The 69,852-nt window shown below is 45.7% G+C and overlaps 3 protein-coding genes and 1 long non-coding RNA gene across 11 annotated transcripts in view; 3 read left to right on the top strand and 1 right to left on the bottom strand.

Annotated features, from left to right (window-relative positions):
• Positions 1 to 32,924: 32,924 nt before the first annotated feature.
• On the top strand, positions 32,925 to 37,502 carry LOC123180490 (elongator complex protein 2). Its single transcript, XM_044592563.1, has 10 exons — positions 32,925 to 33,188; positions 33,288 to 33,375; positions 33,730 to 33,815; positions 34,003 to 34,156; positions 34,361 to 34,521; positions 34,600 to 35,250; positions 35,365 to 35,680; positions 35,813 to 36,027; positions 36,475 to 36,652; positions 36,757 to 37,502. Exons 1-10 carry the CDS (start codon positions 33,024 to 33,026, stop codon positions 37,251 to 37,253), a joined length of 2,511 nt encoding a protein of 836 aa, XP_044448498.1. The 5' UTR covers positions 32,925 to 33,023; the 3' UTR covers positions 37,254 to 37,502.
• Positions 37,503 to 40,874: 3,372 nt separating this feature from the next.
• LOC123165956 (protein CHUP1, chloroplastic) lies at positions 40,875 to 42,461 on the top strand. Its single transcript, XM_044583722.1, has 2 exons — positions 40,875 to 41,787; positions 41,873 to 42,461. The coding sequence occupies exons 1-2, from the start codon at positions 40,936 to 40,938 to the stop codon at positions 42,326 to 42,328; spliced, it is 1,308 nt and encodes a 435-aa protein (XP_044439657.1). The 5' UTR covers positions 40,875 to 40,935; the 3' UTR covers positions 42,329 to 42,461.
• Positions 42,462 to 57,970: 15,509 nt separating this feature from the next.
• LOC123180488 (uncharacterized) lies at positions 57,971 to 63,160 on the top strand. 8 transcript variants are annotated; one of them, XR_006491079.1, is made up of 5 exons: positions 57,971 to 58,271; positions 58,359 to 58,626; positions 58,959 to 59,006; positions 59,200 to 60,873; positions 62,577 to 63,160. It is a non-coding gene; the product is annotated as an uncharacterized lncRNA (long non-coding RNA). The 8 variants fall into 8 exon arrangements; XR_006491078.1 differs by having other exon boundaries at positions 59,193 to 60,873; XR_006491074.1 differs by having other exon boundaries at positions 58,959 to 60,289; positions 60,409 to 60,873.
• Positions 63,161 to 68,294: 5,134 nt separating this feature from the next.
• LOC123165947 (replication protein A 70 kDa DNA-binding subunit C-like) overlaps positions 68,295 to 69,852 on the bottom strand; it is a 2,987-nt gene continuing 1,429 nt past the window's right edge. Inside the window, exons 3-7 of the mRNA XM_044583713.1 lie at positions 69,109 to 69,765; positions 68,984 to 69,041; positions 68,552 to 68,616; position 68,426; positions 68,295 to 68,359 (exon numbers count right to left, since the gene is read on the bottom strand). Of these exons, the coding sequence (XP_044439648.1) occupies positions 68,295 to 68,359; position 68,426; positions 68,552 to 68,616; positions 68,984 to 69,041; positions 69,109 to 69,765 (846 nt within the window). The remainder of the gene's footprint in view (positions 68,360 to 68,425; positions 68,427 to 68,551; positions 68,617 to 68,983; positions 69,042 to 69,108; positions 69,766 to 69,852) is intronic.

Here is a 69,852-nt window from a genome sequence, read left to right as displayed (position 1 = left end):
GGGTGCGGTGCGGCGGCGAGCAGCGCGCTTGCGGCGGCGGCGGCTGGAGGAAGCGACAGCGGCGGCGATCTGCGAGGGCGGCGGCGGCGAAACGAGAGGAGGCGGGGCCCGGGGCTCCGAATTTATAGGAGGGAGGGGAGGAGGCGGCGTGGAGGAGGGGCAAGGGGGGCGTAAGGCGGCGGTGGTTGCCGTGGAGGTCACGGCGCGGCGGCGTGCTGGCTCGGGAGTCCTTCCCGAGCTTGGGGACGACGAGGAGGTGGGCTGGGCCGCGGCCTGGCCTGGGAGCTGGGCCGGCCCAGTCGGAGGGGAGGGTTTCCGTTTTTTTTAACTTTAGCAGACAAAAGAAATAATAAAACGATATGAAATAAAAACAAACTATAGGCATATAATATATCAAAATTTTCAGAAAAAGATTTCCAACAACGTGGACATTTTTGTAAAGTCAAATAAAATCCACACAAATTTAAATAAATCAAACAGTGCTACTGCCTTAATAAAATCCAATAAAAATCATTTTTAAAATACCAAAATGATTTCAAATTTATTTTTCTCCAATTTTCTGATGTAGGGAATCATGTTACCCTATTTTCCATATATTTTATTTTTGGAGAAAAATAATTTGAATAAAACTCAAATAACTCCAATATTGAAAAATAATTTCAATGGGACTTTGAATTTAATCCTTTGAAACTCCCAACTCATATTTCATATATTTTGAAGAAGTCATTTTATCTTCTCTCGTGAAAATCATTGAGTTGCATAAAGTTTCAGAATTGGAAATATTTTCAAATGAAATTCAAATATTTTCAACACCCCTTGTCATTTAAATAAATGGAAGAAGTCATGTCATCTTCTCTCCAGGGTTTTGTGATGAAAAGAATTTGAATTCATGGAGATCATAAAAGCAAAATGAAAGTTTGGGAAAGTCCTTTTATTCCCTCTCATTTAACCTTCAAAAGATTTCGAATTCGCTCACTTTCAGTCAATCAATCAAACAATCAATCCAATCTATCTGTTTATTATAACATTCCAAAATTTAGAATTTTGGGATGTTACAAACTACCACCCTTAAAATGAATCTCGTCCTCGAGATTCGGAGAGGCTAGCAAGAAATAGGTTAGGGTTTGGGGGTCTTCTCAAAATTCATCGATCATCACAGGGGGTCTGGGGTGCTACCACCCTTAGAAACATTGTTACGGTTCCACCAAAACTCGTATACTCCATCCTTATTCTTGACAGTGTCGGTCTTCTCAAATTCTTGAGATAATTCCTTCTCTGGCTCTTCAGGTAGTGGCATAACCTTTTCCTCAATCCTTCTGTCCTTTCCTCTTGGTAAGGTTATTCCGAGATTGGGTCTTCTTAGCTGACGGGTCTGGCACCAAAACTAAATAACTATCGATATCTCATGGTGGTCAACGATTTATGGTTTCTCCTGCAGGAAATGGGTCTGGTTGATCCTCACCGTATAACCTACGATTGGCATCAACTGCCGTGTACAAGGGAAACATTCTTATACCATTCTAAGGTTCAAGCAAGGTTTAATACCGTCGTCTCTCTACTATAGGTAGGTCACTCAGATTTACCATCCCATATAGCAAAGCGAACAATAAGAGTAAGTCAGTATGGTGATCAATCCATCCCGCACCCAAATCATTACCCTGTATATGGTTTAGCGAATCTCGCATTCTAACACTCGGTCATCCTCGCAAGCATTGCAGAATTTCTCTTGTCGACGAACCAAGTTCGGATAAATCCATGGATTCTGCAAGCCAAACAAACATCTATCGTTCCTTCCCAACCCTCAGGTTTTGCGTAACTCCTATAAGATCATTTGTCGATAAAATCATAACTTCTTCCGGGGTTTTTCCTTCAGCAAGAATGTGCTTGCTTCTTGGCAGGTCCTGGGGCCTGTGGGTTATGGCCCATCTCATCACTTGCAAACCTTGAACTCATCATCGGGCAACTGATCCTTAATCCAGCATCCAACTCCCTGGTTTTCTTAATTCCATCCAATTTTTATTGTCCTTCTTCCTTCTATTCGCACCAAACTAGGACATGATTACTCAGACTCATCATGGAATTCCATTGATCCATATTTCCAACATCATACCTCCTTTATATCCAATAGTAATTCATCTCTTCATCCTCGGGGAATATCCCACATACCGAGATAAAAAAACTTATACTTATGAAGTCCATACTCCACTTCGTGGAACATCATTATCCTTTTTCCAAGGGTCAAGTGTCCTTACAGGGGAATATTGGCCATCTCTGCATGGCACTTTTTCAACTAGGAAACGTGAAACACATCATGAACTCCTGACAGTCCTTCGGGTGACTCCAGCTTGTTGGCCACTTCTCCCATACGCTCCAAAACTCGGTATGGTCCTACAAATCTCGGGGCTAACTTTCCCTTAACTCCAAATAGTTTAACTCCTCGCAGAGGGGACACACGAAGACATGCTCTGTCTCCAATTTCATAGACTACCTCCTTTACATCCAATAATACTCCATACCCTCATATTCTTGGGGTATCCAACATATCGAGATAAAACTCATACTTATTTTGTTCGAAATCCACTTCGTGGAATATCATTACCTTTCTCCAAGGGTCAAGTTTCCTCACAGGGTACTACCACCCTTAAAATGCACAACCTTCCATAGATCACATTTCTCATTTCCTCGAAAATGGTCAAAAAAATTCTTCATAGAACAACTCATAAAATCCAAATCAATACCAATGATGCTAACTTTATTGATTTAAATTATTACAATCTCCTGCATTCCATTACATGCCTCAATCCGACACCTCACTAATAAAAGAAATGTCCACACTACTACTACTATTTTTCTCGTTGCACTCAACTATTTATCACAAGTCTCCGTCTCCTTGGGGCATTCTCTGGCAAAGTGCCCTGCTTCATCACAACGGAAACATATTACTTCTGACATATGTCGAGGTTTCCTTGTGATTATATAGCCTCCTGGGGTCCTCATCTTCCCTTTTGGGCAATCATTGTGGTAGTGTCCGGAATTTTTGCACCTGAAACATGTGATATGACTCAGGTCTCTCTTTGTAGAAATTGGGTTGTTCCTGGGATCCAATCTACTTCTCTTCCTGGACTTTTCCGTTCCAATCAGGGCTTCTATTTCCTGTGGGTCATACTCTACTTCCTCTGTCGGGAATTCCACTAAATCCCCGTTCAGACAATTTTGGGAGATGTGTCCTTCTTCTCCACATGAATAGCATGACTTGGTGCAGGGTTTATTTGGTTCTTCTTTGGGTGTGTCCTCCACCTCTTCCTTCATCACAGATTCCTCTAAAATTTCCATGAGGGCTCTTTTCATTGCTTCTTTCTTCCGCTGGATGGTCCTTTGTACCATGGGGTAGATGTGACACTGAGCAGGGTAGTGGGTAGTCCCTTCACACAAGAAACAAGTGATCTGCCTAGTTGGGCATTCTTCAACTGGGTGACTTCCTTCACAATTTGGGCATTCATCCTTGTGTTCCTTATGGTTGTGTCCTATTTCTCCACAAGGCTTGTATGCACAAGGTTTCTTCATATCCTTTCCATAAGGCTTCAATTTCTGGGACACAAGACGAGATCTTTGTAGAGTCCACTTAAATTCTTTCCAAGTGGTTACTCCTTGACATCCATTGATGGTTTTGTACATCCTCCACCAAGTAGCAGCACCTCTTTCAAAACCTTGAAGAGCATGCCGGGTCATATCCTTTCCGACTATAGGGTTATTCTTCATGTGATCCTCCATGTTCTGAATCCATCGGTCCGTCTCCAATTGACTCATCGGTCCAGAAAATACAAGCTCATCTCCATTCATCCCCTATTGGGTCCATGGGTTTGGGGTGAGATAAGAGAGGTCGAGAGGGATGCACACAATACAAACAAAATTTTTGAAAAGACAGGTTTTTATTTTGTGGCTGTCGAAAAAAAAACAAACAAATGACAGCTCACAAACGTCGCATCTAACATAGGTATAACAGGGGTTTGGTCTTCTAAAGGTCAATAAGTCTTCAACGTCGCCAAACTCTTCAAGTCTTGTTAATGTCTCCGACGGCTTCTTCCAAGCATGCTTGTCCTTCTCAAGTTCTTTTGCCAAATCATCTCTGTTGACGCGAAGTCTCTCGTGACGTCCTGTAATATTTCTGGAGTTGCGCTCCAACTTCTGGGTCTCAACATCCTTGACATGAACCATGATCCTACTGTCCTTCAGTTCCTGACGAGTCTCCGTTATCTCGAGGTTTTGCATTCCCAGCTTGGCTACTTTCAGTTTCTGGGTTCTGAGTTCTTCACGAAACACTTCTTTGTCAAAAACTTCTTGATGTAATACTCCAGATCCTGGTGATACACCGGTCTAAAGTTAAAACTTCATCTTGCTGATAGGTGCTCCATCAGCCTTCTACCATCCAATCCTTCCATGCATATGCATGCTTAACTCGGCACGGTGACAATAGCATAAGCGGACGATAACATCATGGATAGCCGTGTTTATGCCCATGTTACTGCCATGAGCTTTCATTCCATAACTGATATCTCCTGTCTTTGGGTTTTCTTAAAAAAAACTTTAAGTTTCTAGCTCTCCATGTTTCGGTCTTTCTCCGATACACCTTGATCTCGGGCATTGACGGCTTCCATAGTCTGCCAGGTTCCATAAGGGTAACCTTCCTAGGTCATACACATCTGGCAATTCTTCAGAGCCTTCAAATTCTCCCAGTCTTCGGAGTCTTCAACCGTTGTAGTTTCCATTATCATAATGCACGGTAAAATCCTCTTCATTCCGAATGGTCTTAATTGTCCGATATCCTGTACTTCTTGAAGTGGTCTTATCCGTCGAATCTTCGAGTGGTCCAAAAGGGGAAAGGGTATGGTCTCACTTAAAGGGAATATTTGAATAAGCTCAGAAAAGGAGAGAGGTAAAAGATCTTTTTGAAAATGAAAGTTTTAGGGAAAATCCTTCCTATGGGCTTGCCAGTTTCTAGGGTCACGTCCTACAGTCAACATGTGCTTTGATACCATCTTGTAGCGACCCGACCCGAATGGATCAAGTCTCTGTGCTTAAGTGTCATCCCTGGATCGGTATGCTAACACACATAGTACTCGAGGATTTATAACAGAGGTAAATCACATGTATAAAGTAACGTAAATACTATTACCTCAATCCAAATAGCGGAAGTAACAAGGTTGTGGATTCCCATCAACACCAACGGCAAAGTTGAGTGTAGAAATCGTAACCCTAACGTATCACTTACTCGTCGTAAGAATCCTGCAACATGAAACGTTGCAGCCCGAAAACGGGTCAGCACATGGAATATGCTGGCAAATTCACACCATAGAGAAATGATGAACAAAGGCTATCACTACATGCATATATGGCTGTTGGAAAAGCTCTATGGTTATAATGTTTTTGCGAAAAGCCAATTTTTCCCTACTGCAAAGGAATAAATTTTATTTAACTATCATGGTGGTTGTTAAACATTGAGAAGGTACCTCCAACTCAATCCCAATTAAGAACGTGATTAACCCAACAATATTAATTAAGTAACATGATGAGATCAACGGGATAATCCAAGAAATAGATACTCAAGATGTCCATAACCGGGGACACGGCTAATCATGATTAGTTTGTACACTCTACAGAGGTTTGTGCACTTTTCCCCACAAGACTCGATCGCCTCCGCTTGATTCTCGCACTGCATGATGTTTGAGAAATGGATGACCGAGACACAGTCTTTCAGAAGCGTTAACTCTCTACTCTGGGTAGACCGTACCACCTACATCCCCTACATCTGCTAGTCCACCTCTTCAAGAGCTCACACAACTTAATCAACTATGCTAGATCCCATAATAGCATGTGGCTGCACATGGAAGTTTCTAGCATGAAAAATCTTATGATCCCTTTGAGTCTGGGTGGCGGTCCATAGGATGATCACACGGGTACGCCGGGATATCCAAAAATACAGGCAACACTGGGTTCTCCAGGTGCCTCAATCCACCCAGATGTTTAGTTAAGTAGCCACCTTAGGTTGAACCATTAATTAACAATCTCACATCTGTCATGGAAAATTCACTCAAACCCAATCCACGTCTACGAGCATAGCATAGCAATATAAGCAAACGTAGAAGTAACTCCCAAAGGTTTGATAATAAACAGGGCAATAGGTTCCTACCTCATCAACTACTTCCCAATACCCACATGTTATCAATCCTACTCATGCAATGTTTGAGGGTTGAATCTAATGCATAAAAACTGGGTATGAAAGGGATATGATCAAAGTGTGAACTTGCCTGCAATGTTGATGAAGATGATTCGCACTCAAAACTCTTGATAGATCTACTCGTCACACTCCGTCAATCTATCGTAAGCAAGCAATGGTAACCATACATAAGCAATCACTCAAAAAATCAGAAAGAACGAAGAAGACAGTTCGGAAAACTTCAAAACCAAGCAAATAACTCTTGCAACATAAAACAATTTCTAACAGTACCAAAACTATGTGAATTTGGCCTTATCAGAAAGTTTAGGTCAAGAGCTTCGATTAGCAAAAAGAATCAACTTAAACGGAGCTACGAAACTCAAGTTACGATCAAAAGAAGATTCAAATTCAAATCTGATCTAATTCAAATTTTAAAATTTTAAAAACATGTTCAAGTTGTTTTACTGGATAGAGGGGATCATAACGAAGAACTGGGCGTTGGTTTCGTTGGATTTTTGGACAAACTAATAAAAAGTTGTGACCGTTTGAAAAACAGGGGCTAAACGGTAAATAAAAATCATCACAGATAGGTCCCTGGCAAAAAATAAACAGAAAAAGGAAAAGCTAAATAATGAACATTCGTTTATAGGATCTAAACAGTGGACGTTCGCTGTTTAATAAAACCAAAAAAACAGATCTAGTCTAGGTTTTTTTTTAAACGAACTTGAAAGAAAACCGGATCGGACTGGCGGGTTATACCGGTTCAGCCGCGGTTCGGCGCCGGCGGGGAAATTCCGGCGAAGCGGGGCAGTGGCGACGGCGAGCTCCGGCGCGGCGGCGGCAGCGGGCGCGGGGCAAGGCGCGGGCGGCGGCGCAGGCGAGCGGCGGCGGGTGCGGTTCGGCGGCGAGCAGCGCGCTTGCGGCGGCGGCGGCTGGAGGAAGCGGCGGCGGCGGCGAAACAAGAGGAGGCGGGGCCCGGGGCTCCGAATTTATAGGAGGGAGGGGAGGAGGCGGCGTGGAGGGGCAAGGGGGGCGTAAGGCGGCGGTGGTTGCCGTGGAGGTCACGGCGCGGCGGCGTGCTGGCTCGGGAGTCCTTGCCGAGCTTGGGGACGACGAGGAGGTGGGCTGGGCCGCGGCCTGGCCTGGGAGCTGGGCCGGCCTAGTCGGAGGGGAGGGTTTCCGGTTTTTTTAAACGTTTAGCAGACAAAAGAAATAATAAAACGATATGAAATAAAAACAACCTATAGGCATATAATATATCAAAATTTTCAGAAAAAGATTTCCAACAACGTGGACATTTTCGTAAAGTCAAATAAAATCCACACAAATTTAAATAAATCAAACAGTGCTACTGCCTTAATAAAATCCAATAAAAATCATTTTTAAAATACCAAAATGATTTCAAATTTATTTTTCTCCAATTTTCTGATGTAGGGAATCATGTTACCCTATTTTCCATATATTTTATTTTTGGAGAAAAATAATTTGAATAAAACTCAAATAACTCCAATATTGAAAAATAATTTCAATGGGACTTTGAATTTAATCCTTTGAAACTCCCAACTCATATTTCATATATTTTGAAGAAGTCATTTTATCTTCTCTCGTGAAAATCATTGAGTTGCATAAAGTTTCAGAATTGGAAATATTTTCAAATGAAATTCAAATATTTTCAACACCCCTTGTCATTTAAATAAATGGAAGAAGTCATGTCATCTTCTCTCCAGGGTTTTGTGATGAAAATTTGAATTCATGGAGATCATAAAAGCAAAATGAAAGTTTGGGAAAGTCCTTTTATTCCCTCTCATTTAACCTTCAAAAGATTTCGAATTCGCTCACTTTCAGTCAATCAATCAAACAATCAATCCAATCTATCTGTTTATTATAACATTCCAAAATTTAGAATTTTGGGATGTTACAACTATATATAGATCATTTTGAAGATCTGACATACCTGACATAGTTCAGTTCTCATTGTTCTTCTCCTTCTCCTTTCTCAGCCTGATGCGCTAGAGCGGCGAGGCGGTGGAGGCAGTGGGATGTAGTCTTCTACCACAATTGGCGTGGTCATGTCGCCCAGCTGTGGGATCGCCGGCGCCACCACCGCGCGAGGTCATTGTCAGGTACCACCACCATCGCGAGGCCATCTTCAGGCAGGACAGGCACGACCATTGCTAGGTCATCCTCGGCCACCACCATCTCTTGCCCATGGTGCGCCACCACCATCTCTTGCCCTTGGTCAGCCACCACCATCGCTAGGTCATCCTCAGCCTGATGCCCACTCTGCTCCTCTTCTTCCCCACTCTAGTCCGGATCATCCTCCTTGCTGTCTTTGCTGCAGCCCGAATCGCTGCTGCTTTTGCTACAGCCAGATCGTTGTTGCTTTTGCTACAGCCAGAATCGCTGCTGCTTTGGCTGTAGCCAGTGTCGCTGCTACTACTCCCATTGCCTGTCCAAATGCAACAATTAATGACTGTTAACAATGGATGCGAGACAAATCCAAATGTAGAGGAATAAGAAGAGGCAGAATGTATTGGCATCATCGTCCTCAGCGTAGCGCATGCGACACATAGTCGCATTGAACACCTTCACGATGAGCATGGTGGCGTCGTCATCGTACCTGAAGAGAAGGAAGTACCCCAGCCGCATGTCGTAGGCACGGTAGAACTTCTCCCAGCCACGACACAGGTACATGTTGCCCTCCTTGATCACCAACCCCACGTCCCACAGCCTGCGAAACCCGCTGCCGGCCTGTCGCAGCTTCACATTATTTGGTGGAACTTCACCCAGCATGTTCATAAAAGTGTCAGGCAGCCTCTGCAGTTTGGGACAAGGAGTGATGTAGCAAACAGCAGAGTTATCATAATGAGATGGGTGAAGGGGAGATCTCTCCTTTTGTATACCTGCCTCTTGGAGGAAGTCCCAAGTATGATACTGAAGAACTCAAAAGCATCCAACTTGTACTCCGGTGTGGCAGAGCGGAGCCTGCGGTGACGGCCTCCCCCCATCTCTAATAAGCAGCAGAAGAGACCAATTAGTATCTAGCTAGAAGCATATCTATAAACGTAGAGCCAAGTTTCTAGACATGAAAGAAAACTGAGAGAAAAAAAAAAGCAATGCACTTGTGCTCAACAACATCAACAACACTTGTTAATTTGGTAGGTTAGTTGGCAATGGCAATTGGCACCCTTCAAAACTAGGGATTTCTTTAGACGTGAAAGAAAACTGAAAATGTTGAAAAAAGAGCATAGTAATATAAAAATAGGGGGAAAATACACTTCTTCTTTCTCCTCTTTATCTTCTTTTTTTCATCTTTCTTCTTTCTTCTTAACCAAAACTAAACCTAAAGTTCCTTCTGGTGTGATCACATTGGAATACTTGTGGCAACAAATCATAGTTGCACCATATTTTAGGTGGCTCTAGGGTGTAGTGTCGTAAAATCAATTTACTTTGTATGCAAATCAGAATGTATAGTTTGCCTTTCCGCAAAAAAGAAAAGGAAAAGACGAGTATAGTTTGCCTCTTATGACAGATTCCATAAGCAATATGCATGCCTTGTTGTTTTCTCAAATTAAACTAATTCGAGTGTTGCTGATTGATGAATTTGAATATATGCAAAGGAATTTGAGGAAAGCTTTTGCTCTTCTCACTATTAGTTTCATAATCTTTTATACAACCTCTTCAAGGAGTCTGTGGATAACTTTCGTTTACAGTTCACTAGATATGTGTATTACATTTTCTATTGGAAATGCATTTGAATTCATTTATCACAAATACTAATTCTAAAGTTTAACTCTGATGATACGGTTGCCACGTACCTACCAAGACATGCCAATATTTTTTTGTATACAAAAGAACTCGTGCACTAATATTTACTTCACTAAAAGATTTTTCACTTTGAAGGGAAATAGTTTTTGTTCCATCATCTATTAATAATATAACAATAATAATTCATTATATGCCAATCAATTGAGAAATCTGGCTATCTATCCTCTAAACCTAAACTAAAGTAAACCTAAACTAAAGCAAACCTAAAATAAACCTAAACTAAACTTAAATACAGAAACAAAAACAGAAAAAGTACAAGAGGTCTCACCGGGTGGAGGAGGGGGCGCCGGAGGGGTGGGGCGGCCGCGGCGGTGGAGGAGAGGTGCGCCGGGGCGGCCGGGTGGAGGAGGGGGCGCCGGAGCGGCGGGGAGGCCGCGGTGGTGGAGCAGAGGGGCGCCGGGGCCGCCTGGTGGAGGAGGGAGCGCCGGAGCGGCAGGGCGGCCGCGGTGGTGGAGCAGAGGGGCGCCGGGGCCGCCGGGGTGGAGGAGGGGTGCCGCGGCAATGTGGGTGGCGTGGGGCGGCGGCGGCTCGGGCACGGGGCGGCGCGGCGCGACGACGGGGATGGCGCGGGGCGGGGAAGGGGGTCACCAGGGCTGCTGGGGCGGCACGGCGACGGGGGTGGCGCGGGGCGGCGGCGGCACGGGGGCGGGATGGTGCGGGGCGGCGGCGGCTCGGGCACGAGGCGGCGCGGCGCGACGACGGGGATGGCACGGGGCGGGGAAGGGGGTCACCGGGGCTGCTGGGGCGGCGCGGCGATGGGGGTGGCGCGGGGCGGCAGCGGCACGGGGGCGGGATGGTGCGGGGCGGCGGCGGCTCGGGCGCAGGCGGAGAGAGAGGGGGGACAGATGTGGGGCGCGGGTGGGCGTCGATATGGATTTTAGTTAGGGCACGGTTCTTTGCCGTCCGCCAGCAGACGGCAAAGATCCTAGCTAACGGGTGTTAGCTTGGCCACTTTCTTTGCCGTCTGCTAGCGGACGGCAAAGAGAGTGTCCATTAGGTGGTTGTCGGTAGTGGGCCACCCTCATTCTTTGCGGTCCGCTAGCGGACGGCAAAGACTATATGCCGTCCGCTGGAGGACGGCAAATACTTGGCTGACGGCAAATACGGTCTTTGCCATCAGCCAAGTCTTTGCCGTCAGCTTCTATTGAGCTGACGGCAAAGAAGGTCTTTGCCGTCAGCTAGCGGACGACAAAGACATGGCTGACGGCAAAGATCCTGATTCCAGTAGTGTTCATCCTACACCTCTCACGGATTGATAAACCTTAGGTCATCCACTTGAGGGAAAATTGCTACGTCCTACAAAACTCTGCACTTGGAGGCCCAACATGTGTCTACAAGAATAAAGTTGCGTAGTAGACATCAGGGAGCGGTAAGCTGATGCAGTTCCAAGCAAAGCGTGGTAGTTGATTCTACATGCGAAGCAGAGTACATAGCTGCCTCGGAGGCAGCAAAGGAAGGTGTCTGGATGAAGTATGATAGATCTTGGAGTTGTACCCAATGTACTAGACCCAATGACTCTATTATGTGACAACACTGGTGCCATTGCTCTAGCCAAGGAACCAAGATTTCACAAGAGGACCAGATAAAGCGACGCTTCAACTCCATCTACGATGCAGTCAAGGAGGAGGACATAAACATTTGCAAAGTACATATGAATCTGAATGTTGCAGATCTGTTGACTAAACCTCTTCCACGGAAAAAACATGATCAACACCAGAACTCTATGGGTGTTAGATTCATTACCATGTAATACTAGATTATTGACTTTAGTGCAAGTGGGAGACTGTTGGAAATATGCCCTAGAGGCAATAATAAAGTGGTTATTATTATATTTCCTTGTTCATGATAATCGTTTATTATCCGTGCTACAATTGTATTGACCGGAAACTCAAATATATGTGTGGATACATAGACAACAACATGTCCCTAGTGTTGAGTATTATGTTTAGTTAGGAAATACGAGATAGACTAGGATATGTTCCGGCTTGTCTTGTACTCCAAGTTGACCATGTACTCTTATATATATATGCCCATGAGGCTCAAGCAATACTACAACGATTCCACCAATATCCCTCTCTCCTTTCTAACATGGTATCAGTTTTCGGGTTCTAAACCCTAGCCGTCGTTGCCGCTTCCGCACCCGCGCGCCGCCCCCGAGGCGATCAGCCTCCATGACCGCCGCCGGGGGCCGCGCCGCCCGTACATAGGATTCGTCCGTCGGTCGTGTTGACCGGCTGCCCTAGAGAGTCTTTCTCCCGAGCCCTTGCTCTGGTTTTTTTCGCTCTCTCACCGGTCGTTTTGATCGGCGTTTTTCTTTTTGGTTTTACGATCTATGCTTGACCGGTTTGCATCGCCCGCCGCCGCCGTCGACAACCGTGCGCCTCTACTCCGACACCGGCGCGACCGGCCGGCCTCTTCACTGACACGGCGGCCTCATGCGACAGGCGGCCCCTCACGGCCGTCGTCCGCTCGTCGACCTACGCCAGCCGTCACCACCCTGTCCCCGAGTTCAGCGCGCCCCTCCACCGATCGAGCAATGGGATGCCGCTGCGTCGCCCCATCGGGCCGCAGCGCCGCCGCCCTATGGTTCTTCCCGTGGCCACTGATCTGCGCCGCCACTGCGTCGCCCCTTCGGGCCGTAGCATCGCGGCACGTGGTCCCTACCGCCGCCCTGAGGCTGTTCCCGTGGTTGCACCACATCGCGCGCTGCCGCTGCGTTGCCCCTTTGGGCCGTAGTGCCGCGGCCCGCGGTCAACCGCCGCATCGAGGTCGTCCGCTCCAGGCCGCCTCCGAGGCTGCACCGACCCTCACATTGCCGTTGCGTCGCCCCGTCGGGCCGTAGCGAGTGTGGCACACAGTCCCTGCAACCGCCCTGAGGTCTTCCCCGCCGTCGCCCCGACCAGCCCGCCACTGTTGCGTCACCCCTTCGGGTCGTAAGGCTGCGGCACGCGGTCCATCGCCGTCCACGCGCGTTGACTTCCACGTGATATGCGCCACGCCGCCTCCCTTGGTGTGGGAACGTCACCATCCGCGCCGGTCTTCGTCACGCTGTCGGGTTCATTATCGCCTACTTCGAGCACCGCCGCCGCCACCTTAGGCCGCCGCCGCCGCTGCTCTTCTTCCGCGGCTCCACGGCGACTACCTCGACACCAGCGACCCCCGACTCGACACCGACCATGGCGTTCTTCGCACGGCTACTGATAACCCACAAGTATAGGGGATCGCAACAGTTTTCGAGGGTAGAGTATTCAACCCAAATTTATTGATTCGACACAAGGGGAGCCAAAGAATATTCTCAAGTATTAGCAGTTGAGTTGTCAATTCAACCACACCTGGAAGACTTAATATCTGCAGCAAAGTATTTAGTAGCAAAGTAGTATGGAAGTAACGGTAATGGTGGCAAAAGTAACAGTAGCAGTTTTGTAGTAATTGTAACAGTGGCAACGGTAAAGTAACTAAGCAAAGATCATTATGTGAAAAAGCTCGTAGGCATTGGATCAATGATGGATAATTATGTCGGATGCGATTCCTCATGCAATAGTTATAACATAGGGTGACACAGAACTAGCTCTAGTTCATTAATGTAATGTAGGCACGTATTCCGAATATAGTCATATGTGCTTATGGAAAAGAACTTGCATGACATCTTTTGTCCTACCCTCCCGTGGCAGCGGGGTCCTAGTGGAAACTAAGGGATATTAAGGCCTCCTTTTAATAGAGTACCGGACCAAAGCATTAACACTTAGTGAATACATGAACTCCTCAAACTACGGTCATCACCGGGAGTGGTCCCGATTATTGTCACTTCGGGGTTACCGGATCATAACACATAGTAGGTGACTATTGACTTGCAAGATAGGATCAAGAACTCACATATATTCATGAAAACATAATAGGTTCAGATCTGAAATCATGGCACTCGGGCCCTAGTGACAAGCATTAAGCATAGCAAAGTCATAGAAACATCAATCTCAGAACATAATGGATACTAGGGACCAAACCCTAACAAAACTAACTCGATTATATGATAAATCTCATCCAACCCATCACCGTCCAGCAAGCCTACGATGGAATTACTCACGCACGGCGGTGAGCATCATGAAATTGGCGATGGAGGATGGTTGATGATGACGAGGACGACGGATTCCCCTCTTCGGAGCCCCGAACGGACTCCAGATCAGCCCTCCCGGGAGAGATTAGGGCTTGGCGGCGGCTCCATATCGTAAAACGCGATGAATCCTTCTCTCTGGTTTTTTCTCCCTGAACGTGAATATATAGAGTTGGAGTTGACGTCGGTGGAGCCTCAAGGGGCCCACGAGGGAGGGGGCGCGCCCTCCACCCTCGTGGACAGGGTGTGGGCCCCCTGTTGTTGATTCTTTCGCCAGTATTTTTTATTAATTCCAAAAATATTCTTCGTGAAGTTTCAGGTCATTCCGAGAACTTTTATTTCTGCACAAAAATAACACCATGGCAATTCTGCTGAAAACAGCGTCAATCCGGGTTAGTTCCATTCAAATCATGCAAGTTAGAGTCCAAAACAAGGGCAAAAGTGTTTGGAAAAGTAGATACGATGGAGACGTATCAACTCCCCCAAGCTTAACATTTGCTTGTCCTCAAGCAATTCAGTTGACAAACTGAAAGTGATAAAGAAAAACTTTTACAAACTCGGTATGCTCTTGTTGTTGTAAATATGTAAAGCCAGCATTCAAGTTTTCAGCAAAGATTATGAACTAACCATATTCACAATAACAATTAGGTCTCATGTTTACTCATATCAATGGCATAATCAACTAGCGAGTAATAATAATAAATCTCGGATGACAACACTTTCTCAAAACAATCATAATATGATATAACAAGATGGTATCTCGCTAGCCCTTTCTGAGACCGCAAAACATAAATGCAGAGCACCTCTGAAGATCAAGGACTGACTAAACATTATAATTCATGGTAAAAGAGATCCAGTCATACTCAATGTAAACTAATAGTAATGCATGCAAATGACAGCGGTGCTCTCCAACTGGTGCTTTTTGATAAGAGGATGATGACTCAACATAAAAGTAAATAGATAGGCCCTTTGCAGAGGGAAGCAGGGATTTGTAGAGGTGCCAAAGCTCGATTTTGAAATAGAAATAAATAATATTTTGAGCAGCATACTTTCATTGTCAACATAACAACCAAGAGATCTCGATATCTTCCATGCTACACACATTATAGGCGGTTCCCAAATAGAATGGTAATGTTTATACTCCCCCACCACCAACAAGCATCAATCCATGGCTTGCCCGAAACAACTGGTGCCTCCAACTAACAACAGTCCTGGGGGAGTTTTGTTTGCAATTATTTTGATTTGAGCATGGGACTGGGCATCCCGGTTACCGGCCATTTTCTCGTGAATGAGGAGCGGAGTCCACTCCTCGTGAGAATAACCCACCTAGCATGGAAGATACAAACAGCCCTAGTTGATACATGAGCTATTCGAGCATACAAAACAGAATTTCATTTGAAGGTTTAGATGGCACATACAAATTTACTTGGAACGGCAGGTAGATACCGCATATAGGAAGGTATGGTGGACTCATATGGCATAACTTTGGGGTTTATGGAAGTGTATGCACAAGCAGTATTCCCGCTTAGACAAGTGAAGGCTAGAAAGAGACTGGGAAGCGACCAACTAGAGAGCGACAACAGTCATGAACATGCATTAAAATTAATCAACACTTAGTGCAAGCATGAGTAGGATATAATTCACCATGAACATAAATATCGTGGAGGCTATGTTGATTTTGTTTCAACTACATGCGTGAACATGTGCCAAGTCAAGCCACTCAAATCGTTCAAAGGAGGATACCACCCTATCATACCACATCAGAACCACTTTAATAGCATGTTGGCACACAAGGTAAACTGTTGAGTAACGTGATTGTATTAGGAAACATAGGTTAGCCTAGGAAATATTCTGGCTTGCCTTGTACTCCAAGTAGATCATGTACTCCTATATATATGCCCACGAGGCTCAAGCAATACAACGAACAATTCCACCAAATCTTGTTGGGGAACGTAGTAATTTCAAAAAAAAATCCTACGCACACGCAAGATCATGGTGATGCATAGCAACGAGAGGGGAGAGTGTTGTCCATGTAACCTCGTAGACCGTAAGCGGAAGCGTTATGAGAACGCGGTTGGTGTAGTCGTACGTCATCACGACCTGACCGATCCAAGTACCGAACGCACGGCACCTCCGAGTTCAGCACACGTTCAGCTCGGTGACGTCCCACGATCTCCGATCCAGCAGAGCTTCGAGGGAGAGTTTCGTCAGCACGAGGACGTGATGACGGTGATGATGATGCTACCGACGCAGGGCTTCGCCTAAGCACCGCTACGATATGACCGAGGTGGATTGTGGTGGAGGGGGGCACCGCACATGGCTAAAAGATCAACTGATCAACTTGTGTGTCTATGGGGTGTCCCCTGGCCACGTATATAAAGGATGGAGGGAGGAGGAGGCTGGCCCTCATAGGGCGCGCCCAAGTGTGGAGTCCTAGTAGGATTCCACCTCCCACATGGAATAGGAAAAAGGGAAGGGAGAAGGAGAAGGAAGGAAGGGGGCGCCCCCCTCCCTAGTCCAATTCGGACAAGTCCATGGGGAGAGGTGCGGCCACCCTGTGAGGCCTTTATCTCCTTTCCCGTATGGCCCATTAAGGCCCAATATGAATTCCCGTAACTCTCCGGTACTCTGAAAAATACCCGAATCACTCGGAACCTTTCCGATGTCCAAATATAGTCGTCAAATATATTGATCTTTACATCTCGACCATTTCGAGACTCCTCGTCATGTCCCCAATCTCATCCGGGACTCCGAACTACCTTCGGTACATCAAAACACATAAACTCATAATACAAATCGTCACCGAACGTTAAGCGTGCGGACCCTGCGGGTTCGAGAACTATGTAGACTTGACCGAGACACATCTCCGGTCAATAACCAATAGCGGAACCTGGATGCACATATTGGCTCCTACATATTCTACGAAGATCTTTATCGGTCAAACCGCATAACAACATACGTTGTTCCCTTTGTCATCGGCATGTTACTTGCCCGAGATTCGATCGTCGGTATCTGAATACCTAGTTCAATCTCATTACCGGCAAGTCTCTTTACTCGTTCCGTAATGCATCGTCTCGCAACTAACTCATTAGTCACATTGCTTGCAAGGCTTATAGTGATGTGCATTACCGAGAGGGCCCAGAGATACCTCTCCGACAATCGGAGTGACAAATCCTAATCTTGATCTATGCCAACTCAACAAGTACCATCGGAGACACCTGTAGAGCACCTTTATAATCACCTAGTTACGTTGTGACGTTTGGTAGCACACAAAGTGTTCCTCCGGTTTTCAGGAGTTTCATAATCTCATAGTCATAGGAACATGTATAAGTCATGAAGAAAGCAATAGTAATATACTAAACGATCAAATGCTAAGCTAACGAAATGGGTCAAGTCAATCACATCATTCTCTAATGATGTGATCCCATTAATCAAATGACAACTCATGTCTATGGTTAGGAAACTTGACCATCTTTGATCAACGAGCTAGTCAAGTAGAGGCATACTAGTGACACTCTGTTTGTCTATGTATTCACACATGTATTATGTTTCCAGTTAATACAATTCTAGCATGAATAATAAACATTTATCATGAAATAAGGAAATAAATAATAACTTTATTATTGCCTCTAGGGCATATTTCCTTCAGTCTCCCACTTGCACTAGAGTCAATAATCTAGTTCACATCGCCATGTGATTTAACACCAATAGTTCACATCACCATGTGATTAATATCCATAGTTCACATCGTCATGTGACCAACACCCAAAGGGTTTACTAGAGTCAATAATCTAGTTCACATCACCATGTGATTAACACCCAAAGAGTACTAAGGTGTGATCACGTTTTGCTTGTGAGAGAAGTTTAGTCAATGGGTCTACCAAATTCAGATCCGTATGTATTTTGCAAATTTCTATGTCTACAATGCTCTGCACGGAGCTACTTTAGCTAATTGCTCCCACTTTCAATATGTATCCAGATTGAGACTTAGAGTCATCTGGATCAGTGTCAAAACTTGCATCGACGTAACCCTTTACGACGAACCTTTTGTCACCTCCATAATCGAGAAACATATCCTTATTCCACTAAGGATAATTTTGACCACTGTTCAGTGATCTACTCCTAGATCACTATTGTACTCCCTTGCCAAACTCAGTGTAGGGTATACAATAGATCTGGTACACAGCATGGCATACTTTATAGAACCTATGGCTGAGGCATAGGGAATGACTTTTCATTCTCTTTCTATCTTCTGTCGTGGTCGGGCTTTGAGTCTTACTCAATTTCACACCTTGCAACACAGGCAAGAACTCTTTCTTTGACTATTCCATTTTGAACTACTTCAAAAACTTGTAAAGGTATGTACTCATTGAAAAAACTTATCAAGCGTCTTGATCTATCTCAATAGACCTTGATGCTCAATATGTAAGCAGCTTCACCGAGGTCTCTCTTTGAAAAACTCCTTTCAAACAACCCTTTATGCTTTCCAGACAATTCTACATTATTTCCGATCAACAATATGTCATTCACATATACTTATCAGAAATGCTGTAGTGCTCTCACTCACTTTCTTGTAAATACAGGCTTCACCGCAAGTATGTATAAAACTATATGCTTTGATCAACTTATCAAAGCGTATATTCCAACTCCGAGATGCTAGCACCAGTCCATAGATGGATCGCTGGAGCTTGCATATTTTGTTAGCACCTTTAGGATTGACAAAACCTTCTGGTTGCATCATATACAACTCTTCTTTAATAAATCCATTAAGGAATGCAGTTTTGTTTATCCATTTGCCAGATTTCATAAAATGCGGCAATTCCTAACATGATTCGGACAGACTTAAGCATCGCTACGAGTGAGAAAATCTCATCGTAGTCAACACCTTGAACTTTGTCAAAACCATTTCGACAAGTCTAGCTTTGTAGATAGTAACACTACTATCAGCGTCCGTCTTCCTCTTGAAGATCCATTTATTTCCTATGGCTTGCCGATCATCGGGCAAGTCAACCAAAGTCCACACTTTGTTCTCATACATGGATCCCATCTCAGATTTCATGGCCTCAAGCCATTTCGCGGAATCTGGCTCATCACTGCTTCCTCATAGTTCGTAGGTTCATCATGGTCAAGTAACATGACCTCCAGAACAGGATTACCGTACCACTCTGGTGCGGATCTCACTCTGGTTGACCTACTACGTTCGGTAGTAACTTGATCTGAAGTTACATGATCATCATCATTAGCTTCCTCACTAATTGGTGTAGGAGTCACAGGAACAGATTTCTGTGATGAACTACTTTCCAATAAGGGAGCAGGTACAGTTACCTCATCAAGTTCTACTTTCCTCCCACTCACTTCTTTCGAGAGAAACTCCTTCTCTATAAAGGATCCATTCTTAGCAACAAAGATCTTGCCTTCGGATCTGTGATAGAAGGTGTACCCAACAGTCTCCTTTGGGTATCCTATGAAGACACATTTCTCCGATTTGGGTTCGAGCTTATCAGGTTGAAGCTTTTTCACATAAGCATCGCAGCCCCAAACTTTAAGAAACGACAACTTTGGTTTCTTGCCAAACCACAGTTTATAAGGCGTCGTCTCAACGGATTTAGATGGTGCCCTATTTAACGTGAATGCAACTGTCTCTAATACATAACCCCAAAACGATAGTGGTAAATCGGTAAGAGACATCATAGATTGCACCATATCTAATAAAGTACGGTTACGATGTTCGGACACACCATTACGCTGTGGTGTTCCAGATGGCATGAGTTACGAAACTATTCCGCATTGTTTCAAATGAAGACCAAACTCATAACTCAAATATTCTCCTCAACGATCAGATCGTAGAAACTTTATTTTCTTGTTACGATGATTTTCCACTTCACTCTGAAATTATATGAACTTTTCGAATGTTTCAGACTTATGTTTCATCAAGTAGATATACCCATATCTGCTCAAATCATCTGTGAAGGTCAGAAAATAACGATACCCGCCGCGAGCCTCAACACTCATCGGATCGCATACATCAGTATGTATTATTTCCAATAAGTCAGTTGCTCGCTCCATTGTTCCGGAGAACGGAGTCTTAGTCATCTTGCCCATAAGGCATGGTTCACAAGCATCAAGTGATTCATAATCAAGTGATTCCAAAATCCCATCAGCATGGAGATTCTTCATGTGCTTTACACCAATATGACCTAAACGGCAGTGCCACAAATAAGTTGCACTATCATTATTAACTTTGCATCTTTTGGCTTCAATATTATGAATATGTGTATCACTACGATCGAGATCCAACAAACCATTTTCATTGGGTGTATGACCATAGAAGGTTTTATTCATGTAAACAAAACAACAATTATTCTCTAACTTAAATGCATAACCGTATTGCAATAAACATGATCAAATCATATTCATGCTTAACGCAAACACCAAATAACATTTATTTAGGTTCAACACTAATCCCGAAAGTATAGGGAGTGTGCGATGATGATCTTATCAATCTTGGAACCACTTCCAACACACATCGTCACTTCACCCTTAACTAGTCTCTGTTCATTCTGCAACTCCCGTTTCGAGTTACTAATCTTAGCAACTGAACTAGTATCAAACACTGAGGGGTTGCCATAAACACTAGTAAAGCACATATCAATAACATGTATATAAACTATACCTTTGTTCACTTTGTCATCCTTCTTATCCGCCAAATACTTGGGGCAGCTCCGCTTCCAGTGGCCAGTCCCTTTGAAGTAGAAGCACTCAGTCTCAGGCTTAGGTCCAGACTTGGGTTTCTTCTCCCGAGCAGCAACTTTTTTGCCGTTCTTCTTGAAGTACCCCTTCTTCTTCCCTTTACCCTTTTACTTGAAACTGGTGGTCTTGTTGACCATCAACACTTGATGCTCCTTCTTGATTTCTACCTCCGCAGCCTTTAGCATCACGAAGAGCTCGGGAATCGTTTCCGTTATCCCTTGCATATTATAGTTCATCACGAAGTTCTAGTAACTTGGTGATAGTGACTAGAGAACTTTGTCAATCACTATCTTATCTGGAAGATTAACTCCCACTTGATTCAAGTGATTGTAGTACTCAGACATTCTGAGCACATGCTCACTAGCTGAGCAATTCTCCTCCATCTTGTAGGCAAAGTACTTGTCAAAGGTCTCATAGAATAAAATTTAGCATCATGTCCTGACCATATCACATCACAGCATGCCCTGCAAAAAGAAGTTAGACGTCCTCTACTTTGTTGTTGCAAGTTTTACGTGGCTGCTACGGGCTGAGCAAGAACCGTTCTTACCTACGCATCAAAACCACAACGATATTTCGTCAAGTATGTGTTGTTTTAACCTTCACAAGGACCGGGCGTAGCCATACTCGATTCAACTAAAGTTGGAGAAACTGACCCCCGCCAGCCACCTGTGTGCGAAGCACGTCGGTAGAACCAGTCTCGCGTAAGCGTACGCGTAATGTCGGTCCGGGCCGCTTCATCCAACAATACCGCCGAATCAAAGTATGACATGCTGGTAAGCAGTATGACTTTTATCGCCCACAACTCACTTGTGTTCTACTCGTGCATATAACATCTACGCATAAACCTGGCTCGGATGCCACTGTTGGGGAACGTAGTAATTTCAAAACATTTCCTACGCACACGCAAGATCATGGTGATGCATAACAACGAGAGGGGAGAGTGTTGTCCACGTACCCTTGTAGACCGTAAGAGGAAGCGTTATGAGAACGCAGTTGATGTAGTCGTACGTCTTCACGATCCGACCGATCCAAGTACCGAACGCAAGGCACCTCCAAGTTCAGCACACGTTCAGCTCGGTGACGTCCCACGATCTCCGATCCAGTAGAGCTTCAAGGGAGAGTTCCATCAGCACTACAGCGTGATGACGGTGATGATGATGCTACCGACGCAGGGCTTCGCCTAAGCACCGCTATGATATGACCGAGGTGGATTGTTGTGGAGGGGGGCACCGCACACGGCTAAAAGATCAACTGATCAACTTGTGTGTCTATGGGGTGCCCCCTGGCCACGTATATAAAGGATGGAGGGAGGAGGAGGCCGGGCCTCATAGGGCGCGCCCAAGTGTGGAGTCCTACTAGGACTCCCTAGTCCTAGTAGGATTCCACCTCCCACATGGAATAGGAAAAAGGGAAGGGAGAAGGAGAAGGAAGGAAGGGGCGCCCCCCTCCCTAGACCAATTCGGACCAGTCCATGGGGAGGGGTGCGGCCACCCTTTGAGGCCTTTCTCTCCTTTCCCGTATGGCCCATTAAGGCCCAATACGAATTCCCGTAACTCTCCGGTACTCCGAAAAATACCCGAATCACTTGGAACCTTTCCGATGTTCGAATATAGTCGTCTAATATATCGATCTTTACATCTCGACCATTTCGAGACTCCTCGTCATGTCCCCGATCTCATCCGGGACTCCAAACTACCTTCGGTACATAAAAACACATAAACTCATAATACAAATCGTCACCGAACGTTAAGCGTGCGGACCCTACGGGTTCGAGAACTATGTAGACATGACCGAGACACATCTCCGGTCAATAACCAATAGCGGAACCTGGATGCTCATATTCGCTCCTACATATTCTACGAAGATCTTTATCGGTTAAACCGCATAACAACATACATTGTTCCCTTTGTCATCGGTATGTTACTTGCCCGAGATTCGATCGTCGGTATCTCAATACCTAGTTCAATCTCGTTACCGGCAAGTCTCTTTACTCGTTTCATAATGCATTGTCCCGCAACTAACTCACTAGTCACATTGCTTGCAAGGCTTATAGTGATGTGCATTACCGAGAGGGCCCAGAGATACCTCTCCGACAATTGGAGTGACAAATCCTAATCTTGATCTATGCCAACTCAACAAGTACCATCGGAGACACCTGTAGAGCACCTTTATAATCACCCAGTTACGTTGTGACGTTTGGTAGCACACAAAGTGTTCCTCCGGTATTTGGGAGTTGCATAATCTCATAGTCATAGGAACATGTATAAGTCATGAAGAAAGCAATAGCAATATACTAAATGATCAAATGCTAAGCTAACGGAATGGGTCAAGTCAATCACATCATTCTCTAATGATGTGATCCCGTTAATCAAATGACAACTCATGTCTATGGTTAGGAAAGTTAACCATCTTTGATCAACGAGCTAGTCAAGTAGAGGCATACTAGTGACACTCTATTTGTCTATGTATTCACACATGTATTATGTTTCCGGTTAATACAATTTTAGCATGAATAATAAACATTTATCATGAAATAAGGAAATAAATAATAACTTTATTATTGCCTCTAGGGCATATTTCCTTCAAATCTCTCTCTCCCTTCTAACATAAACCATTATAAACTCCTAGAAAATTAAGCATCGCATGAGCAACTATAATCTTTAACTGTCATTGCAAACCTGTTTCATTCATAATAGGCTGAATCAGGAACGATGAACTAATCATATTTACAAAAACAAGATAGGTCGAGTTCATACCAGCTTCTCTCATCTCAATCAGTCCATCATATATCGTCATTACTGCCTTTCACTTGCATGACCGAACGGTGTGGATAATAATAATAGTGCACGTGCATTGGACTAAGCTGGAATCTGCAAGCATTTAATACACAGGAGAAGACAAGGTAATACGGGCTCTTGGTTAAATTAACAATAATGCATATAAGAGCCACTCAACATTTTCATCATGGTCTTCTCCTCTCGACCCCCAAAGAAAGGAAATAAAACTATTTACACGGGAAAGCTCCCAACAAGCAAAAGAAGAACGAGAAATCTTTTTGGGTTTTCTTTTAATTATTACTACTACAGGCATGGAAAGTAAGCTAGCTAAAAGCTACAACTAATTTTTTTGTTTTTCTTAAGGTCTTTCAAACACACAAGAAGAAGCTTAGAAAAGAAAATAAACTAGCATGGATAGTACAATGAAAAAGTATGAGCACCGACAACTGGCATGAGTGTGTGAACATGAATGTAATGTCGGTGAGAAATACATACTCCCCCAAGCTTAGGCTTTTGGCCTAAGTTGGTCTATGCCCATGGATCAAAGTGGTCCTCTCCAGTGTACTGAGGAGGATCCTCGGGGTGCCACTGGTTAGCGAGCTCTTACGGATCCCACTGATAAATAGACTCCTGATATGGATCAGGAGATGGCTCTGGCTCTGGCTCTGGGGATCGTGTTCGCTCCCAATATGGATAGATGTCATCGGGCAGGATGATGTATGTGCCTGAATAAATGTTAAACAAAGAAGGTGCAGGTAGGGTAATAATCTGACAAGTCTTTTCACTGAATACAAGGTTATAAATGAGTCTCTTCTCCTTATCATCGCAAATAAAATCATGTGCTACCATACTTTTATATTCTAAGAAAATAGGGGGCAACAACTTTTCTTCTTTCTCATAGTGTCTAATAGGTATCTCAAAATATTTAGCAAGACGCGAAGCAAAGATACCTCCAAAAATGGGGCCCTTTGTACGGTTTAGACTCAACCGTTTAGCAACCATAGCGCCTAAACTAAAAGTTCTGTCATGGAGTAGAGCATGGCACAAAATGGCGAGGTCAGGAGCACTGAGGCCCCCACTGTTCCCGCGACCAATTAAACATCTACTAGCAAATATTGCATAGTAACGTAGAACAGGAAAATGTATACTAGTAGTTCTTGCATCTGACACTTTTCTCTTTTTCCCTACAGCAATTTCATCAATGAATTCTGCCACATCACTAGGATGTGGTTCCTCGACACTGCCCTCAAAAGGCAACTTGCAAGCCACACGAAAATCATAGAGTGACATCTCCTTAAACTCATCATATAAATAAAAATCTACCGAAGGTGGTGATCTCCTAGCATGGAAATGAAAATTTTGCACAAAAATATTAGTGAGTAGGAGATTCTGTTCGAGCTGGTCGTGGAGGAAGTCGGTGAGGCCTGCATTCTCAGCCAAGTAATAAAAATCATCATAGATTCCGGCGGCTCTCGAGAACTCATCACAAGGCCATTCACACGGCCGAACCTCTGCATTGCGAGGAAGATTATATTTGGGCTTCTTATTCTCTTCACTTTGCTTATCCTTCGAGCTTCGGCTCGAAGAGCCTCTCAACAATCTCTTCAACATTTTCTCCCTCTGAAAAATTTCTGAAATTTTTAGTAACTCAAAATAAAAGTGAACCAAACTCAACAAGATTGATAGCAACTACTCCCACAAGTGCCTAGAGACTATATCAAGCATTAAAACTACTTTGGACCAAATAAATTTGACATGCAAGCTCAAGAACAGGGTCACCTAAGCAGCAAAAATTTGCAATAAATAAATCACTAGAACAAAAACTAATTGGACCATTGGAGGAGTCACATACCGAAGAACAATCCCCCAAAGCAGTTTTGTGAATGGAGCTTTGAGCAAGGAGATCGAAAATCGCAGCAAGATGAGCTAGAACACGGGTTTGAGCTAGGGGAGGATTTTTTTTCTAGAGGAAGAAGAAGTGTGTGGGTGCTGGAATAAGTGGAGGGGCCACGTGGGGCCCACGAGGCAGGGGGCGCGCCCTGGACCCTCGTGGCCAGGTGGTGGCTCCCCCTGGTGTGTTCTCAGTGCCAGATATTCTTTAATATTATACAAAAAATCATATTTCAATTTCGGGACATTTGGAGAACTTTTATTTTCGGGGTATTTTTTATTGCAAGGATAATTCAGAAAACAGACAGAAAATACTATTTTTGTTTTATTTAGTCTAAATAACAGAAATTAAAAGGAGGGTACACAGAGTTGTGCTTTCTAACTTCATCCATCTCATGCTCATCAAAAAGAATCCACTAACAAGGTTGATCAGGTCTTGTTAACAAACTCATTCCGAATCGCATGAAACCGGAGAATTTTCGAATAGCACTAGGTTACCTCAACGGGGATATCCACATCCCCAATAATAAGAATATCATATTTCTTCTTGACAGTAGGAAGAGGAAATTCAAAACCTCCAATAGTAATCATTGGAATTTTTCCAATAGAATTGATACTGTGGACTTGAGGTTGTTTCCTCGGAAAGTGTACCATGTGCTCATTACCATTAACATGAAAAGTGACATTGCCTTTGTTGCAATCAATAACAGCCCCTGCAGTATTCAAAAAGGGTCTACCAAGGATAATCGACATACTATCGTCCTCGGGAATATCAAGAATAACAAAGTCCGTTAAAATAGTAACGTTTGCAACCACAACAGGCACATCCTCACAAATACCGACAGGTATAGCAGTTGATTTATCGGCCATTTGCAAAGATATTTCAGTACGTGTCAACTTATTCAAATCAAGTCTACGATATAAAGAGAGAGGCATAACACTAACACCGGCTCCAAGATCACATAAAGCAGTTTTAACATAGTTTCTTTTAATGGAGCATGGTATAGTTGGTACTCCTGGATCTCCTAGTTTCTTTGGTATTCCACCCTTAAAAGTATAATTAGCAAGCATGGTGGAAATTTCAGCTTCCGGTATCTTTCTTTTATTTGTAACAATATCTTTCATATACTTAGCATAAGGATTCATTTTAAGCATATCAGTCAAACGCATACGCAAAAAGATAGGTCTAATCATTTCAGCAAAGCGCTCAAAATCCTCATCATCCTTTTTCTTGGATGGTTTAGGAGGAAAAGGCATGGGTTTCTGAACCCATGGTTCTCTTTCTTTACCGTGCTTCCTAGCAACAAAGTCTCTCTTATCATAACGTTGATTCTTTGATTGTGGGTTATCAAGATCAACAGCAGGTTCAATCTCTACATCATTGTTATTGCTAGGTTGAGCATCAACATGAACATCATCATTAATATTATCACTAGGTTCATGTTCATTACCAGATTGTGTTTCAGCATCAGAAATAGAAATATCATTGGGATTCTCAGGTGTGTCAACAACAGGTTCACTAGAAGCATGCAAAGTCCTATCATTTTTCTTTTTCTTCCTCTTAGAAGGACTAGGTGCATCAACATTAGTTCTCTGAGAATCTTGCTCAATCTCTTAGGGTGGCCCTCAGGATACAAAGGTTCCTGAGTCATTTTACCCCCTCTAGTCATAACTCTAACAGCATTATCATTTTTCTTATTATTTAATTCATTGAGCAAATCATTCTGAGCTTTAAGCACTTGTTCTACTTGAGTGGTAACCATAGAAGCATGTTTACTAATAAGTTTAAGTTCACCTTTAACACTAGACATATAATCACTCAAGTGTTCAATCATATAAGCATTACGTTTCAATTGTCTACCAACATAAGCATTGAAGTTTTCTTGTTTAACAATAAAATTATCAAACTCATCTAAGCATTGGCTAGCAGACTTATAACGAGGAATATCACCTTCATCAAATCTATAGAGAGAATTTACCTTTACTACCTGTGTCGGGTTATCAAGACCATGTATTTCTTCAATAGGTGGTAAATTCTTAACATCTTCAGCTTTAATACCCTTTTCTTTCATAGATTTCTTTGCCTCTTGCATATCTTCAGGACTGAGAAATAGAATACCCCTTTTCTTCGGAGTTGGCTTAGGAGTTGGTTCAGGAAGTGTCCAATCATTTTCATTACTCAACATATTATTCAATAGCAATTCAGCTTGATCAACAGTTCTTTCCCTGAAAACACAACCAGCACAACTATCCAGGTGGTCTCTGGAAGCATCGGTTAGTCCATTATAAAAGATATCAAGTATTTCATTTTTCTTGAGAGGATGATCAGGCAAAGCATTAAGTAATCGGAGAAGCCTCCCCCAAGCTTGTGGAGACTCTCTTCTTCAATTTGCACAAAATTATATATTTCCCTTAAGGCAGCTTGTTTCTTATGAGCGGGGAAATATTTAGCAGAGAAGTAATAAATCATATCCTGGGGACTACGCACACAACCAGGATCAAGAGAATTAAACCATGTTTTAGCATCACCCTTTAATGAGAACGGAAATAACTTAAGGATATAGTAGTAACGAATTTTTTCCTCATGAGTGAATAGGGTGGCTATATCATTTAATTTAGTAAGATGTGCCACAACAGTTTCAGATTCATAGCCATAAAAAGGATCAGATTCAACCAAAGTAATTATCTCAGGATCGACAGAGAAATCATAATCCTTATCGGAAATACAGATAGGTGAAGTAGCAAAAGCAGGGTCATATTTCATTCTAGCATTCAAAGATTTTTCTTTCAGCTTAGCTAACAGTTTCTTAAGATCATATCTATCTTGCAAGCAAAAAGTCTCTAGCAGTTTCTTCATCCATAACATAACCCTCAGGTACATCAGGCAATTCATATCTAGGGGGAGAATCTTCATCATCACTTTCATCAATATTATCAGTTTCAATAATTTCATTCTCTCTACCCTAGCAAGTTGTTCATCAAGAAATTCACCTAATGGCACAGTATTATCAAGCATAGAAGTAGTTTCATCATAAGTATCATGCAAAGCAGAAGTGGCATCATCAATAACATGCGACATATCAGAATCAATAGCAGGAGTAGGTGTCGCAAGTTTACTCATAACAGAAGGTGAATCAAGTGCAGAGCTAGATGGCAGTTCTTACCTCCCCTCGTAGTTGAGGGATAAATCTTGGTTTTTTCGTCTTTCAAGTTCCTCATAGTGATCAACAGATATAAATCCCAAGTGACTCAAAGAATAGAGCTATGCTCCCCGGCAACGGCGCCAGAAAATAGTCTTGATAACCCACAAGTATAGGGGATCGCAACAGTTTTCGAGGGTAGAGTATTCAACCCAAATTTATTGATTCGACACAAGGGGAGCCAAAGAATATTCTCAAGTATTAGCAGTTGAGTTGTCAATTCAACCACACCTGGAAGACTTAATATCTGCAGCAAAGTATTTAGTAGCAAAGTAGTATGGAAGTAACGGTAACGGTGGCAAAAGTAACAGTAGCAGTTTTGTAGTAATTGTAACAGTGGCAACGGAAAAGTAACTAAGCAAAGATCAATATGTGAAAAGCTCGTAGGCATTGGATCAGTGATGGATAATTATGTCGGATGCGATTCCTCATGCAACAGTTATAACATAGGGTGACACAGAACTAGCTCCAGTTCATCAATGTAATGTAGGCATGTATTCCGAATATAGTCATACGTGCTTATGGAAAAGAACTTGCATGACATCTTTTGTCCTACCCTCCCGTGGCAGCGGGGTCCTATTGGAAACTAAGGGATATTAAGGCCTCCTTTTAATAGAGTACCGGACCAAAGCATTAACACTTAGTGAATACATGAACTCCTCAAACTACGGTCATCATCGGGAGTGGTCCCGATTATTGTCACTTCGGGGTTACCGGATCATAACACATAGTAGGTGACTATTGACTTGCAAAATAGGATCAAGAACTCACATATATTCATGAAAACATAATAGGTTCAGATCTGAAATCATGGCACTCGGGCCCTAATGACAAGCATTAAGCATAGCAAAGTCATACCAACATCAATCTCAGAACATAATGGATACTAGGGATCAAACCCTAACAAAACTAACTCGATTACATGATAAATCTCATCCAACCCATCACCGTCCAGCAAGCCTACGATGGAATTACTCACGCACGGCGGTGAGCATCATGAAATTGGTGATGGAGGAAGGTTGATGATGACGACGGCGACGGATTCCCCTCTCCGGAGCCCCGAACGGACTCCAGATCAGCCCTCCCGAGAGAGATTAGGGCTTGGCGGCGGCTCCATATCGCAAAACGCGATGAATCCTTCTCTCTGGTTTTTTCTCCCCGAACGTGAATATATAGAGTTGAGTTGACGTCGGTGGAGCCTCAGGGGGCCCACGAGGCAGGGGGCGCGCCCTCCACCCTCGTGGACAGGGTGTGGGCCCCTGGTGTTGATTCTTTCGCCAGTATTTTTTATTAATTCCAAAAATATTCTCCGTGAAGTTTCAGGTCATTCCGAGAACTTTTATTTCTGCACAAAAATAACACCATGGCCATTCTGCTGAAAACAGCGTCAGTCCAAGTTAGTTCCATTCAAATCATGCAAGTTAGAGTCCAAAACAAGGGCAAAAGTGTTTGGAAAAGTAGATACGATGGAGACGTATCAGCTACCTCGACTACGGCTACACCACCTATGCTCTCGGCTACCTCGACACCGGCACAAAGGGCTACCGCCTTGCTTGAGCAACCTCATCGATTTCTACTCCAGCCACGACTTCCGCGATGCATCGACCGTTACGACTGTGGGGGGTGTCCGTCGGCTTGCCTTCGGATTCTTCTCCAGTCTCACCGTCTGCGTCGCTACCGTTGTGACTGCAGGGGGATGTTGAGTATTATGTTTAGTTAGGAAATACGAGATAGACTAGGATATGTTCCGGCTTGTCTTGTACTCCAAGTTGACCATGTACTCTTATATATATGCCCACGAGGCTCAAGCAATACTACAACGATTCCACCAATATCCCTCTCTCCTTTCTAACACCTAGTAAGCCTCTATCGGACTAGCTCGTTGGTCAAAGATGACTATGGTTTTCTAGTCATAGACATGAGTTGTAATTCAATAACGGGATCACGCCATTAGGAGAATGATGTGATGGACAAGACCCAAACTATGAATGTAGCATATGACCCTATCAAGTTTATTGCTATCGTTTTATGCATGTCAAGTATCTGTTCCTATGGCCATGAGATCATGCAACTCGCTGATACCGAAGGAGTATCTTGTGTGTATCAAACATCGTAACGTAACTGGGTGACTATAAAGGTGCTCTATAGGTATCTCCGAGGGTGTCTGTTGAGTTGGCATGGATCAAGACTGGGATTTGTCACTCCGTGTGATGGAGAGGTATCTCAGGGCCCACTCGGTAATACAACATCATAGTGAGCTTGCAAGCAATGTGACTAAGGAGTTAGTCATGGGATCTTGTATTACAGAACGAGTAAAGAGACTTGTCGGTAACGAGATTGAACTAGGTATGGAGATACCGACGATCGAATCTCGGGCAAGTAACATATCGATAGACAAGGAGAACTACATACGGGATTAGCTGAATCCTTGACATCAAGGTTCGAGTGATAAAGATCTTCGTAGAATATGTAGGAACCAATATGGGCATCTAGGTCCCGCTAATGGTTATTGACCGTAGTGGTGTCTCGGTCATGTCTGCATAGTTCTCGAACCCGCAGGGTGTACACACTTAACGTTTGGTGACGATATAAGTATAGTTGATTTATTGTGTTAGTGACCGAAGGTTGTTCAGAGTCCCGGATGAGATCCCGGACATGATGAGGAACTCCGGAATAGTCCGGAGGTAAAGATTGATATATAAGACGAAGAGTATCGGAGTCCGGAAGTGTTTCGGGGGTACCGGGTTATCGCCAGGAGAACCGAAAGGGGTTTCTGGGCCCCCCAGCAAGTGTTGGGGGGGCTCATGGGCCAGGGGAGGGGGCACACCAGCCCACAAGGGGTTGGTCGCCTCCCCTCACCTAGCCCACTCGGCCAGGGAGGTGCCCCCCCTAGGGCAGTCGGCCCCCTTTGCTTGGGAGGCAAGGCGCCTGGGGGGCACCCAAACCCTAGGGCGCCTCCCCTTGTGGTCACCGCCTCCTGGGGGGAAACCCTAGGGGCGCCCCTCCTCCTCCCTTACCCCTATATATAAAGGGGTAGAGGGAGGGCAACCACACCCATGTATGCCACGGCGCTGCCCTCCCTCTCCCTCGTAGTCCCTCTCTCTCCCTCTCTCCCCCCTCTCTCTCTCTCTCTCTCCCTGCATAGCTTAGTGAAGCTTTGCTGAGATTGCTCCACCACCACCGCCACCATGCCGTCGTGCTGCCGGGAACTCAAGCTACTACTTCATCCTTGCTCGCTGGATCGAGGAGGTGAAGGCGTCACCAAGCCGTACGTGTGTTGAACGCGGAGGTGTTGTCCGTTCGGCGCTTGGATCGGGAGTTCGCGGGACAGATCGTGATTGGATCGCGAAGACGTGCGACTACATCAACCGCGTTTCTTAACGATTCCGCTTAGCGATCTACAAGGGTATGTAGATCCAATCTCTCTCCTCTTGTAGATGGTCATCTCCTAAATTGATCTTGGTGAGCGTAGGATATTTTTTTGTTTCCCATGCAATGTTCCCCAACATCCGGACCCATCCGCAGATTGATGTGGTGTCCGCTTTTAGGGGTCCATATTAGAGTTGCCCTTTCCTTTGAATTTATCTCCGACGCTACAATCAGTTTGTTTCTCACAATAGCTATATGCAAGTCACCTGAAAATAGTTTTTTGGGTCAATTGATTTTGGAAGGAAGGAAGCAGCCGCCGAAAGGAAGGAGTCGTCAGCTTGCTGGAGAAACACCTGGATCTATCTTAGGGTGTTAGGTGACCGTATTATCCATCTTAGAGTGGCAGATGACCCCATTATCTATCATAGGAGTGTGAGGGTGGTGCACCTGGAAAAAAAATGTTCATGGCTGGGTTAGAGGATGACTGGGATGGCGGCAGCATGACGATGAGCGGCAGTTGGGGGAGGGCGGGGCAGTGAGGCTGCCGCGGGTAGGCCGGTGGTAGATAGGCTGTTCGGAGGTAGAAGATGAACGGTGAAACTGTTTGAAGGTTGAAGAAGCTGATATGGCCATCTATTTTTCATCCAAGATCCAACGGCTCCCAAATTTGTTTTCAGTCACGTGACATCTAGCCTGTCCCTTTGTTTTTCTCAAAATAAAAAAAAATCGCGTTACCAGCGGTTATTTCGACCCGATCGGCCTGTTAAGCCTCAGCGTGGCTGAGCCGGTCGGACCGGGCAGTAGCCAAACCCTGAACCCTAGCTAGACCCTTGCTTTCCCCCAAAACAAAGAGAGAGAAAAGAAGCCAGAGCCTGCTTGCCGTCACCATGCCGCCGGCGGCCGGGGAGCTCGCCGGAGCTCGCGGGGGAGCGGAGGCGGAGAGGGTCTTCATTGGCGCCGGATGCAACCGTGTCGTGAACAACGTCTCGTGGGGCGCCTGTGGTCTCGTCGCCTTCGGCGCCCAGAACGCCGTCGCCCTTTTCTCCCCTTTGGTCCGTCGATCTGGCCCCTCTCGCCCTTCTGTTTTTAGGTATCCTGCTGTTTTCTTTGTTTGATCTGATTGGTCTTGGCTCCTGTCTGTGCTGGAATAGAGAGGGGAGATCGTCACGACGCTGCCGGGGCACAAGGCGGCGGTGAACTGCACGCTGTGGCTGCCAACCAAGAAGGATGTACTCCAAGGTCTGCTACCTCCTTTTTACAGCTATTTGCTTCTGTCTCTCTTAATAGTTAATTCTCTCTCTGTTGCATCTGAACTGAAATGATTACCGAAAAAGGCTTTCACCCTGCTTTATATATAAAGCAATGAACTGAAATGATTAACTAGAGCAACCAGTCTGAAACAATACCATGTCTTGTTGCTGATGCACTGAGCTGCATTTTGAGGTAAAAAATTAGAGTGTCAACCTGAAATTGTCTCAATGAATAATTGGTGGGACTTGAGAGGAGATAGATCAAGCAAAAGGTGTTCTGGACTGATCCTGTAATGAGTACTGAACCGTTGGCTGGTGGTTTGTTTCATTTGCCCCTTTGCAGTTCAAAGCAGGGAGACACATTATCTATTGTCTGGAAGCTCTGATGGTGCTATTATGGCATGGAAGATTGGTTCTGGAATAGGCAAGGTGAATTTCTTCTGTTTCACCATATATGTGTTTGTTGTCGTTTGGATTCTGTTTGAAGCCTTTGCTGCAATTTCGTGGCATTAGATTTCTTCTTCTTCTCATTTGCTTGCTCGGAATATGTTTATCTGTTTATCTTGATCAAGCTGACCCAAGTTGATTGATTTTGCTGTTTATGTCTGCTTTGCAGTGGTCTCATGTTTTGCAACTACCAGCCATGCATAAGAAAGGTGTGACCTGTCTTGCTGGAAGGATGGTGTCGGATAGGGTTTCAATTTTTGCTTCCACCTCCTCAGATGGTATGGTGGTTATTTGGGAAATGGTGGTTGAGCCGACTGCTGGTGGTAAGATGATCTACTGGCATTTTGGTACTTTGTACACTGATCGTCTGATCCTAATCTTGTTGGTTAAAGCTTGAATAGTCTCATTTATCTTTAGCTTGTTTCTAAAGCAAAATTTATAGTCCAATTCTCTTAACTTGCATGATCTTAAAGCCTTATATATGTGTGCTGTCATCCTATTTATGTTATTTGGTTTCACTTCTGTAGGCTGCTGCAAAGTGTCTTGTTTGCATTCTCTTTCCGTTGGTTTAAAACCAATGGTTTCACTTTCATTAGCGGTGTTGCCGGAGCAGGAAGGCTGCCTAATTTTAGCAATGGGAGGATTAGATCATAAGGTCCACATATATTGTGGGGATCAGTCAGGCAAGGTTTGTAAGACTTCTTATTACTTCCATTGCTATACCTGCTCGCATTTCCTGTACTGACCAGAATTTTCTGATGCGCAGTTCATTAAAGCCTGTGAACTTAAGGGCCATTCTGACTGGATTAGAAGTTTAGACTTCTCTTTACCTGTGATGACGAGCAGTGAGAAACACAGCCTTTTTCTCGTTAGCTCGTCTCAGGACAAAACCATTCGGATATGGAAGATGACTTCAGATGTGCAACAAAGGAAGGATAATATTGGGATGGCCTCCTACATTGAAGGTCCTCTATTTGTGGCCGGTAATACAAGTTACCAACTATCATTGGAGTCTCTTCTTGTTGGGCATGAAGATTGGGTATATTCAGTAGAGTGGCAGCCTCCTACACTGCTACTTGGCGGTGAAGCTCATCAGCCAATGAGCATATTATCTGCATCTATGGACAAGATGATGATGATATGGAGGCCAGAAAAGAATACTGGCCTTTGGATAAATTCAGTAACAGTTGGTGAATTAAGTCACTCAGCACTTGGATTTTATGGTGGCCATTGGGAACCTGATGGTAAATCTATTCTTGCACATGGCTATGGTGGATTTTTCCATATGTGGAGAGATGTTGGATTGGATTCTGAAAATTGGCAGCCTCAGATTGTCCCATCTGGTCATTTTGCACCCGTATCTGACTTAACATGGTCTAGATCTGGCGAATATTTGCTAACAGTTAGCCATGACCAGGTAGGTTTTTGTAATTCAGCTTCAGTGCAGTCTTATAGAATATTTATCTTTGGGTGATTATCATTTTTGTGTGCTACTTGTTAAGCCTGTTTTGCATCAATGTTTATTATGCAGACAGCACGCATATTTGCTCCTTGGAGAAGTCATGTTAACCCAGGAGATGTGATTTGTTGGCGTGAAATTGCTCGCCCCCAAATCCATGGGCATGACATTAACTGTGTGGCATTCGTTCAGGGTACAGGAAACCACCGGTTTGTTTGTGGTGCTGATGAAAAGGTCTGTAGAGTCTTTGAAGCTACTTTATCATTCCTGAGGACCCTACAGGAAGCAACTTTGTTGAAACCTGACAATGAGGATTTTGACGATGTGCAAGTCCTTGGAGCAAATATGTCTGCTCTTGGGCTTTCACAGAAGCCTATATATACACATGGTAAAAATCCCTCACGTATTGGGCAGAGTTGTCTTGTTAGCTTTTGATAACAAATTCTAGTAGCACCTACTTTATTTTTTCAGTGATTCTTTTTCACTTGACTAATACTTTTTGGTTGATGGTTTTATGCAGGAAAGGAATCCCCAAGCAGCGCTTCTAATGATGGTCCAGATTCCATGGAGACGATTCCTGATGCAGTGCCAACTGTGTTTACTGAGCCTCCTGTGGAGGACCAGCTTGCATGGAATACCTTATGGCCTGAATCTCACAAACTTTATGGACATGGAAATGAACTCTTTTCCATCTGCTGTGATCATGCAGGGAAGCTCGTTGCATCGTCGTGCAAGGTATTACTGCATGCTTTCTTGTTGTGACTGAAATTTTTGTATGATATCCGGTATCAGTTGTGTTCAGCCAGACATCATAATCACCATGATCATTTACCTCACCTGGCCACAGTTATTTACTTGATTGTTCTTGTTTAGAGCATGTGTGGTTCAGCTAAGTGCTCAAATGTGAATCTGCAAACAGATGCTTGTTTTTCATTTTCATAGAAACTTGAATGGATACATAGTATTGCTGGGGCTTTATTTATTTATTTATTTATTTCTGGAAACCACTTAAATGTTTTGCCACTGCCACAGGAAAATAGTTTTGTATCTGTGCATCCTCATGTCGCAAGAACGCATGTTACAGTACTATTTGTCTCCATATGACTACTCGTAGTAGTTGGTGGAGAATGTCAATGCTATATTTTACTAGGGAGTTCTGAATGATACTTGATTCTTTTCCAGGCTCAATCAGCACCAGTTGCTGAGATCTGGCTCTGGGAAGTTGGAACATGGAAAGCCGTTGGTCGCTTGCAGTCTCACAATCTGACAGTTACACAAATGGAATTTTCTTCTGACAATGCTTTTCTTCTGAGCGTATCAAGGGATCGTCACTTGTCTGTCTTTTCAATTAAGAAAACTGGTGAGAGATTTGTATCTTTTAGTTTCATATACATTGTTTATTGTATTGGATCCAGTGCTCATGGTCTGCAATTGTTGGTGTCATCCCACTTATGTAACTCTTAGAGGAAGGAGCACAGCATCACCTGGTTACAAAGCATGAAGCGCACAAAAGAATCATATGGGCATGCTCGTGGAACCCTTTTGGGTATGAATTTGCAACTGGTTCGAGGGACAAGACTGTCAAGATATGGTGTGTTCAAGATGCATCTTCCGTCAAGCTGCTCGCCACATTGCCTCAGTTCCGTGAGAGTGTCACCGCATTGGCCTGGACGGGCCGTGACCGTGCTCGTAATGCCGGCATTATTGCTGTTGGCATGGACAATGGACTAATCGAGCTCTGGAGTGTTTCAGGGGGGAGAGCTGCTTCAGACAGTAGCTCAGATCTGTCTCCCTTCAGCGTCGCATGCATGCTCCGGTTTGATCCTCTGTTGTGTCATGTGTCAACTGTGCACCGTCTGCGGTGGCAGAAACCCGACTCGGCTGATGAGAAAGCAGCAATTGAGCTGTCTTCTTGTGGATCTGATCACTGCGTCAGGGTGTTTGCAGTCCGTGATACTTGAGGTATTTATGCAACGTTGTGACTCCGAAATTTTGAGCAGATGCATCTATTTTGTTGGCATGACATAGGCATATACGTCTAGATTTAGCGGACTAAAATCCTGGCAGTTCTCGGTGCCCGTGGCACCTCCCTGATGTGGTGTAAAACTTTTATCGTTCTGTTTGTGAGATAATATTGCTATATTGCAAAGCATATACCGTTCATATGTAAACTTTAGTTGACTGGGGAATGCAGTGTGTTGCCTTTTCAATCCCATGTTTTTGTGTGGTTGACATTTGTTGTGGCGTTTGGCATGATTGTGATCTTCACCTGTTTAGTGGTTTACGAGTGTGCTTGGCCCTTGCTGTATCGGTTTTTGCCGTGTTTTTCGTAATTAAATGGGACAGCAATATTCTTCTGTTCCGTAGTTAACTGGACAACAACATTCTTAATTAATGCAATGTGTATTGCTTTCGCCTCGTGTTTAACAAAAAAAACTCTAGCACTGGCACAATACCCTCTGCATATTTTTTGCTCCCTGTATCATCCATGCCTGCAACAACTTTATAAACTTCACTATATTTTCCATATATGAGATCCATCATGTACAGACTTTGTCCAACTATATTTAGACAGCTACACACAACCATTCCAGCTGTGTTGCGGGAAGCTTTCAGGCTCCAGCAGCAATGCATCAACTAATCCAACACCGGAACTGAATATGATACGGGGCGAATCAGGCAGTTTTGTTGATGGGATCAACAAAAAGTTGGTATCAGACTTCTGAAGCTTTGGACTCCTGAAGTATCTAACAGAAAAGAATGGCTTTGCTTTACCAGTACTGATCTTTTTTTTTGAGAATAACCCGGGGGGTGGGGGGGGGGGGGGGGGAGCTCCCCCACCTGAATATATTACTCAAAAGGCTGCTGAAGCAGCAAGTACAGAATTACATAGGCACGGTGCAACGTGCAGAGAGGTAGGAACGTCACGAGAAGACGTCCTCCTTGACACTTGTCTCCAAGAGACGGTGTGACCAAAGATCTAAGTCAGAGATAAGGTTCCTGAGGGTTATTACAGAACATTGATCAACATTCCTAAACAACATGTCATTACGTGCTGCCCATATCTTCCATATTAGTGCCACGAGGACGAAGGACCATGCTTTTTTGGGCAGGTGATGAGGTAGGGGGGGCGTCCTAGAGGTCGGAGATGTCGTCGGTCTGCGGCAGGATCCCTAGTCGTTGCCATATCCTATTGGCAAGTGGACATGTGATGAAGAGGTGCATGGAGTCTTCGGATAACCTAGCACACCGGGGGCATATATCAAAGGAGATTATATGCTTGTGGGCAAGGTTAACCCTATTATTGAGGCGGTCCTTGAAGAGTAGCCAAGCAAAGATTTTTAGCTTGTGAGGAGCCCTGGTGCCCCATATGAGAGGGGCGATGAGATCAACGTCTGGTCTAGCCATGAGGGCGCCGTACGCTTGCTTGGTGGAGAAGTCATGGCCTCTGTGTAGGAACCTTTGATCTTCCTCCGCCGAGGGCATGAAGTCCTGCAAAATAGCTAAAAGCGAAACAAGCTCTTGTTCTACAGTAAGAGAGAAACGATTACGGAGGTTAGCTTCGATACCGAAACACAAAATATTAGCCACTTTAACCAGCTCTAGGTTGGCGTGTGAGAAGAGGTGTGGAAAGGTGGTAGCTAGAGGTTTTGGGGTCAACCAGGTGTCAAGCCAAAAGTATGTATGCGATCCACTGTTTGTTAACACAAAGGAGATAGTCTGAAGGGTGGGGATTTGCTGAGCTATTGTGCGACAAAGAAACGAGGTTTGAGGAGCCGAGGGGACTAAGGCATTGGGGTGTTGAAGTTCTAACCATTCTAGCCAAGGTGACTATGCAGAGGAGAGGGCTTTGGCTGCAAATTTCATGAGTAGGCAGTTATTTTGCACATGCAGGTTTTTTAGCCCTAAACCATCGAATTTTTTTGGTAAGCAAACATTTTCCCACGCAATAAGGCATTGAGCTCCTGAGCAAGCGTCGTCCCCTGCCCAGAAAAAAGCCCTTCTCAGAGAGTCGATGATTTTGAGGGGTTTCTTTGAAATGCGAAACACTGACATGAAGTAGGTGAGGAGGGAGTCTAAAACCGTGGAGATGAGAATGAGACGATCACCTTTGTCAAGCAGTTTAGCACACCAGCCCGTCAATAATTTGCGAGATCATTCTAACAACGGAGCAAAGGCATTGGTAGGAGGTTTGGTTGGGGCAAGGGGTAGGCCGAGGTACGTTTGAGTTGAGGGAAGGGAGCGCGGGAGCAACCCATGGCGAGAGCAGTGGCAGCAGCCATGGTATCATCTGTGTGAAGAGTGGCTAGAGTGGTTTTGGAGAAGTTGATGGTGAGGCCCGTAGCTTGCGCAAAATTGTTTAGGATTACTTTGAGGGTTGTTGCGGCGACAGGAGAGGCGGCTGCAATGATAAGCGTGCCATCGGCGTATTGGAGAACAGTGGGAGGTAAGTGGGAGAAGATTGGGTGGTGGAGAGCAGGCTCTACGTTTTGGAAGATGAGCTGTTGGAGCAGGTCGGCGATGATGAGAAAAAGGTAGGGGGAGGCCGGGTCACCTTGCCGCAGGCCATTCTTGCATTGTATCCAGTTGTCTGGGACCCCATTCAGGAGAATGGCAGCTTTGCCCGTGTGAAGAATGTTTTGGATCCGGTTGCGGAAGTACTGATCATTTCAACATTGACAGGAGCAAAGCTGCAAAGGAATATAAACTTCCATGCTTTATTGTTCAAAGGTAAAAATACATAAAATCACACTACATAATAGGCCATCTAACAAAAAAGAGTAGCTTTGCTTCACCAATACTTTACTGTACACATCTTTGCATAGTTTGATGGCACAATAAGTTTCGACATAGAACACAGAAAGAATGCTTGTAAAAGAGGGCTTGCAAAGTTTGACTTGACATACATCTAATACACGGAGTAAAAAGAGCAATGCTACACACACGGGGAGAGTTTTAGGGGATTCACGGGATAGCTTAGTTGGGATCTCTTGATTGGATAAAAAACAGGGTGAAGGGTACTGTACGCATCATTACATAGTTTGACTGCACAATAAGCTTCAACATAAAACACAGAAAGAATACTTGTAAAAGAGGGCATACGCAAACAGCCCAAACACGACAGTGTGGACATCACAGGAAGCAAGCAAGCCCCATAGTCAAGTAGTGTAGGCTGCTGCACGTATGCTGGTAGCTAGCAACCAACATATACTATACTAGGAAAGGTTTCCCGATGCTCATAGGTGACGATCTTGTACACTCCAAACAAACCGGGAAGAGTTTGCATCCGGTGCATGCTATGGTTGTGCTTTCCTCTCTCAAGCAAGAAACAGAACAGTACTAATCTTGCCTTGCAAGGCAAAGATATGATGAATCCCAATTGGTTACCGACTTCAACAGTTAATGTGTTTATTAATACTGTCAAATCACACCGAAGAAGCGAAAATTTCCGTGTGTTGAAACTTGATCAAAGATGTCACCCAAGCAGCTGTTCTTGGGTTACAGACCTGGAGAAACTTGGCATAGTTTAGCCCTGAAGGCAAAGCAAGTCAGGGCTTATGGGGTGGGGCACTGGCCAGATATACATACTACTAATAAAGGAGCTTGTTTCATGCAGACTGCAGGAATGATGAAATGTTCTAAATGGGAAGCAAGCAAGCAGAGGACATCAAGAATCTCCTTCTCAAGATAATAATTCCCTTGGCTTTTCCCCTGGCAGGTTCTTTTATCTGCGGCCTCATAGCAGATAGAGCAATCAGGCACAGTGACCTAGACTCGTCTGGTAACTCGATCCAGTTGGATCAATCATCATCGTCAGACGGTTTGAGATTGATTCAAGGAGAAGAGGGAGGAGGAGAAATGGAGTCCCCGAACCGGGCGCCGTGGAAGCTGGTGCAAGCGGAGACCCCCTACAGCACCGGCAGGCTCCACGGTGGCGGCCACGCGAGGCGGGCTTCTGTTACTGAGGAAATCACGGTGGCGCAGGACACCGAGAGCTCATCGGAAGTTTCAGTCAACAACCAGAAGTTCCAGGGTGTGGAGGGGACGTCCGCCGGCGCCGAGGAGGTCGAGAGCCTGAAGCGCGTGGTGTCGGCCCTCGAAGAGCGAGCCGCCGGCATCGAGTCGCGGTTCCACGACTACTGTGACGCGAAGGAGCAGGAGTCGACGTACCAGAAGATGCAGATCATGTGCCTGGGGATGAAGCTGGAGCTGCTGGAGTCGCAGAACCAGCGGCTCGAGGCGGCCGCCACGGAGATCCGGGCGGCCGCCGAAGAGTTCGCCGTGATGCGGGCGAGCCTCGACGCGCTGCAGAGCAAGTTCAGGAAGGTTGCCAGGAAGAGCAGACAAGAGTTCGACGCCATTGATGGAAGGATCCTGGCTTTGGATGCCCGGGAGGCAGAGATGGCAACGAGGTGCCGAGGCTTTGAGCAGCTCATGGCGGAGATGAAGGAGCTGGTTTTGCAGCTGCAGAAGGGGAAAGGAACAGACAGTGAGGTACGTATTGTCTTCTTCGCTTCATCGACATTTCCTTCCTCCATTTTCGTCTGATCAAGATATTCCTTGTGCGTGCACGGCATAGAGCGTGGAGGTCGCCGTGGAGAGGAGCATGCGGAAGCTGTCGAGCAGCAAGGACCTGCTGGACGGTATGGAGGTGCTCCGGGACCGGTGGGCGGCAGACATGGAGGAGCTGATCTACCTCGGCTGGATCACGGCGTGGCTGCAGCACGACCTCCTGGTCAGCGACGGCGAGGGCGGCGCCGCCAAGGGCCCGGTGGCGATTGGGGACGACGACAATGACGCCGACCCGACGGCGGAGGAGCAGCGCAAGAAGGGGGAGAAGATGGTGGCGGTGGCCGCGCCGATCAACGAGGTGGAGCTCCGCAAGACGTCGTCCGACGCGTCGTCGTGCGCCGCGGGAGAGGAGTCGTGCATGGGGCTGGCGGGCTGCAGGACAGGGATCGGACGGCCAAGATTGCTCCGCAAGATCAGAGGGTGGGCCAGGGGAAAGGGTCCAATCAAGGGCAGTGAGTCATAATTCATGGACGCGTCTAGCGGGCAGCCGTTGACCCGCTAGCGCTTCACAGCGGCCGGCTATTAAATGAAAAGTGTTTGTCTCTTTATCCCAATTAAGAAAAATTTCTATGGTCCCAGCTAGTTAAACAGAAAATTCCAACAGACATGCGTCCGGCTGTTCCTACTTTTAGTGCATGGACGCACATGGCTTTGTATCATTTAATTCACGATTTACAAATTTCAAAAAGCCATAACTTTCAAACCGCGCATCAAAATTAAGATCCATTTTCACCCTCCGAATCCTCGCGACGAGATCTTTGAAACTAGATCCTACATGGCTATGTTTCGACGAATTTTTTGTGTGCAATTTAGTGCCTCGTTTTGTGCAACTGCCTAGTAGTTGATGTGCAACTAGCTGACCGTGGATGTGCAACTTTTCACCTATCCCGTGGACGTGCAGTTTTCACTGATGTCACCTCCACCCCCTCAAACTACCCCTTCACGTGAGATGTGCAATTTCGTCTGTTGCGCAGGCCAACTGCCTAGTAATTGATGTGCAACTTTCCCCTTGCCCGTGGATGTGCTTTCACTTTTTGCTGTATCCGCCAACTTCCTAGTAATGGATGTGCAATTTCGGATACTGCCACAACCAAATGTCTAACAGTGAGAGCAACTTTTGATCGTACCCCATGGATGTGTAGTTTTTTCTTCTAGCAACCGGTCCAAACCACCCCTGTTTTTGAGATTTACAACTTTAGCACCCTGTCTATATGCAGCTTTTCACTATCCTCGTGAATATGGAATTTTCACCATTCAACTATCCCTGCCTGTGAGATGTGCAACTTCGCATGCTTTCTTGGCCAACTGCCTAGCAGACTATGTGTAACTCCGTTTGTTGCCCTGGCCAACCGAAACTGCATATCCACAAGCAGGGAGAGGAAATAGTTGCACATCGACTAATAATCAGTTGGCTTGAACAACATACTGAGTTGCACATATCCCTAATAGGGGAGGTGGGCAGAGTATGCCAACAGTAGACATCCACAAGTAGGGAGGAGAGTTGCATATCTACAACTAGGTAGTTGGCCGGGGCAGTAGACTAGTTGCACATCATAAAAGTCGGTTGTTATGGTTGCTATGTTGTAACCTCATTGGAAGTTCGATCATGTAGCTCTAAATTTGGTTTTGAAAAACAGTTGCATCATGCAGTACTAAAGTTGCACAATGCAGTACTAAAGTTGCACCATATAGCCTTAAACTTGGCATCGAATCTTTTTCGTCAAAACATACCCATGAGGAATCTAGTTTCAAAGATCTCGTCGCGAGGATTCGGAGGGTGAAAATAGATTTGAATTCTGATGTGCGGTTTGGAAAATATGGCTTTTTGAATTTTTGAAAACCCAAAATAAATACATATGGATCTGGTCGTTTCCAAAGTAAAGGGACGGTGTGAAGACATTTAATGCTGTAGTCACATGTACTAGCGGACAAAAAAATTAAGCATGCATGCGCTGTGAGCCAGGCCGTTCGTTTCCTCTAAAAGATGCGCGGCCACTTTTTAGATTTTGGGATAATTCATTGGTGCTGATTAATTTGCTTGTGACCACTCGTGAGAATGATGTATGTTTGAGTCAAATTGCATTGTTGCAGTAATAAATATGGTGCATACGATGTGTTTTTTACAGAGTTCAATTGACATACACGCACATACACCCCAATGAACTCACACAACTCTACATCTATGAGCACCTCCAAGATACTGAGCTAGCACAACATCTTGAGATTGACAAAGTGACGCCGCATTGTCGACGGAAACGCACTACTAGAAAAATGCCTGTTAGTGGCACACCTATTTTGGCCATTAATGATGCACTATAGGTGCGCCACTATTACCACGCCACTAGTAACAAATACTAATGGCGCACCTCTGGTGCGCCATTAGTATACCAGATAATAGTGGCGCACCTGGCAGTGCGTCATTATTATGTCCAACGGTGCGCCATTACTATGCCTCCTAGGGGGCCATATTTACCTTCACGTATGCCTCCAAGTGCGCCATTACTATGCCCCATAATGCGCCACTGGTATTTAGCCCTGGTGCGCCACTAATGCTCAATATGGTGCGCCACTACTATGAATATTAGGAATTATTATTTTTTGCTTTTCTGGTATTTGCACAGGTTACAAAATATCTAGTATTCGCACAGGTTACAAAATACACATTACACAGCACAGAATATAAACATCACACAATAGAATTCATCATATTAGTCTCCAAATTCGAAATAGCGAACAAAGTTCAAACATTAGCCAAGTTTAGGTCTCGAGACATTAGCAAAGTTCATCATATATATTAGCCGAGTTTGTCGTCACATTACAAAGTCGATATCGATCATCTAAACTACCATCACATAGAAGAGAGCTGCAGTCACGATGAGCATCATCGCGATGAAACTGGTCTTCATCCGGTTCCTCCTTCATTCCCTCCTCTCTCCCGCTAGATAGCGGGCGTATCTAGCTTCCGCCTCCGCCCTAGTGGTGTACCCTTTGTAACTGTTACCGCTGAAACGGTGAACCTGTCTCCGACACTCCTCCCAGTCGTCGTAGACTCCGGGAACCTTACCCTTGTACACAACATACGACAGCATCTCTATGCACTAGACAAACAAAACGTTAGTAGCAATTCACAGACAATATATAAGCAATATATAAGTATGCAACAAAAGGATCGGAAGAGAAAAGCAACACATTAATAGCACGATTCATGGTCCTACTAATAAATAGCATCGATTACATATAAGTTGAACGACTGTCCAAACTAAAGAGACATACAAGTTCATTAAAGTTTAATTACAACATGAGCTAATCGATATTTCAGAACTACATAGCATCATTACTTTCGACTCGACTCAGGGACCGGAGCGTGGATGAAGCCGCCGTCTTTCGTGATGGTCATGAAATCGCGATCGTTGTCAGCCTGCATTTGTAGCGTTGTTTCTATTTCACTGTTGGACGGTTGATATTTGAGGTAGAACTGCCCCGAGGTACGAAGGACATCTTGATGGATGATTTCCGCAAACTCCGACTGGATGCGAAAGAATTCTTGTCTGATGTCCGCGTCCTGGATTGCCGACAAGCGTGCGGCCCAATCTTTGAGATTAGTTGGTAGCAGAAGGTGATTATGGTCCCGTACGATCACCCGCATGTGATGGAGAGCGTAGTAGGCATCCTTCTGACCGCCAGGCGGCTGCTTGACGCAGGGGAACGTCGTTACGTGGGTGAACACGTGCTTGCCGTACCTACAAATTGGCCTCCTGAAGGTGCCTCCAGATTTGGCGTAGCCGGGGAGAGCATCATCAAGAACTTTCTTGATATTTGTGTAGTCTTTCTTCGACTGACGGTCCGAGTCGAAATACGTGGCCATGGAATATTTCGGGCTTAAGAGGATGAGTGTGCAATGTGTGTCACTACACAAAACACGGAATGTTAGAAAAAAAGAACGATCAAAATCTAAGAAATCATATGTTACGGGGCGGTGAGGGGATGACTTACTCGGGAAAGTAAGGCACGAGGAAGTTATCCTTATCTGGGTTCGCCAGAATGACGCCTTCGAGGTATGAACTCGTGACTTGCCGGTCCCCAGCGCTGCCCAAAATCTTGGCACGCATGTAGAAGGGGTCGACTATCACGATGTCTGGGGTCACGTCTCTAATGATCCGCATCTCCATACTGAGCGAAAATAGCCGAATGAAGGTGTAGTGCAGCGGATGAAGGTTAAACATAGCGAAGATGTCATCAAACCGCAGGACGATCATACGCCCGATGTTGCTATCGACAAAGCCCTTGCCCTCTGGCACCTTGGCCACGAAAACCGGGTATGCCACATCATTCTCGGAGAGACGCCGCTTCTCCATAGAAAGAAGACTGTCATGCAGACTCCGCATAGCACCGGTTGCAGCATTGAGCAGATTAGTCGGTAGCATCGGCCTACCCGCCACATGCACCCTCCTCGAGATATCCTTAGGTGAAGGTGGCCCGTCCTGAGCACGGATCGTACTCGGTGCCGGCTGGCTCGCACCCTTGTTATTTTTTCTTTTCCGTCCCTTCTGCTTCTTCTGCTGTAATGGGATCGAGTTCTGCTCAGAGACCACCTTCTTGAGTGTGTTGGGGCTGATAATATTTCGCACCTCGGCTATCTGAGGCTCGGTGAAGGCGGCAGCTGGAGGCGTCTCCTGAGAACTGAACGCCAGACGACGCCTGTTGCAATTGGGTTTCTCCGCGGTACCAGCTAGATCGCGATCGTCTTTTGCAGGGTTGGGTTCTTGAGAAGGAGGCCCCAAGAATTCGTCACTGTACCCATCATGTTCGTTGAAGTACTTATCGACGTTGGAAAATGTACCGTCGTCGTCGTCCGGATCCTGTGCCATATGCATGTCCGGATCAGCTGACGGCGGTAGCGTTGCGGCGGTCTTGCCATGGCTTGGCGCCGGCACGACTGGCGGTGTTGTCTGTGGGGTGGTGTCCCCCGCCCCAAACGAATCTGGCTCTTCGGCCAAAGCATGGACCAGCTTATGCAGGCGCTGAGGGTCATCACATCATCTTCGTCGGCCCCAGGGGGCCGATACGGAGGTAACAAGTCGTCGCAGCCCCGCAGCACTCGAACCAGTTGAACCCTATACACGGTGGGTGGCATCGGATTACCGTGGAACACGCGGTTGCCCGGTTAAACGATTTTGGCCTTGGCGACATCGATCAACTCGCTGCCCACGAAGTGCAGGAGAGTGCATGGAACATCGACGGCACCCTGCGAAAACATGTAGGGCGTCAGGGATGCCCAGTCAAAGGCAAGGAGATGAAGTCATCGGCCGTGAGGCTTAGTTATTGTGATAGCGTCGAGCTCGGCTAATGTCGAGGCACCTCCAACGGCGGGCGTGCAAGTGACGGAGGGACCGCTTGCTGCCGAGGTGCCGGCCGGCGTATTCTTCCCACACCCGGGTGCATTAAGCTCCAATGCCGGCGCCGACGCCGGAGACACCAATGGCGCCGCCGGCGCGTTGTGCGAGTTGCTGCCCGTGAAGCTGGGAATGGGGGGCGGCCCCTGTTGGCCGCCCACAATCCACGCCTGCAGCCCCTCAATCGAGGTAGGCACAATGGCGGTGACCGTCGCTCCCGGTTGGTCTTGCACTTGCTCTTCGACTATCTCCGGAATCCGCGCCACTTGTGCCTTGAGTTCTTGAACCTCGCGCTCCTGGCTTTCCGAGCTGGTCTTTCTCTCCTTTCGCCCAATGTTATAGTATTCCGACCATTTCGTGGACAAGCCTTTGCCGGCCACACGACCAGCAGACGACGGCTTACTGAACTTATCCTTGTGTTTCATTATGTTCAACGCCCTATTTAAAGTGGTGTCCCAAGGGGAGCTCTGAGACGACCCCGCGCTACTGCTTTCAGTGTCTTGCGGAAGGAACGTGAACCATTTAGAAATTTGGCTTCATTAATTAGAATGCAACCATATGGAGCTAATAACGCGGGGGTGTATTCCTTACCAGAACAAGCTCAAGCGCCTTGGTCTTTGGATCTGTGGTAAGCTCCTTTGTTACCAGGTCCGCCTTGTACCGGGCCCTGACATAGTTCCTGGTCTGCTTGTCACGGTATTTATCGAAGAAGGGCGGTAGGCCTTGCTCGGCACGCTCCGCGTCCTCCTTGTCCCATATAGGTTCCGCCACTCTGTAACCGCCGGGACCGAGTTTGTGGACCCCTAAGTTCAAGTCCTGCATATCTTTCCCCCACTGACTTGATTCCGCAGATGCGTTGCTCTCGCACTTGATCTTGAACTCCAGGTAGTCAGCTTCGCTGATCGAAGGATTTGTCTCCTTGATCTTCTCATAACTATCACCTCTTAGAATCCTTCTCTTCACCGCGGCTCTCCAAGTAGCCAGGGCCGTGCTCATCTTCGTGAGGGCGGCACTGTTCACTTTATTCCCTGAGAGGCGTGTGTTTGCGAAGTCACCGGGGAACTTGTATCGTTCGTGCAGCTTCATGAAGAGGAGGTTGCACAAATTCCCTCGGTCACGATGCCTTAGGTTCTCGGTATTGATCGAGATGGTGCTTCGGAGAATGCACCCGAGTTGTCCCGCGTACCCACTGACTAATTCTTTGGGCGCCGTTGGATTCCCACTAGAGGACACTTCAGTAAATTCCTCCTTGACGGTGCTGAGCACGTTCGGGCGCCGGTACTTCCGTTGCCTCTTCGGTTGGCTGCCATCTGTGCGTGCGCTGCCATCATCAGTGGTGGCATCCTCGGCGGCACCATCAGTGGTGTCATCCCCGACGCCACTAGGGGTTGTGTAGTCGGGATCGGTGTTTTCCGCGGCGTCCTCATAGCGGTGAGGTTCTTCCTCCATCTCCTGGGACAGCTCCCAGAATGCCTTGCCCGAACCGCCGGCCGCATCGTTGTGGGCCATGTTCGCTCTAAATAGGAAAAAAGTTTGGTCAAAAAGTTGGTTATTGTCAAGGAACAAGACTCTAAGTTGACCATATAACCTAATTCTCGAGGAATGTCACCAAAAAGTTGGTTATTGTCAAGGAACAATTGAGAGATGTTTGTGATATTGCCTAGGTGTTTTGGGATGGAACCTGTTAGTGTGTTGTTGCTAAGGTCCAAGTCCACGTTCTCAAGGTAACCTAGTTCTTGAGGGATGTGTCCAGAAAGTTGGTTGCTGCAAAGATACAAGGCTGTGAGTTTGGTCAAATTGCCTATGCTGTTTGGGATGGAACCTGTTAGTGTGTTGTAGCAAACAAACAACTTCTCTAAGTTCTCAAGATAACCTAATTCTCGAGGGATGTGTCCAGAAAGTTGGTTGTTCTCAAGATCCAAGGTTGTGAGTTTGGTCAAATTTCCTAGGCAGTTTGGGATGGAACCTGTTAGTGTGTTGTAGCAAAGCCACAACTCCTCTAAGTTCTCAAGATAACCTACTTGTCGAGGGATGTGTCCAGAAAGTTGGTTGATGTCAAGATACATGCTGATTAATTTTTGTTTCGGCTGAGAATCGGGCACCTTCTAGGTCAAAAAAATTGGGCATGACCTTTGCTAATTTTCTTGACCTAGGAGTGCCCCATTCTCAACCGATACGGAAATTAATCAACATTTCAGGAGAAAGGGGTCATTTCAGAAGTTGACAAAATTCAGTGAGATTGACCACAGAAAGATTGCATCCTTTGTTATTGACCATAGAAAGATTGCATCACAGTTTACAAAGTTCAGAAGATCTAAAGTAGCAGCAGCATCACTATGACATATCAGGGATTTATACAACATTTGCAAAACAAGATTGCATCCTTTGTTATTGGTTTCCTTGCAATGAGATTGACCACAGAAAGGTCAATTTTCAATTTCTGAAGTCACCGCAAATAAAGAAATCAAGGTCATTTGAAAATACAACACAGTATCCTTACATTGCATCACACGAACAGAATAAGTCATACAAATGAGTACTTCAACATAATTGATGGAAACTACACAGGCAGTACAAACAACCTACAACATGCTGTCTAGATGCTTATAGTCACAGTAGTCTTACTTTGCTATAATGCTCAAGAAAAGAAGCATCAGTGACAGACTTCCATCCCAGTATCTTCCCTCAAATCAAGATTAGACTACTTGAAGTAATCAAATAATTTCGAAATAGATTAACCAGTGCTATAGGCATACAAGTACTAGAACACACACCAGGCAGTTTTTATAATATTATCAGAAAACACACATAGTGGTTTCAGTTAGGTAGCAGAGTGTTTGGAGTACTGAAACTCAATTAAGCTAGGTAGCATCAAGTTGTGCATCTGATCATATAAAATAGGATAGGGTTAATTATTCAGATCATCTATGTTTGGAGTACCGAAACTCAATTAAGCTAGTTAAATGGAGTTCATCTACTCACTAGTAGTACTACTAATTGGCAGTACTTAAACAAGTTAAGCTACTCACTACAGTACTGGCTACTCACTTAAGCTAGCTAGAAGCTACAAGTTAAACACATTTGTAGCACTGAGAAATAATGCAACTAGCAGCAAGGAGTATAATGGCAATCATGTAGCAACCATGTCCTTCCCTTCATATATTCATGATATAAATGGATTGTTCTACCTAGTAGGTTGTTGGAAATTCAGTTGCTTTTTCATTAGGACTGGCAACAACACTAGCCCTTTTTTACAATGTGAGGCATGTGAATCAAACTTTTTTATACCATGTTGCCTTAGGCCAAATCAATTATCTGTTGGTTCAATGGTTGTTTCTTTCCCTTTTTATAATTGCAAAAATCTGGTCACAGTGGTTATTTATTTAGATGGATTTCATATATTCTGCTACTGTTTTACAATGTGAGGCATGAACTGTTCCCTCTTCTAATTATCTTGTATCTGACAGTAGCAAAACTCTAAACTAAAAGCATATGATCTACACAAGAACACCACAAGAATATTAAGATTCACAATTCCAAACAACACAATTTAAACAGACGGCACAGGTTGGCACCTACGGCCTGGAAGTGATCCATGGAAGAACTCACCTCGATGGACGCGGTCGCAGACGAGGTCGTAGACGGCGGCGGAGCAGAGACGAGGTCGCAGACGCGGTCGTGGTGCTCCAGTGGACGCGGCTGCATCAATCGTTTGAATTGACATTTAATCAAACACCTCACAGGCAAGAACAGAAGGTGGAGACAGAGAAGAGAGGGGATCGAGCAGAGAGGGAGAGGGCAAGGAGGGAGGAGCAGAGAGGGAGAGGGCAGGGCGCGGTGGCTCACCGGTGACGTCGGGGGAGAGGCCCCGACAAGCACGTCTACAGCGGCGAGCATGTCTACTGGGGGCGGGCGAGCACGTCTACAGCGTCGAGCGCCGTCGCGCCCTGCTTCCGCGGCTCGCCGGCCCGATGTTGAAGCAGATTCCGTCCGCCGCCTTGCCTGTCGCCTCGCACGGTGGAGCTCGAGCGGAGAGGCGCCGCGGGTTTCTAGGGTTTTGAGGGCTGGGAAGGCAAGGGAGGGGGTGGGTGCGGCGAAGGCGAGGGAGGGGGTGGGTGGGGGCAGCGGAGCCCGGGAGCGAGGTCGCCGGTGGGTGGGGGCGGCGGCGGTGGTGGAAGGGGATCGGCGGCGGTGGCGAGAGGCGAGGGGCGAGATGGGAGAAGGACGAACGGCTGGCGAGATGGAACGTCTTGGATATTTTAGTGGGGGGAAGGTTAGCAATGGCGCACCGTCTAGGGGTGCGCCATAAGTACCGTGATAGCAATGGCGCACCTTCCCCTGGTGCGCCATTACTAACTTTTTTTGGATTTTTAGTTGCATCTAAGAATTTTTTAGAAAATGACGATAAATTGTAAAATGTTACGATATAAGTAGTTATTACTAATTTTCAAATATTTGCGTTGCAAAACATTTGTGAATTGGTAAAACATTTATGAATATGAAAAAATATCATCAAATTTGAAAAAATATTCATGAATTCAAAAAGTGCCCATGAAATTTAAAAATATTCATGAGTTCAAAAAATATTAACAAATTCAATACTTTTTGTGAGTTAGAAAAATGTTCACATTTTAAAAAAATGTTTGCAAATTTAAGCAGGAAAAGGAACACTGAAAAATAAAATACCTGAATAAACATAAATAAAAATTTGTATATCAATGGCGCACCTCCTAGGGGTGCGCCATAAATACCTTGATAGCAATGGCGCACCTTCTCCTGGTGCGCCATTAATAACTTTTTTTTCACCAGAATAAACATAAATAAAAACAATTAAAATACCAGAAGAAAACACAAAGAAGCCCAAGGTGCCTGTAAATGATGATCTGCAACAAAACAAGAAGAAATGCCATTTCCATATGTCGAAATACAATCGAGAAATGAAGGCTACAATTTAAATACAATCGATCTTAGCTATCTTTTCATAATCTTCTTGCCCTTCTTTTTTGCAAATGGAGTTCTTCTCTTGAACGGACGTCCTTTAGGTAGGGTGGTCCTGCTTCTTCTTGTGGTGTATGGTACTTCATCGTCGTCGTCATGTTCCATCTTCGGGTCGCCGTACTTGTCGAAGTCTTGCTCATTGGCGACTCCATCCATTCCGATGATCTTCCTTTTGCCTCTCCTCACGACAACACGACTGGGCTTTGATGGGTCGGTAATGAAGAAGCATTGGTCCACTTGGGAAGCCAGTAACCATGGCTCATTTTTCACGGTGACGTTTGCGCCCGCGGTCTTGGATTTGGCTTCGGGTATAACCATGGTTGTGAAATACCGGTCTTCTTTTAGAACGCTCTTGGCCCATCTGACACGGAACATCGGGACCTTCTCTCCAGCGTAACTCAGCTCCCAGATCTCCTCGATCCTTCCCTAGTATCTGTCCTTGTCGTTACCGGTGTAGGATTCCATCGTTACCCCGGAGTTCTGATAACCATCGCTCTTCATGTCCTTTTCCTCAGTGTAGAATGTGTAGCCGTTGATATTGTACGCCTCATAGGTCATCAGGTTGTGCTCGGCGCCCTGTGACAAGGCGAATATGAGTTTTTCTTCCGCGGAAGAATCCTCATGTAAAGGGTACGACAGAAGCTTCTCCCTGAACCAACGCGTGAAACATGAGTTGTGCTCTTTGATTATATCTCCGTCCGTCCTCTATTGGCCTCGGTCATTGTACGTCTTCTCAATAAAGGTTTTGTGCTCTACCACCCAAGGATCGACCACGTCTATATGTTGTAGCGCGACTAGGTTTGCTCTTTCAAAGTTGGCGAGTCGACCCTCGAAGTCAACACATTTCGCGGCGACCCTCGCGGTGACCCCATCCAGCGAGCCTGCCGAGGTGCCTGTTGACGGGCAGACCAACGGGGTTCTCGATGCCTAGATAATTCATGCAGTAGGAGATGCACTCTTTGGTCAGAAAGCCCTTGGCTATGCTTCCCTCTGGACGTGACATGTTGCGAACGTATCCTTTGATGACACCATTCATCCTTTCGAACGGCATCATGCTGTGCAGGAACGTCGGCCCGAGTTGGATGATATCCTCCACGATATGGACCAGCAGATGCACCATAACGTCGAAGAATGCGGGCGGGAAGTACATCTCAAGCTCGCATAGTATCTCCACGATCTCTTCCTGTATCCTTCTGAGTTGCCTCACGCCAACCGACTTCCGAGAGATGACGTCGAAAAATTTGCATAGGCCAAATAGCGTTTCACGGACGTGCGCGTCCATGATCCCACGGATTGCAACTGGAAGTATCTGCGTCATCAGCATGTGACAGTCGTGAGACTTCATCCCGCTGAACTTCTGCTTCGCTGAGTCTAGGTATCTGCTTATCTTTCCCGCGTAACCGTAAGGAAGTTTTACTCCTACGAGGCAGGTGAAAAACTGCTCGATCTCCTCCTGACTTAGAGTGAAGCACGCGGGAGGGCAGTCATCTCCGATCTTCTTGGCCTTTTTTCCTTTGCGACGACTTTCCGTATCCTTTGCCTCATCATCATCATCATCATCATTAGCGTGAAGCTCCTCCCTGATGCCCATTGATTTCAAGTCTGCCCTTGCTTTCGGCCCATCTTTGGTCCTCTCTGGCATGTTGAGCAGGGTACCAAGCAGACTCTCGCACACGTTCTTCGTGATATGCATGACATCAAGGCTGTGAGGCACACGGAGGTTCTTCCAGTACGACAAGTCCCAGAAAACAGACCTCGTTTTCCATACCTTCAGCAGGGGCTCTGGCGCCTTTCGCTTCTTTCCCGGCGGTGGGCACTCTTTCCAATTTTTCAACAGCTCGTCTATTTCCTCGCCGCTCCTCGTACGCGGGCGTCTTCGGGGTTCGGTTTCACCATCGATCAGATCCTTGCATTTTCTCCATGAGTCATCGTCGCGAAGCCACCTTCGATGTCCCATGAACACGGTTTGCGAAGACCCGGGATCTCTATCAGCTGGCGATACGTTGTGTCGTCCATGCACCTGACGCATGCAGAAAATCCGTGGACCACCTGCCCCGCGACATATCCGTAACCGAGATAGTCGTGCACTGTCGTGAGTAGTGCGGCTCTCATAGGGAAATATTCTTTCTCTGCGGCGTCCCACGTATTGGCTGGCATTTTCCACAGCGTGCCTAGCTCTTCTTTCAGCAGCCCCAGATACAGATTGATGTCGTTCCCTGGTTGTTTCGGCCCTTCAATTAGCATACTCATGTGAATGTACTTCCTCTTCATGCACAACCAGGGGGAAGGTTGTACATCCACACAAACACAGGCCAGGTGCTATGTGTGCTTCTCTGGCTACCAAACGGATTGACTCCATCGGTGCTTGCGCCCAGCACGATGTTCCTTGGATCATCCCCAAATTCTGGGTGTTCGAAGTTGAACGCTTGCCACTGGCTCGCATCCTTAGGGTGACTCAGCATCTTGTCTTTTTTATTTATCTCCGGATCATTTCCGTCATCTTCTCGCTTCTTCTCCTCCCTATCCGCGTGCCAACGCAGGAGCTTTGCTAGCTTAGGGTCCGCGAAATACCGCTGCAGACGAGGAGTGATCGGAAAGTACCACACCACTTTTCGAGGAGCTTTCTTCCTCTTCTTGTATCGAGTGACGCCGCACACCTGACATATGGTAGACTTCGCGTGCTCGTCCCGATAAATGATGCAATTGTTCGTGCACACATGGTATTTCACGTGCAGTAAATGTTGGGTAACGTAGCAGAAATTCAAAATTTTCTACGCATCACCAAGATCAATCTATGGAGTAATCTAGCAACGAGGGGAAGGGGAGTGAATCTACATACCCTTGTAGATCGCGATGCGGAAGCGTTGCAAGAACGCGGATGAGGGAGTCGTACTCGTAGCGATTCAGATCGCGGTTGATTCCGATCTAAGCACCGAAAGAACGGTGCCTCCGCGTTCAACACACGTGCAGCCCGGTGACGTCTCCCACGCCTTGATCCAGCAAGGAGAGAGGGAGAGGTTGGGGAAGACTCCATCCAGCTGCAACACGACGGCATGGTGGTGGTGGAGGAGCGTGGCAATCCCGCAGGGCTTCGCCAAGCACCGCGGGAGAGGAGGAGGAAGAAGAGGGGTAGGGCAGCACCAAAAGGAGACGTTCTCATGTCTGTATGGCAGCCCAAACCTCAAGTATATATAGGGGGGAAGGGGGCTGCGCCCCCTTTAGGGTTTCCACCCCCAAGAGGAGGCGGCCAGCCCTAGATCCCATCAAGGGGGGCGGCCAAGGGGAGGAGAGGGGGAGGCGCCCCACTAGATGGGCCCTAAGGCCCATCTGGACCTAGGGTTTGCCCCCTCCCACTCTCCCATGCGCCTGGGCCTTGGTGGGGGGGCGCACCAGCCCACCTGGGGCTGGTCCCCTCCCACACTTGGCCCACGCAGCCTTCTGGGGCTGGTGGCCCCACTTGGTGGACCCCCGGGACCCTCCCGGTGGTCCCGGTACATTACCGATTTCACCCGAAACTTTTCCGGTGACCAAAACAGGACTTCCCATATATAAATCTTTACCTCCGGACCATTCCGGAACTCCTCGTGACGTCCGGGATCTCATCCGGGACTCCGAACAACATTCGGTAACCATGTACATACTTTCCCTATAACCCTAGCGTCATCGAACCTTAAGCGTGTAGACCCTACGGGTTCGGGAACCATGCAGACATGACCGAGACGTTCTCCGGTCAATAACCAACAGCGGGATCTGGATACCCATGTTGGCTCCCACATGTTCCACGATGATCTCATCGGATGAACCACGATGTCGGGGATTCAATCAATCCCGTATTCAATTCCCTTTGTCTAACGGTATGTTACTTGCCCGAGATTCGATCGTCGGTATCCCTATACCTTGTTCAATCTCGTTACCGGCAAGTCTCTTTACTCGTTCCGTAACTCACATCATCCCGTGATCAACTCCTTGGTCACATTGTGCACATAATGATGATGTCCTACCGAGTGGGCCCAGAGATACCTCTCCGTTTACACGGAGTGACAAATCCCAGTCTTGATTCGTGCCAACCCAACAGACACTTTCGGAGATACCCGTAGTGCACCTTTATAGCCACCCAGTTACGTTGTGACGTTTGGCAGACCCAAAGCATTCCTACGGTATCCGGGAGTTGCACAATCTCATGGTCTAAGGAAGTGATACTTGACATTAGAAAAGCTCTGAGCAAACGAACTACACGATCTTGTGCTAGGCTTAGGATTGGGTCTTGTCCATCACATCATTCTCCTAATGATGTGATCCCGTTATCAACGACATCCAATGTCCATGGTCAGGAAACCGTAACCATCTATTGATCAACGAGCTAGTCAACTAGAGGCTTACTAGGGACATGGTGTTGTCTATGTATCCACACATGTATCTGAGTTTCCTATCAATACAATTCTAGCATGGATAATAAACGATTATCATGAACAAGGAAATATAATAATAACCTATTTATTATTGCCTCTAGGGCATATTTCCAACAGTAAATCCAAAGGACACACGATTTTCTTCACCTCCTCGAAACTGGTCGGGCACTTGTTCCCCTTGGGAAGACGTTCGTGCCAGAATGACATATTCTCGTCGAAGCATGCGTCGGTCATTTTGTGTTTTACCTTCATCTCCAGAGCCATGAGCGTTACTTTTAGGCGGGTATCCTCGGGCCTGCATCCTTCATACAATGGAGTAACCGCGTCTATCTCCAGTTGATCCAGCTTGGCTTTCTCTCGGGCGGCAGCTCTTGCGTTACCCGTCTGCTTGAGAAGCAGCTCTTGAATATGAGGGTCCTGCACCCAGCCCATCGATGGTCCATCGTCGTCTGCTCTGGCATCTTCATCTTCATGATCATGCCCTTCGTCTTGATCTTCCTCATCATCATGTCCGGCATCTTCTACATGATGACTGTGTCCTGCATCTACTTCGTGATCATGTCCTAAAGATTCTTCGTCTTCTCGCCCGCCCTCGCCGCGGTTGTCTTGCTGCCCTTCCTCATTTCTTGCCCGGCCCCCATGGACGACTTCATAATCATCTTCATCACCTTGCGACCGATAGCCATCCATGAAACCACGCAAAGTAGGTGGTCCTGCACCTGTATGAAATCCGGGTCCATAAGGCTCTTCAGCTTGCATCTTCGACACAGACATTTTATCTCCGTCTCGTTCTTTTGAAGCATCTCGGCCTTCGTGGAGCTCAAAAACCTATTCACGATGCCTTCGGTCATCGTGCAGACCATGGTCGCCTGCGGTCCACTGAACGAACATTGAACATATAAACAGCTCTAGGCAACCCGCCGTTCTACCGCACTTGCGAGCGTCGGGCATTTTCAACCCCACGATGGATTTACTGTTTGCATTTTTACCTTGTTGTCGATTGGCCAACCGTTCGTTGCATTTGCACACGTCATGCCATTTTAAAACTCTATGACTGATGGGGTCGTGACTGTATGGGGCCCATGAGCAGAGGCTGGGTTTCTCTCGCGGCTGCGTGCACGATTGGCTGGTAATTAGCTGTTTGTGATTGGGTGAGGTCGACATCTGTGGATGGGTTTTCGCTGGCCTACTCGACCGTGCGTTACCCTGCTGCTTTGGTGGCCCCGGTTAGCACTTGGGCAAGTGGTGCAGTGGCTTGGGTTATAAGTGGCTCGGGTGAGGGGTACTGGCACCGGATAAGAGTGCCGTGGGGGTGGGTCAACCATTGGTCAGAGGCACTGTGACCTAACCCGCGTGCCGCAGCCGCCTCCTCTCCTCCTCGATTCTTCTGCTGCCGCAGCCACCCCCCTCTCCTCTCCCCCAATTCTCCCACCACCGCCGCCGCCTCTCGTCTCATCCATGTAGCCAGGGCCTAGACGTCATCGGCTCAGTCCGCGGCGGTATGGATGAGGAGGCGAGAGCTTCAGAGGCAGGGGCGAGGAAGCAGAGAGTCCTTCCCGAGGGCGCCCCAACCTGCCAGATCTTCCAACTCATCGGCCCAGGCAAGGTAAAAATGTTGGATCCGGCGGTGGCTGGAATCCCTTATCGCCGGAGGATGGCGTGCATGACGTATGACCATAAAATCAATGGGCAGATGGAGCAGGACGGGGTGACGATTCCTGGCGGCGTTCGCGTGCTTTGGCTAGCGGCCTGCACTTCCTTCTTCCCCTGGTGAGTTGTCCTTGATCTGAAAAAATATTTACTTCCCACTGATTTGTTGCTTGTCGGCGGGAGCCTGGGGCGCCGCCATGGCCAATAGGAGAAGCACGGGTGACCGCTGCAGCTGAGCTTACATGTAAGATAGCCCCGAGCCCCCGACACATCCTCTGCCACACCAACCTTGCAGCATCTGGCCTTTGCAGGTAACCACACCCCTTCACCCCTCCTTATTAATCTCCTCCCCTCTCTTTTCCACTCATTTTTTTGATTTAACGCCAGCATGTCTCTCCTCTTTTGTGTAGATTCATTTAGGTATCCACCTACCTACAAGTTGTTTGATGAAAATCCAAACTGCTGCAGGGGCAGATTAATATATGTGTAATAATATATGCTTGATGACCTGCTCAAATTTGTACTGACATTTACGTCCAGTCCTTGATTAGTTCTTTTGCAAAGCAGGTTCAACTGTTGAAAGCTATGGATTTACTGCTTGGCCATCATGTTTGAGCTGATATTCTGCTTTCTTTCTTTCTAGAGATATTCAAGAAAGAAGATAGTGCGACAAGGCTAAAGGGCTACTATGGTAAAAATCTTTCTTTATTTTGTTGTGACCTGTCTTATTTGGTTCTATTGTGCATAAAGAATACTTGGTTTTATCAACTCCCAGCTTGATAGTTAACTGCTTCCATCTATCAACTCCCAGCTTGACAGTTAGATGTTTCCATCTTTATATTCTAATTTGATGTTTTTTGATTCATGGTATATGGAGGATGCAGAAAATGATGGAGCGCATGATGCTTCAGCAGATTCTGCATTATTGTCAAACGCCTTTCCTGAGGTGTTATTTGTTTACACCTGAGGATGAAAATAAAGTTGTATGTCCCACTAATTAGATCAACTGCTCAGGGAAAAAAAGAGATGTGCCTTCTTTGCATTAGCTCCACCATGGTTCTGCCATATGTCTAATTACGATGCACCCTTTTCAGACCATTTCCACCGCACATGTGTGTTCGTGCTCATTTTTTGTTCTCTGACTTTTTGATCATGCCTATGAATGCCCATCGTATATATTTGTTCACTGTCTTTTGATCACAGTTGTGTATACACTCATGCCTACTGTATTCCCTGCATTTTTCCTCTACTATGCAAACTTCTTACCCTTGGACTACTAATTAAATCAAGCTTGCCACTTTGTACAGTGTGATTATTTCATGTATTTTTGGTATGTGTTAGCTATGACTTGACTGGCTCCAGTCTGGTAGAGAACACAACTAATTTGCATTTCCTGGAATAAAATTACTATTTGTGATTTTGGTATGGGCTAGCTTTGATTTGGATGATTTCAAGTCAGGAACATGAGTGGGCTAATGTATTATGCATGACCATGGGAAGACGGTATTTTCTATGGTAGAATTAGTGTGGTGGTATAAAATTATAAGTTCACTTCATGGTCGGTAGGTTCACCGCTGCATTTTGTTTGTCGATGCCTTGACTTTTAGGCTGTCACAGGTAGTCGCGCGTCGCCGCGGGCGAGTCTCTGATCGCCTTGCTCTGTTTCACTGTTTCAATATTTCCAACTTATTACATGAATGGATCTAAAATAACAAACTTTCAACATCCTATGCTTTTTCTACGAGTTGATGGTTTTTACTTAACCATAAATGCTTCCATGATATGCTGGCACATTCTCTCACTTCATTCCTGGATTTTGCTGACAAGGATTGGAAATTTCTATTACCCCCGAGAACTAAAAATTATCGACCACTCGATTACATGGTGTTGAATTATTTGAACGCTACCAATGTCTATATAGAAAAATAAGGAAACTTTTTTTAACTCTATTGAGCAATGAGTACACTCTACAAGGTTAGCCTTGCTGCCATTGGTATTAAAGTACTAGCAATTATCTTTAGCTATTCTTCTTTCATCTATATCCTGAAGGAGACCCGATGGCATGGCTGTACAAGTGGCACCCACTCTACAAGGTTAGCCTTGCTGCCATTGGTATTAAAGTACTAGCAATTATCTTTAGCTATTCTTCTTTCATCTATATCCTGAAGGAGACCCGATGGCATGGCTGTACAAGTGGCACCCCTGGTCAGGTGGACGTTGGATGCTTTCTTCAGTGTTTCTCTTTTCCCGCAGGCTTGATTTCCTTGTGGTCGTAACCCAACTCCCAAAAGTCAACGCTTTCTTGGAGTCCTAATCCATCTACTTGTCCCCCTCTCTGTTCTTTCTATTGTAACGCGATCTTTCTTGGAGTCCTAATCCATCTACTTGCTCCCCTCTCTGAAGATATCATGCTATGGGACTTTTCGGCAGAACCTAAACTATGGTTTTACTTGCAGCTCAGTTTTCACATCCTTCCCAGGTTTCACAAAAACATAAACATGCTTGGATGTGTGTCCTTGCCGGCGACCTCGCTGTCTCCAACCCATCCGTCTGGACAGGTATTGCAACTCCTTCCCATCCAATTTATTCACTGTTCGTCCTCTCTGCTGTGATTTGGTAGTTGAAATCAATTCGTCTGGATAGGGAGGAGCAATTCCATAATCATTTACGCACCATGTATACTTCATTTTATTTCATGTATAACCTGTATATAATAAGAAAGAAAAGTGGGGTAGCTCCTCCGTTTCAGTGCTTTAGCCTGAAAAATACTGAGTTTCCCTTCAGATAATTTGAGTGATGCTGATATGATAGTTAACCATATAACCTTCATTTCATGTATAACATTACTTGAAAATTTGTATATATGGACCACCACAAAGAATAATCTCCCTTTAGATAATTTGAGTGGATGCCCATTTGATAGTTAGTCAATTATGCTAATAACGAGGGCCTCCGGACCAAGCTGCCTGCCTCAAAGAGCGCCTTTTTATAGGGGTATCATGACAACCTGTGTATTTCCCGTGACAGAAATTGTGATACACCTTCCTTTAGGTGCATTTTCATTCAGATGGTGATCCAGGTTTATTGGAGCAGTACATGCTAACCACCAACTTGTTTTCTGATCTTTAGTACAAGACTTCACCAAACTATCAATTGAAGTGCAGGTCAACCAAAACTTCATATACATAGGCTGAAAGATGATAACTAAAGACCATGGAAAAGATCACACCATCTTTTATCCCAGGAAAAAAACTGCATGGTCACTTGACTTTACAGACAACATGCTGCACTATTAACTTTGGTTTAACTGATCGACAATGCCTCTTTGCTATTAGTTATATACTAAGGAACATGCCTGTGAGTATATACTTAGGCTATGTATGTGATACCAGATTGTTAACATAATACTCTTAGTGAATCCCCTAATTTATGTTGTTCCTATGCTTTGGGAAACTACAACTGACATCCTTGACAGAAATAGCTCCTTAACAATCATTCCTGCTTTTCTTTACCTGAAACTGTTTATCTGCTCTAGGTTCAAGGATCTGTGGTAGGTGTATTTAGTTTTCCTATGATGATGGCACATGTAAATTAAACCATCTATTGTGTTCTGCATTCCGTGCCATTGCCCATGGTCATTATGAACGTATGCTCGGTGTTGATCTATTCCTATGAACGTATGCTCGGTGTTGTTTGTAAGTTGGATCTTCCTAAAAACCAGAGGATGTATTTTTCGCCGAAAATAAACCGTGTATTGTCAAACTTAGTTGAATAACTCCCAGATTTTACCTACTTCATTGTTTTTGTGACACTCACAGGTTGTTTGATAATAGGCCTAAAAACCAAGATGTTTGATAATAGGCCTAAAATCCAAGATAAACTGATGTTTTCACCTTTGCTTTGCATCTGTGTTGACCAGAAGAAATTGCTTACAGAGTACCTTTCTTACAAAACCTTTCCTCTGCAATTGTATTAAGTTACTTTTGATACCAAACTTTTGTTCTAACCTCATTGTCAAACCTGATGACCTGATCCAGTTACATACCTGTGTAAAGTGCAAACTTGTGTGCTCACTACCTATTCTTCTCTTATTGGAGATGCATTCACCTGCGTTCCATTCAAGTAACGGATAGGTAGTTGTTGCTAATTCTATTTATGGTGATTGCATGCATGGTTAACCTATCCTTTGTGTAGTATGAATATTATACACTCTCTTCATTTCTTTTTCCCCCTCCTAAGCCATTTATTCTGTCTACCGCAGGTAGCTTGCTATCCTCTCATCGTGTCTATTGGTGCAGTATCTCATATCCTCTCTCGAAGAGATGAGATAAGGATTAAAGGACTACCAACTGAGTTCTACAGCTCACCTCACCAATAATGGAAGACATCCTCACCTCACCTATAATGGAAGACATCCCGAGTCATTGTTTTGCATGCTAGATAACAACAACTATCACGTTGGTGATTTCCCTGATATCTGGTTCTACAAGTGTGTCATATGGACCAATGAAAGAAAAGATATTTCGGAGATAATAACTATATGGGCTACTCCAAATGGTCTGACAGTGGAACCAACTTTTATAGGCCCTCAAGTACCTGTGGAAGTCTACCATGCAAGCATTATCCGACGATGACACTGCTTTTTCGTACATATCATCTTAAGACCATGGTCAGACTAAGAAGATGCCTAAATAAGCCATGAGGCTGCCTATATATAAGTGTTTTTCTATAAACTGATCTAAGTCATTCTACTATCTGTAAACCAATTTAAGTTATTCTACTATTTGTAAACCCATCTAAGTCATTGTATTACCTGCAATACAATCCACATTGCATTATCTTTCATTCTACATATCTTACTTACTCACCACTAGCATCGCTTCTAACTCGCTTTTTGCGCCATTGGCGCAACCGGGTCATCTAGTTGCTAGAAAGGTTAAAATAAATCTAGCAAATGTGTGCACCAGTGACAGTGTAGGACTTGAACTCTGGTGGGCAGGTTTCACCACACGAAACCACAGAACCTAACCATCTGAGCTACAGTTTGCATACGATATTGGATACCAGGACCAGCCGTGAGCTAGCTTATGTTTAGATTTTTCTTCGACTAGCTGTGAGGCGCCCGCCGCCCGCCCAACTCCGTCGCCGGCCGATTCCGCCCAAAATCGACACTGCCGCCGCCGGCCCGCCCACCTCCTACCTCGCGCGCGACTCTCCCGCCTGTCCCCCGCCGTCTGCCTCGCCTGAGTAGCACCGACTGTCCCCCGCAGCCACCGATTCGATTTCGGCCGCCGCTTCGAATCGAAGCTTCGCCAGAGGTCTGGTTGTCTGTCATAATGGCTTCCATGGCGCAGTCGTGGATGAGCTGGGCTTGTTCCTAGCCTTAACCCACTGCCACAGGTAAGTAAGGTGTGGCATGCCGCCTGCCCGACGACCGCCGACCTCCGTCGTCTTCTAGCCGCGCGAAGCCGGCTGCCGGCTGCGCCGAGCTCCCGACGCTCCTACACCGCTCCTCTCCCTCGAATCGCCGTTCTGATTCACCACCCCGCCGCCCCTCCGACGCTCCTCTGCGCCCCCACACACAAGCACTGCCGCCCCAAATCGCGTCGCGCTGCCGCCGCCCACTAGTTTCTACATCTTCATTTTGCATCATCTATTGGAGTTTCTCGTTTACATCTTCAATATACATCATCTGTTGAAGTTGCCTCTTTTTTAGAGATGTAAAAATCACTTTTTGGAAATGTAATTTTTTTTACCTCTACTGTATTACGTCTTCTATTGGAGATGCTCTAAGTGAACACAATGCAACAAGGAAACATTACATTAACAACGTCATTGCGAGGTTGAACCAATGATGGTAAAACCTAAAGTTTTCACCCCAGGAACTCGAGCCCCTGCACTCAAAAACACCACTTAAATGATGATCATATAAAGTCATTCTTTTGTGCAAAGTTTAACAATTTGTTTGGCAGAAAAAATAATTTGTAAGGGTCCTTTCCAATAGCCAGTTAAGTTATGGAAATCGGAAAATCTTCCCTGCCGCTTCCTGTATTTCTCATCCAATCCTTGTTCAAACGGAGTATTATATTCGAGTCTGATATATGGTTCTTACGGAAGAAAGAAAGAAAAAGGGAATCAGCCCTTTGTTCCGCAATGAAGGGCTAGTTGTAAACTCCTTTTCCCGAGGCGCCTGCTAGACGTAAGCCGACTGATGACAACGAATTATAGACCGTCCAGTTGGTCGTCCGATCTAGCACTGTGGACCGTCGATCTCACCAAGGCAGCCCCGCGTCTTTCTTCCACTAAACCCATCCACGTCGCGATTCAGTTTGACACCCTGCGTCTTCTCTGAAGACGAGAGAAGACGACATCCCCGGTGCAGAGCAACGCAACGACACCACCGCCGTGGTACCTGCACCTACGACATCCCGGCACCGGGGCCGCCGACAAGCATTGCATCGCAGCTCTCAAAGCCACCGGTGACCGCTGCAACGCACCACCGGGAGCCAGGGGGGCTGCTTCATGGCGACACCTAGCGCGTCATCTCCGGTGAAGCTTCATTACAGCTCCGGCGAAAAGCTTCATTGCAGCTCCGGCGAAGCTTCATTGCAGCCCCGGCGGAGTCCGTTCCAACCCCATCGCAGCTCTAACGACCGGGCGGTGCTCCAATGGAGCCCCGGGAGACGCTCCAATGCAACCCCGACGGCGCAAAAAAAGCTCCAATGCAGCACCTCCTGCGTAGGGCATTGCAGCACCGGCGGCGAGCGGCGTCCGCCTCTGGCCTTCGTGCTGCCTTGCAATGCCGGCGGCGAGCCGCGCAACCTCCCTCGTGCGTGCTGCATTGCAGCATTGACGGTGAGTGGCGCCCGCCTCTGTTCTTCGTGCTGCGATGCAACACCGGCGGCGCTGCTACGCCGGTGGCCGGTGCACCCATGGCGAGCAGCACACCACTCCTTCATGCTCGTAGCAATGGTGGTACGCTCATGGGAGGAGCGCACAGCCCGCGGTCGCGTCGCCTCTCGCTTGCAGCAACAACCCCTATTTGGACGGGGTGCAGCTCGTGGCTGGTGGTCGGCGTCGCCATGGGCAATGGAAGATAAGATGGGGAGAGGAAAAAAGATGAGGAAAGAACGGGTGGAGGAGCGGGCGTGTGAAAGAGATAAGGCTCGACGGGAAAGCGGCGGACTAGCTGACGCATGGGACACGTGTCGCGTAGGGGACCTGACTTATGCGACGCTGTTTTCATCCGGTTAATTTAGATACTTTTCCTTTTCCCGATCTATCTATATCAACCCTTTGTTCCGCTTATAAAAAAAGAAAAAAAAAGGATCGATCAATCAGAGCCGAAAGAATGTCGGCCGTGCGGTGAGGTCTGCCGGCCCAACCATGGCGGCTCTTCTGAAATACAGTGGATAATACTTAGCGGCCGGCGGCCTCACTGATTACAAAGCGGAAATCACAGCACAAATGACGCAGATGTCAATTTGGAATCAAAATTAACAAGGTTTCAGGGCTTGTTAATTTTGAAATGAACTTAAATGAACCCAGAGAATTTCGCTTTGATTTGCAATTTCATGCTGTATTACTGTATTCATACACACAGCGTTTTGCGTGACAAACGCACTGGGTCCTAGTGCCCGCACCGTTGAGCCCACGGAGAAGGGAGGCGGCCGCCGGTTCGTCCCGCGGCTGCTGCGGCTCCCGCATGTCTGCACTGCTCGACCCAGAGGAGCAGCTCATGCACGATGTCATCCACCGGTCGCTGACCCCGAGCTCGATATTGAGGAGTCCAAGCGTCTCACAGCGAAGAGGGCGACCGCCACGGCGAAAGCGGTCCAGCTGGCGAAGGAATAGGCCCACACCGCCCGACAACTCGCCAACATCAACTCCTTGTTGTCGTCCGAGAGCGGCATGACAACGATCCTCCTCGGCCGTCGATGCCTAAACGGAGGGCCAATACCACCGGTTCAGTGACCGCAAAAGAGAAGGACCGACGATTGGCGCCCCTCTCCGTTTAATTAGTCAATCTAGCTAGCGTTTCAGTTAATCTATATATCCAAGTGGACGAACTTGCTTTTTTGGGCGTGATTATGCAAAATTTTAATACTTTATGTATGTATGATATGATGCTATATTCTTATGTTACTATATGTTCGTTTTTTTTGGAAAAAGTCTAAAATAAACCTTGAACTTGTAGGTGAAAGCTAAATCAGACCCCGAACTCTCAATCCCTGAAATCAGCACACCAAACTCTCTGATCCCGATCTATTTTGAACCTTGAGAGGATTTAGCTGGTATTCGCTGAATTGGGCCGGCCCATTAACATAGTCGCTCGCGCTGCTCTGGTTTTTCTTTGTTTTTTTATTTTTGTTTTCGTTTTTTCTCTATGGGTTTTCATCGGCTTTCTTTTGTTTTTATTCAATATACTATGTTTTATATCTGGTTTTTCTTTCCTCGTTATACTTTTGTTTTTTTATTTCTTCATATTGTTTGCTTTTTGCTTTTATTTTGCTTCTTTACCGGTAACTGGTTTTCTTTTTTACACAAGTATAATTATTCTCAGTAACCAATGTACATTTTTAGGCAGACATGAAATATTTTTTGATACACTTTCGTCATTTTTCAATACATTACATACATTTTTTAAAATACATGGTTTCAATACTTTTTGAATACACTGCAATATTTTTCCAAAGACACATTTTACATTTTCTTAACAACAATAAACACTTTATATACTAAATATTATTTTACATTGTTACACATTTTTTAAATTGTATACACTTTTTTGAAACACGTTTTACGTATAGTCTTTTAGTGGTATGGCACATTTTTTTACATCACGCAAACATTTTTGTTACACATTTTTTAAATTGTATACACTTTTTTCAAAAACATGTCACATATAGTATTTTAAGGGTATGATGCATTTTTTTACATCACAAGCACATTTTAAAAAAAATTGAATCACACGAATACTATTTTACATTGTACAACCATTTTTTTCTTCTTGAAATGCCACATACATTTATCTAAACTCGTGATATTTTTTAGATATCACAAACATTTTCTTTACACATTTAGGTTTCAAAATTTGTTTCCATTTTTATAATTTTCAAAAAGTTTTTGCACTTTCAAATTTTCTTCAGGTTTCAAAAATGTTTATGTTTCAAAAAGTGTTTGCCTTTTCAGAATTGATTGCTTTTTCAAAAAATAGTTGTTTTCTTAAAGTATTCAGAATTTTCAAAAAGTTCTCACTCTTTATAGAAGGTTCGGACATTTCCAAAATTGTTTATGTTTTGAATATTTGTTTGCCCCTACAAAATGTTTTCAAAGTTCAACGCTTCGTTGTGTACTTAAATATTTCGGGTCAATTATTGTATCACTAATAGTTGTTTGTTCTAGTGGCTAGCGGGATGACAACACCTCTGGCAGGTACCGAGTTCGACCCTGCTCGAGTCATTTTTTGTTACGTCGCACTTTAATATTTTTTTTCGAGAATCCGTCGCGCTTTAATAGAGAAAGAGGATTTACGTTGCTCGTTAAGAAAAAAATAACTCGCTTAGTGCCTGTTGGGCCGGGCCGGTCCAGTCGAGTCCACAGCAAGCAATCCCGGGATTTAGCATGCCATATCCACAATCCCTGTTTGGAAACTCACTCAAGGTTGAAAATAGACCGGGATCGGAAAATTTGGTGTGCTGATTTTCGGGATTTGAAGTTTAGGGTTCAATTTAGCTTTTGTCCATAAGTTCAAGGTTTATTTTAGATTTTTCCCTTTTTTGAACTTAAGTTGCCATGTTGATCCACAGTGTTTATCACGTTGCATGTGGTTTGTATGGATTTGAAGGACGGATATGAGAACAACTTTTGACAAGGAGAAATAAGGAGTGACCGATCACTACCCGCAGATGTACAGGGGCAAATTTGATCAGTCTGACTATACATGCTCAACAGCGCAACGGTCCAACCGCCGCCGGCGTCATATCTGTATTCTTTCGTCATCGAGCTCCTTGATCGCCTCCGTCACCTGCAATTGGATGTCCTCTTGCGAGTAGTAGTAGAGTAGTAGTAGCAGGACAAAACTCCAAACTACTTGTTAATGTGTTCCACCCTATTGATGACAACTAATATTACTAAAAGCTTAGATGAAGAAAGAGCTTCTGTTAAGATCCTGCTTGCAATGCACACTCCACAGTGGCGGTGGCAGTTCTTCACGGGAGGCATTTGCGCCTCTACCTCTCCTCCCTCACCACCGTCGCTGAGTTCCTTCACTGGTGGTCGGCACTGTGACACTCTCCGGCCTGTGCCGATGATGCATCATCCAAATAATAACCAGTCCAACTGAAAATATGCAATGCTACGAAGAGGTCTAATAATCGGAACAATGAACTGACTAGCCTACTTGGGCTGAAATCTGTGCATAGAGGCATAATAACAAGCAAATCGCACCACAAAATACCAAAAATGCGACGGCATACTACTTAACATACGCTGATTATATAAAGCTTAATAAAGTGCTAATACAAGGTCCTCGACCATACATACGTAGGTAGCAAGTGAACAACGGTAGAAAGGCACACAGAGCAGGTAGATTTAACAAACTGTACAAAACGTGCAACTAAGCCGAATCAAGACGCTATATGATCGGCAGAATACTTCAGACATTACCAACATAGGCATCCTCCTGATGCGGCGCAGCCTGCCGCGGGAGGGGCACTAGCCTGAGCTGGACAGTCCAGCGAGGCGCACAGGCTGATTATTTTTTATGCCCGGACCACCCGCGCCGCCGTTACCACCTGCAAAGGAGTAGGGGGCTGGGCAGTCACTAGGACAGTGCCCAAGCTGATTACATCTGAAGCAGAAACCAAGGCTGCCGTTGCCGTTTCCAGCTGAAGAGCCATGCGAGGCGCCTGCACCGGACAGTCTCTAGCCCAGTGCCCAGGCTGATTGCATTTGCAGCACAACTGAGCTTTGGATGCAGAAGAGCCGTACGAGGTGGCCTGCCATGGACAGTCTCTGGCCCAGTGCCCAGGCTGATTGCACTTGCAGCACCGGCGAGCATTGGATGCAGAAGAGCCATATGAACTCGGCGTGAAGTCCCAACCTGTTGGTGGTAGCTGGATATCCATGGCTGCAGGGCAGTTCTGCACGTTGTGCCCAGTGGAGCCACATGTACTGCAGGCATATCGTGCTGCTGATGGTGCTGCATTAGGCATCCCGCCAGATACCTTAGCTTGCCGTCCGGCGTCTGAGTTGGTGAAACCAACGTTCACAGCAGTAGCAACACCATTCGCACCAGGTGCCGAGCCTCGACCATCCGCCCAAAGGCCATCAAATGCTCCAAGATAAAAAACATGACTCTTGTTTGATGTGTGGTCCAATCTTTCAGCCTTCATGATGCTGACTTTCACGCGCGCCTCGTCACCGAAGGTTTCTTCCATGACTTTCAGCTTCAACAGAAATTGCTAATAACAGGCCCCATGTATTATTTCTGCAAATCGTGCGTCATCTAGATCCTCATTTTTTATCATGACAAG

This window comes from Triticum aestivum, chromosome 1D (genome assembly GCF_018294505.1).
Source record: "Triticum aestivum cultivar Chinese Spring chromosome 1D, IWGSC CS RefSeq v2.1, whole genome shotgun sequence".
NCBI classification, from domain to species: Eukaryota; Viridiplantae; Streptophyta; class Magnoliopsida; order Poales; family Poaceae; genus Triticum; species Triticum aestivum.
This window is presented reverse-complemented; position numbering and strand designations above follow the sequence as displayed.

What these genes read in the sequence shown, in the direction of transcription:
- LOC123165956 (XM_044583722.1), top strand. Translation starts at nt 40,936, where the DNA reads ATGGGAAGCAAGCAAGCAGAGGACATCAAGAATCTCCTTCTCAAGATA. An exon ending in GGAAAGGAACAGACAGTGAG is followed by an intron (nt 41,788 to 41,872) that starts GTACGTATTGTC and finishes TGCACGGCATAG; the next exon opens with AGCGTGGAGGTCGCCGTGGA.
- LOC123180490 (XM_044592563.1), top strand. Translation starts at nt 33,024, where the DNA reads ATGCCGCCGGCGGCCGGGGAGCTCGCCGGAGCTCGCGGGGGAGCGGAG. An exon ending in GAAGCCTATATATACACATG is followed by an intron (nt 35,681 to 35,812) that starts GTAAAAATCCCT and finishes GGTTTTATGCAG; the next exon opens with GAAAGGAATCCCCAAGCAGC. An exon ending in TCGTTGCATCGTCGTGCAAG is followed by an intron (nt 36,028 to 36,474) that starts GTATTACTGCAT and finishes ATTCTTTTCCAG; the next exon opens with GCTCAATCAGCACCAGTTGC.